The sequence below is a fragment of the Oncorhynchus tshawytscha genome, linkage group LG04 (assembly GCF_018296145.1).
Source record: "Oncorhynchus tshawytscha isolate Ot180627B linkage group LG04, Otsh_v2.0, whole genome shotgun sequence".
Lineage (NCBI taxonomy): Eukaryota > Metazoa > Chordata > Actinopteri > Salmoniformes > Salmonidae > Oncorhynchus > Oncorhynchus tshawytscha.
Genome location: NC_056432.1, coordinates 22,523,511 through 22,595,599, shown reverse-complemented (window position 1 = coordinate 22,595,599; position 72,089 = coordinate 22,523,511). Strand labels below are relative to the sequence as shown.

Genomic DNA, 72,089 nt, shown 5'->3' with positions numbered 1-72,089 from the left:
CCAAAAGGACAATGACCCCAAGCATACTTTCAAAGTTGTGTTAAAATGCCTTAAGGACAACAAAGTCAAGGTATTGGACCGGCCATCACAAAGCCCTGACCTCAATCCTATAGAAATCTTGTGGGCAGAACTTAAAAAGCCTGTGCCAGCAAGGAGGCCTACAAACCTGACTCAGTTACACAAGCTCTGTCAGGAGGAATTGGCCAAAATTCACCCAACTTATTGTGGGAAGCTTGTGGAAGGCTACCCAAAATGTTTGACCCAATTTAAAGAATTTAAAGGCAATGCTACCAAATTCTAATTGAGTGTATGTAAACTTCTGACCCACTGGGAATGTGATGAAAGAAATAAAAGCTGAAATAAATCATCCTCTCTACTATTATTCTGACATTTCACATTCTTAAAATAAAGTGGTGATCCTAACTAACCTATAACAGGGAATTGTAACTTGGATTACATGTCAGGGATGGTAAAAAACTGAGTTTAAATGTATTTAGCTAAGGTGTATATAAACTTCCCACTTCAACTGTATGTAACACAGGGCTGTAACCCAAACAAAGAGCGAGGTGTAAAGCACTAATAAATACATGGGATGAGACCCCTAATAACAAGTGCACACTAACACAGAAATACGAAAGCAGATACAAGATGAAATTACATGGAACAATAATCATCAAGGACAATGGGGAACAGAGGGCACATGTATACACATACTAATCAGGGGGAATGGCAACCAGGTATGCGTAATGAGACAAGACAGTCCGGAGTTGGTGGTAATGATCCAGTCCAGTAATGCCTAGAATTCCGGTGATGTAGACCTCCGGAGCTGGTGAACGGAATGAATGAGCAGCGGTACCGGAGGAATCCGTGACAGTCAGGACCACCCACTCCCCCGGCCGGTCCTGACAGTAACATGTCAGGAACCTGCCCACTTCCTGATTGACCCTCTCCACCTGCTCATTTGCTTGAGGACGGTACCCGGAGGTGACACCCAGGCGTTCCATGAACGCCTTCCATACGCGTGATTTGAACTGAGGGCCACGGCCTGATCCTGTAGTGCCAGATGGTGTGCCTAAAAAGAAGGCTTTGGAAAACCGGTCCACAATGACGAGAACGGTGGTGTTCCCCTGGTACAAGGTCAGTGACAAAGTCCGCCAAGAGGTGAGACCAGGGTCGTGTGGAGCTGGCAGGGAAGGAGCTTTCCATAATGGAGGTGTCTGGGTGTCTTAGACTGGGCACAGATGGAGCAGGAAGAGACGTAAACCCGGGTGTTCCTAGCCAAGGTGGGCCACCAGTACTTCTCAGTCAGGCAGGCGATGGTACGACCTATCCCAGGATGACCCGACACAGGCTGTGTGTGCGTCCAGGTAAGGAGGCAGTCCCGCACACCCGTGGGCACTTAGGCGCGGTTCACTGGGCACTGTGCAGGTGCGGGTTCCATACACAGGGCCTGCCGTATGTCGGCATCCATGTCCCACACCATTGGCGTGATGATACAGAATGGAGGGATGATGGGGGTCTCCTCTCCCTGCCTCTCCTCTACATCATAGAGGCGAGACAGTGCGTCCGCCTTCACGTTCTTCGAGCCTGGCCTATAGGAAAGTGTGAATTGAAACCTGCCGAAGAATCGAGCCCCACTGGCCTGTCACTGGTTTAGCCTCTTCGCTGCCCTGATGTACTCCAGGTTGCGGTGGTCCGTCCACACCAGGAAAGGGTGTTTGGACACCTCCAACCAGTGCCTCCACACCTTCAGAGCCTTCTTGACCACCAATAGTTCCCAGTCTCCTACATCATTGTTCCTCTGGGTGGGGCTCAGCTGCTTGGAGTAGAAGGCGCAGGGCTGCAGCTTTGGAACGGTTCCGGTGTGCTGGGACAGCACTGCCCCTGACTCCTACTTGGGAGGCATCCACCATCTAAAAGATTCCCGGCAGCTCCGGAATCAATCTGAGCTAACAGGAGTGAGGGGCTAGGATATTCAGGGAATTTAATGGGAAAACACACTGGTTTAGTTGACTGAAACGGAAAGGAGATCTTGCATCCTACCTTGGTTGGAGCATGGGATTTCCCTGGCTTGTCACCTCATCGCCTATTAGTGGAGCAGAGGCCCAGGTTCCTCCTCCTACGCGCTGCCTCAGGCAAACGTGCAGAGCCCACCTCCATCGGCTCTGGCCATGGAGCAGTTGTAGCCATGGGCTCTGGATTTCTGCGAGGGCTTCGTCGGAACCGGAACTCCAGGGCGAACTCCCACGTGGTCTGAGATCCCTGGCGTAGTCAGAGTAGGCGCTCACCCCCCTCTCGGCCATCCACAGGATGATCAAACACCAAGTGGAAGAGGAGGGTGAATTGCTCGTAGGACTCGACCTCAGGTCTGCCCGTTTCCCAGAGTGCGGCACCCCAGTTCAGGGCCCGTCCGGGTCATTGCCGAGATGATGGTAGCAACCCTGTCTCTCCCGGAGACAGCCTCGGCGTAGTGAGCGAGGTACAGGTTGCATTGCAGAAGGAATCCCTTGCATCTCGCTGGTGCGTCAAAGTGCCCCGGTAGGGACAGGGGAATTCCACGGACTGGCTCAGATGGGACGGAGGCAGGTCTCAATTTATAGTATGTCAACCAATCAACTGAGCAGCATGACTTGTTTGCTGTCTCTTTTGCATAATTTCTCTGAACCGTAACATTTTTCAATTCATCATCAATCCAGGGGACTCTAACAGTTCTCACAGTTCATTTGTTAACAGGTGCATGGTTGTCAACAATTGGCATGAATGATTTTACAAATGCTTCCAGCATCTGGATTCACTTCCCCGTACACATCATACAAACATACATTTTTACATCTTCCACAAAATAGTGATCTCTTAATAGTAATCAATAATTTTTCTCTTTATTTAACCATCTTTATTTGTTCAAAAACCTTATTTGTTCATCGAAAATTGTGAATAACTCACCACAGGTTAATGAGAATGGTGTGCTTAAAAGGATGCACATAACTCTGCAATGTTGGGTTGTATTAGAGAGAGTATCAGTCTTAAATCATTTTCCACACACAGTTTGTGCCTGTATTTAATTTTCATGCTAGTGAGGGCCGAGAAATCCACGTGGTTGCAAAGGGCATCAGTGTCTTAACAGCACAATTTGCCAAGGCAGGATCCTCTGAGCGCAGCCCTATCCAGAAATCTGGCAGTGGCTTCTGATTAAATTACATTTTCACAGAACCACTTGTTGCAATTTCGATGAGGCTCTCTTGTTCAGATATCGGTAAGTGGACTGGAGGCAGGGCATCAAAGGGATAACGAATCCAGTTGTTTGTGTCATCAGTTTCGGGAAGTACCTGTGTAATTGCGCACCCAACTCACTCAGGTGCTTCGTTATATCACACTTGACATTGTCCATAAGTTTCATACAAAAAAATCATACAATGATGGAAAGACCTGTCTCTTGTCCTTGTTAGTGCAGACAGAGAAGAGCTCCAACTTCTTAATCATAGCCTCAATTTTGTCCCGCACATTGAATATAGTTGCGGGGTGTCCCTGTAATCCTAGATTCAGATCATTCAGGTGAGAAATCCGAGCAAGGGTAGCATTCCAGAGGGACATCAGAGACTGTAACGTTCTTTGCTTCACGGAAACATGGCTCACTGGAGAGACGCTATCGGAGGCGGTGTAGCCAGCGGGTTTCTCCACGCATCGCGCCGACAGAAACAAGCATCTTTCTGGTAAGAAGAGGGGCGGGGGCGTATGCCTTATGGCTAACGTGACATGGTGTGATGAAAGAAACATACAGGAACTCAAATCCTTCTGTTCACCTGATTTAGAATTCCTCACAATCAAATGTAGACCGCATTATCTACCAAGAGAATTCTCTTCGATTATAATCACAGCCGTATATATCCCCCCCAAGCAGACACATCGATGGCTCTGAACGAACTTTATTTAACTCTCTGCAAACTGGAAACCATTTATCCGGAGGCTGCATTCATTGTAGCTGGGGATTTTAACAAGGCTAATCTGAAAACAAGACTCCCTAAATTTTATCAGCATATCGATTGCGCAACCAGGGGTGGAAAGACCTTGGATCATTGTTACTCTAACTTCCGCGACGCATATAAGGCCCTGACCCGCCCCCCTTTCGGAAAAGCTGACCACGACTCCATTTTGTTGATCCCTGCCTACAGACAGAAACTAAAACAAGAGGCTCCCACGCTGAGGTCTGTCCAATGCTGGTCCGACCAAGCTGACTCCACACTCCAAGACTGCTTCCATCACGTGGACTGGGATATGTTTCGTATTGCGTCAGATAACAATATTGACGAATACGCTGATTCGGTGTGCGAGTTCATTAGAACGTGCGTTGAAGATGTCGTTCCCATAGCAACGATTAAAACATTCCCTAACCAGAAACCGTGGATTGATGGCAGCATTCGCGTGAAACTGAAAGCGCGAACCACTGCTTTTAATCAGGGCAAGGTGTCTGGTAACATGACCGAATACAAACAGTGCAGCTATTCCCTCCGCAAGGCTATCAAACAAGCTAAGCGTCAGTACAGAGACAAAGTAGAATCTCAATTCAACGGCTCAGACACAAGAGGCATGTGGCAGGGTCTACAGTCAATCACGGACTACAGGAAGAAATCCAGCCCAGTCACGGACCAGGATGTCTTGCTCCCAGGCAGACTAAATAACTTTTTTGCCCGCTTTGAGGACAATACAGTGCCACTGACACGGCCTGCAACGAAAACATGCGGTCTCTCCTTCACTGCAGCCGAGGTGAGTAAGACATTTAAACGTGTTAACCCTCGCAAGGCTGCAGGCCCAGACGGCATCCCCAGCCGTGCCCTCAGAGCATGCGCAGACCAGCTGGCCGGTGTGTTTACAGACATATTCAATCAATCCCTATACCAGTCTGCTGTTCCCACATGCTTCAAGAGGGCCACCATTGTTCCTGTTCCCAAGAAAGCTAAGGTAACTGAGCTAAACGACTACCGCCCGTAGCACTCACTTCCGTCATCATGAAGTGCTTTGAGAGACTAGTCAAGGACCATATCACCTCCACCCTACCTGACACCCTAGACCCACTCCAATTTGCTTACCGCCCAAATAGGTCCACAGACGATGCAATCTCAACCACACTGCACACTGCCCTAACCCATCTGGACAAGAGGAATACCTATGTGAGAATGCTGTTCATCGACTACAGCTCGGCATTCAACACCATAGTACCCTCCAAGCTCGTCATCAAGCTCGAGACCCTGGGTCTTGACCCCGCCCTGTGCAACTGGGTACTGGACTTCCTGACGGGCCGCCCCCAGGTGGTGAGGGTAGGCAACAACATCTCCTCCCCGCTGATCCTCAACACTGGGGCCCCACAAGGGTGCGTTCTGAGCCCTCTCCTGTACTCCCTGTTCACCCACGACTGCGTGGCCACGCACGCCTCCAACTCAATCATCAAGTTTGTGGACGACACAACAGTGGTAGGCTTGATTACCAACAACGACGAGACGGCCTACAGGGAGGAGGTGAGGGCCCTCGGAGTGTGGTGTCAGGAAAATAACCTCACATTCAATGTCAACAAAACTAAGGAGATGATTGTGGACTTCAGGAAACAGCAGAGGGAACACCCCCTATCCACATCGATGGAACAGTAGTGGAGAGGGTAGCAAGTTTTAAGTTCCTCGGCATACACATCACAGACAAACTGAATTGGTCCACTCACACAGACAGCATCATGAAGAAGGCGCAGCAGCGCCTCTTCAACCTCAGGAGGCTGAAGAAATTCGGCTTGTCACCAAAAGCACTCACAAACTTCTACAGATGCACAATCGAGAGCATCCTGGCGGGCTGTATCACCGCCTGGTACGGCAACTGCTCCGCCCTCAACCGTAAGGCTCTCCAGAGGGTAGTGAGGTCTGCACAACGCATCACCGGGGGCAAACTACCTGCCCTCCAGGACACCTACACATCCCGATGTTACAGGAAGGCCATAAAGACCATCAAGGACATCAACCACCCAAGCCACTGCCTGTTCACCCTGCTATCATCCAGAAGGCGAGGTCAGTACAGGTGCATCAAAGCTGGGACCGAGAGACTGAAAAACAGCTTCTATCTCAAGGCCATCAGACTGTTAAACAGCCACCACTAACATTGAGTGGCTGCTGCCAACACACTGACACTGACACTGACTCAACTCCAGCCACTTTAATAATGGAAATGGATGGGAAATGATGTAAATATATCACTAGCCACTTTAAACAATGCTACCTTATATAATGTTACTTACCCTACATTATTCATCTCAAATGCATACGTATATACTGTACTCTATGTCATCGACTGCATCCTTATGTAGTACATGTATCACTAGCCACTTTAACTATGCCACTTTGTTTACATACTCATCTCATATGTATATACTGTACTCGATACCATCTACTGTATCTTGCCTATGCTGCTCTGTACCATCACTCATTCATATATCCTTATGTACATATTCTTTATCCCCTTACACTGTGTATAAGACAGTAGTTTTGGAATTGTTAGTTAGATTACTTGTTGGTTATTACTGCATTGTCGGAACTAGAAGCACAAGCATTTCGCTACACTCGCATTAACATCTGCTAACCATGTGTATGTGACAAATAAAATTTGATTTGATTTGATTTGATTTATTCATATTTGTAGGTCAGTCAGTCATAATTTACCCATGATGTACAACGTTTTTATTTGCTCTTAAACATGGCCATTCACTTCAACCTGATCCCCATATCAAACAAAGAGCGATGTACAGGGCCTTGCAAAAGTATTTTGTTGCATTACTACCTGTAATTTAAATAGAATTTTATTTGGATTTCATGTAATGGACATATACAAAATAGTCCAAATTGGTCAAGTGAAATGAAAAAAATTACTTGTTTAAAAAAATATATATTTTTAAATTTAAACGGAAAAGTGGTGCGTGGATATATATTCACCCCCTTTGCTGTGAGTCCCCTAAATAAGATCTGGTGTAACCAATTACCTTCAGAAGTCACATAATTAGTTAAATAAAGTCCACCTGTATGCAATCTAAGTGTCACATGATCAGTCACATCATCTCAGTATATACATAAACACCTGTTCTGAAAGGCCCCAGAGTCTGCAACACCACTAAGCAAGGGGCACCACCAAGCAAGCGGCACCATGAAGAACAATGAGCTCTCCACAGGTCAGGGACAAAGTTGTGATGAAGTACAGATCAGGGTTGGGTTATAAAAAAATATCAGAAACTTTGAACATCCCATGGGGCATTAAATCCAAGATAAAAAAAATGTTCAGTCTTCCAGAGATTTGAGACTAGGGCGGAGGTTCACCTACCAGCAGGACAATGACCATAAGCATACTGCTAAAGCAACACTCGAGTGGTTTAAGGGGAAACATCAAAATATCTTGGAATGGCCTAGTCAAAGCCCAGACCTCAATCCAATTGAGAATCTGTGGTATGACTTAAAGATTGCTGTACACCAGCGGAACCCATCCAACTTTAAGGAGCTGGAGCAGTTTTGCCTTGATGAATGGGAAAAATTCCTAGTGGCTAGATGTGCTAAGCTTATAGAGACATACCCCAAGAGACTTGCAGCTGTAAATGCTGCATAAGGTGGCTCTACAAAGTTTTGACTTTGGGGGGTTACGCTTTGTCTTATTTCTTGTTTGCTTCACAATATAAAATATTTTACATCTTCAAAGTGGTAGGCATGTTGTGTAAATCAAATGATACAACCTCCCCAAAAAATACATTTTAATTCCAGGTTGTAAGGCAACAACATAGGAAAAATACCAAGGGGGGTAAACACTTACACAAGGCACTGTAACCATGATTCTCAGGGCCAGGAAATGAAATTGAGGGAAAACAAATTAGAATTAGTTTAAAGTTGTGTCTATAATACTTTGGAGGCATAAGGGAATGAGGACTTTTAGATCAGTCTCCAAATTGTAAGAGGAGAGATTTGGTCAAGGACAGCTCCACGAGGTTTGTCAGGAAGTAACAGTAATATTTTTACTGTACCTATTATAATAAAATAATAATTAGGTGGGTGCTTATGCTTGTCCTAATACAATTGCATTAATTGGAAATAAATGTTTTGCATATCCCACTCTCCCTGAAACACCCTTGGAATGAGTAGTTATTTATGATGCAAGGTGATTTGTCACTGCCAGTGTCTACCATTATCAACGGTGACACTGGAAAATGTAGGGTTAAGTGTTTTGCTCAAGAACACATGGGCAGATTTTTCCCATTGTCGGCTCAGGGATTCAAAGTAGCAATGTTTTGGTTACTGACCAACGCCACTAACCACCCGACACCCTAAAGTGTCCAGAGAGTGGAGTCCATATTGACAGGCCCACCACAGACCTCCATACACTGTTCTGTGCAACTGAGTAGCTCCTGTCTCTCTAATACTGAATGTTTTGCCAAACAACTGTTATTTTAAACATCAAAAGATTTGCGGCATGTTCAAATGTGAAGGACAAATAATTTCTGGACTAAAGTGACAGAAGAATAACATTTTGAATAGAGATGTGACAATGTACTATATATATTTAGGGCCTATTGATGCACACCAAGTTTCTACTGCGTGAAATTACTCTGACTGTTATAATGGATTATCATACAACATGAAAAATTGGGATATATTTAATTGTGTGCAAGGTTGCAATTGATGATAACCATTTTTCTATTGTTGTTGAGCACAAAGCTGACTTCTCAAAGGCGCACTAACGGGAATACATCTGTTAGATTTCAGTTATAAGTCAAGGCCAAGGAATGGTGGTAATCCATCGTGGTGCTCCTCCATCTATGCTGTAGGCCTACATCTCCCAGCTTTGAGTATAAATGAGGCTAAGCATTTTACAAATACTGAAAGCGCTGCATTGTTTTATTGGTTTCTCACAATTAGCCTATTTCTACTACCTTATTATTACTACTTACTTACTGCCCCTTATGCTCACTTTAGACCTGCTGCACGTGCTGCAACCACTACTGAAAGATTGTTTGGTTTGTAGTCCTTGGTAGTCTTTATGCATCGAAATACAAAGTATAGAGTAGACCAGCAGAGGGCATAATTCAGAAACACATATTCATCTAATCCATCACATTTCAACAAACCCCATGGTCTATTCTAAATGGAATTCATACTGATATATAATTATTTGTCTTCCAAAGTAATTATAGCTCTTAGAAAACTGTGTATGGTTTGACCTTGTGACAAGACACTTGGGGAAAACCCTTGCACGCTTGCTTTCTTTTAAGATGCTATTGTAGTTAAACCATCTATTTTCCTTCTTTAAGTGTTTTGTTAAGTTTGTGTAGTACCCTTACCCCAAGGATAGATGGAATACATTGACATATGTATTAAGCCTGAGGTTCTCCTATACTGTTAAAGCTTGCTTTGTCATTTGTTTTAGTCAAGTACAAAAAGCAGTTGCTCCATATATGTTCTTCTTCGAATGCGGTCTCCACTTTCTTCCGAGAAAGCAGTCTCCTTACACTTTCTTCTGTAATTTTCCAATAGTTCCTCATTGAGGCAAAATTGATCCATCAATAACTTGTAAAGGTTGCTACACCATGGGTTGAGATGGTTATACATGGGCTGATGTTCTACATGTTACAGTACCTCCAGAAAGTAGTCATACCCATTGACTTATCCACATTTTGTTGTGTTACAAGATGAATTCAAAATGTATTAAATATTTTCTTCTTCTTCACCCATCTACACACAATACCCCATAATGACAAAATAAAAGCATCTTATTTACATATATCTTATTTACATGAGTATTAACATGTCTGAGCCAATAGTTTGTAGAAACACCTTTGGCAGTGATTGCAGCTGTGAGTCTTTCTGGTTTAGTCTCTAAGAGCTTTCCGCACCTGGATTGTGCAACATTTGCCAATTTTTCTTTAAAAACATCTTCAAGCTCTGTCAAATTCATTGTTGATGTCACGCCCTGGTCAAAGTATTTTGTGTTTATTTTTATGTATTTGGTCAGGCCAGGGTGTGGCATGGGGTTTTTGAAATTGTGGTGTGTTTGTCTTGGGGTTTTGGTGGTGGTATTGGGATTGTAGCTTAATGGGTTGTCTAGCAAGGTCTATGGCTGTCTGGAGTGGTTCTCAATCAGAGGCAGGTGCTTATCGTTGTCTCTGATTGGGAACCATATTTAGGCAGCCATATTCTTTGAGTTTGTCGTGGGTGATTGTCCTTAGTGTCCTATGTGTACTCGTTGTTAGTTTGCACCAGATAGGCTGTTTCGGTTTCGTTTATTGTTTTTTTTGTAAGTTCGTGTTTTCTTTGGTATATTAAACATGGATCGCAATCGACACGCTGCAGTTTGGTCCGACTCTCTTTCATCACCACTAGAAAACCGTTACAGAATCACCCACCACCAACGGACCAAGCGGCGTGTCAACAGGCAGGAGCAGCCGAAAAGGAGATGCTCACCAAGGATTTCTGGTCATGGGAGGAGATCTTCGACGGGAGAGGACCCTGGGCTAAACCAGGGGAGTGTAGCCGCCCAAAGGAGCAACAGGAGAAGAGGCAACAGAGGCAGCAGCAGCAGGAGCAGCAGCAGCTACAGTGGGAGAGGTTGCACCACCTGGAGTTATGGACATGGGAGGAGGAATTGGACGGTAAAGGACCCTGGAATGAGCCTGGAGATTATTGTCGCCCCAAAGCCGAGCTGGAGGCAGCAAAAGCAGAGAGGCGGCATTATGAGGAGCTAGCACGGCAGAGCGGATGGAAGCCCGAGAGTCAGCCCCAAAAATTTCTTGGGGGCTTACAGGGAGTATGGCTATGCCAGGTAGGAGACCTGCGCAAACTCCCTGTGCTTACCGGGGGCTGGAGAGACCGGGCAGGCACCGTGTTATGCTGTGGAGCGCACGGTGTCTCCAGTGCGGGTGCACAGCCCGGTTCGGTATATTCCAGCTCCGCGTATCGGCCGGGCTAGATTGAGCGTCGAGCCAAATGCCATGAAGCCGGCTCTACGCATCTGGTCCCCAGTGCGTCTCCTTGGGCCGGCTTACATGGTACCAGCCTTGCGCTCGGTGTCTCCGGTTCGCCTGCATAGCCCAGTGCAGGCTATTCCACCTCGCCGCACTGGCAGGGCAACCGGGAGCATTCAACCAGGTAAGGTTGGGCAGGCTCGGTGCTCAAGAGCCCCAGTGCGCCTGCACGGTCCGGTCTATCCAGTACCACCTCCACACCCCAGCCCTCCGGTAGCAGCTCCCCGCACCAGGCTTCCTGTGCGTGTCCTCGATCCAGTACCACCAGTTCCAGCACCACGCACCAGGCCTTCAGTGTGCCTCGCCTGTTCAGCGCAGCCAGCGCTTTTCTCCTCTCCTGCGCTGCTGGAGTCTCCCGCCTGTTTAGCGCAGCCAGAGCCTTCCTCCTCTACAGCGCTGCCGGAGCCTCCCGCCTGTTTAGCGCAGCCAGAGCCTTTCTCCTCTCCTGCGCTGCCGGAGTCTCCCGCCTGTTTAGCGCAGCCAGAGCCTTCCTCCGACACAGCGCTGCAGGAGTCTCCCGCCTGTTCAGCGCAGCCAGAGCTGCCAGTCTGCATGAAGCAGCCAGAGCTGTCAGTCTGCATGGAGCAGTCAGAGCTGTCAGTCTGCATGGAGCAGTCAGAGCTGTCAGTCTGCATGAAGCAGCCAGTCTACATGGAGCAGCCAGAGCTGTCAGTCTACATGAAGCAGCCCGAGCTGCCAGTCTGCATGAAGCAGCCAGTCTACATGGAGCAGCCAGAGCTGTCAGTCCGCATGGAGCAGCCAGAGCTGTCAGTCCGCATGGAGCAGCCAGAGCTGTCAGTCCGCATGGAGCAGCCAGAGCTGTCAGTCTGCATGGAGCAGCCAGAGCTGTCAGTCCGCATGGAGCAGCCAGAGCTGTCAGTCTACATGAAGCAGCCCGAGCTGCCAGTCTGCATGAAGCAGCCAGAGCAGCCAGTCTACATAGAGCAGCCAGAGCTGCCAGTCTGCATGAAGCAGCCAGAGCTGTCAGTCTGCATGGAGCAGTCAGAGCTGTCAGTCTGCATGGAGGAGCCAGAGCTGTCAGTCTACAGGAAGCAGCCCGAGCTGCCAGTCTGCATGAAGCAGTCAGTCTACATGGAGCAGCCAGAGCTGTCAGTCCGCATGGAGCAGCCAGAGCTGTCAGTCTACATGAAGCAGCCCGAGCTGCCAGTCTGCATGAAGCAGCCAGTCTACATGGAGCAGCCAGAGCTGTCAGTCTGCATGAAGCAGCCAGAGCTGTCAGTCTGCATGGAGCAGCCAGTCTGCATGGAGCAGCCAGTCTGCACGGAGCTGTCAGTCTGCACGGAGCTGTCAGTCTGCACGGAGCTGTCAGTCTGTAAGGAGCTGCCAGTCTGCAAGGAGCTGCCAGTCAGCACGGAGCCGCCAGAGCGGTCAGTCTGTAAGAAGCCGCCAGAGCTGTCAGCCTATATGGAGCAGCTAGTGCCGCCAGTCTGCCCAGCGCCGCCAGTGCCCCCAGTCTGCCCAGCATCGCCAGTCTGCCCAGCATCGTCATCAGTCTGCCCAGCATCGCCAGTCTGCCCAGCATCGCCAGTCTGCCCAGCATCGCCAGTCTGCCCAGCATCGCCAGTCTGCCCAGCACCGCCAGTCTGCCCAGCGTCGTCAGTCTGCCCAGCGTCGTCAGTCTGCCCAGCGTCGTCAGTCTGCCCAGCACCGCCAGTCTGCCCAGCACCGCCAGTCTGCCCGGCGTCGCCAGTCTGCCCGGCGCCGCCAGTCTGCCCGGCGCCGCCGGTCTGCCCAGCATCGCCAGTCTGCCAGACTCTTCCAGATCTGCCAGTCAGCCAGACTCTTCCAGATCTGCCAGTCAGCCAGACTCTTCCAGATCTGCCAGTCAACCAGACTCTTCCAGATCTGCCAGTCAACCAGACTCTTCCAGATCTGCCAGTCAACCAGACTCTTCCAGATCTGCCAGTCAACCAGACTCTTCCAGATCTGCCAGTCAACCAGACTCTTCCAGATCTGCCAGTCAACCAGACTCTTCCAGTCAGCCAGGATCTGCTGAAACCACCAGCCAGCCAGGAGCTGGTAGAGATATCTACCTGCCTGAGCTTCCTCTCACTCCTGAGCTTCCTCCTGAGCTTCCTCTCACTCCTGAGCTTCCTCTCACTCCTGAGCTTCCTCTCACTCCTGAGCTTCCTCTCACTCCTGAGCTTCCTCTCACTCCTGAGCTTTCTCTCACTCCTGAGCTTTCTCTCACTCCCGAGCTTCCCCTCAGTCCCGAGCTGCCTCGGTCCCGAGCTGTCCTTCAGTCCCGATCTGTTCCTCAGTCCAGTGGGGTTCTGGGTGAGGACTACTAGGCCATGGTCGGCGGCGAGGGTGGACTATCCAGGGACGAAGGGAGAGGGGACTAAGACATTAAAGGAGTGGGGTCCACGTCCCGCGCCGGAGCCGCCACCATGGACAGACGCCCACCCGGACCCTCCCTATTGTTTTGAGGTGCGTTCGGGAGTCCGCACCTTAGGGGGGGGGTTCTGTCACGCCCTGGTCAAAGTATTTTGTGTTTATTTTTATGTATTTGGTCAGGCCAGGGTGTGGCATGGGGTTTTTGAAATTGTGGTGTGTTTGTCTTGGGGTTTTGGTGGTGGTATTGGGATTGTAGCTTAATGGGTTGTCTAGCAAGGTCTATGGCTGTCTGGAGTGGTTCTCAATCAGAGGCAGGTGCTTATCGTTGTCTCTGATTGGGAACCATATTTAGGCAGCCATATTCTTTGAGTTTGTCGTGGGTGATTGTCCTTAGTGTCCTATGTGTACTCGTTGTTAGTTTGCACCAGATAGGCTGTTTCGGTTTCGTTTATTGTTTTTTTGTAAGTTCGTGTTTTCTTTGGTATATTAAACATGGATCGCAATCGACACGCTGCAGTTTGGTCCGACTCTCTTTCATCACCACTAGAAAACCGTTACAGTTGATCATTTCTAGACAACCATTTTCAGGTCTGGCCATAGATGTTCAAGTAGATTTAAGTAAAACCTGTAACTCGGCCACTCAGGAACATTCACTGTCTTATTGGTAAGCAACTCCAGTGTAGATTTGGCCTTGTGTTTTAGGTTATTGTCTTGCTGAAAGGTGAATTTGTCTCCCAGTGTCTGGTGGAAAGCAGACTGAAGCAGGATTTCTTCTAGGAATTTGCTTGTGCTTAGCTCCATTCTGTTTCTTTTTTATCTGAAAAACTCCCCGGTCCTTAACGATTACAAGTGGCGACAGCGTAGCCTAGTGGTTAGAGTGTTGGACTAGTAACTGTAAAGGTTCCAAGATCAAATCCCTGAGCTGACGAGGTACAAATCTGTCATTCTGCCACTGAACAAGGCAGTTAACCCACTGTTCCTAGGCTGTTATTGAAAATAAGTTTTTGTTCTTAACTGACTTGTCTAGTTAAATAAAGGTTAAAAAAAATATGCATATGATTCAGCCACCACTACGCTTGAAAATATGCAGAGTGGTACTCAGTGATGTATTGTGTTTGCCCAAAACATAACACATTGTATTAAGGGCAAAAAGTAATACTTTAGTGCCTTGTTGCAAACAGGATGCAAGTTTTGGAATAGTTTTATTCGGTACAAGCTTCCTTCTTTTCACTCTGTCAATTAGCTTAGTATTGAAGTAATTAGTGAAGTAACTACAATGTTTTTGACTTTCTCCTATCACAGCCATTACACACTGTAACTGTTTAAAGTCACCATTGGCCTCATGGTGAAATCCCTGAGCGGTTTCCTTCCTCTCCAGCAACTGAGTAAGGAAGGACCCCTGTATCTTTGTAGTGACTGGATGTATTGATACACCATCCAAAGTGTAATTAATAACTTCACCATGCTCAAAGGGATATGTCTGCTTTTTACATTTTTACCTATCTACCAACTTCTTTCTGAAGCATTGGAAAACCTCCTTGGTCTTTGTGGTTGAATTGTTTGAAATTCACTGCTCGACTGAGGTACTTTACAGATAATTGTATGTGTGGGATACAGAAATGAAGTAGTCATTCAAAAATCATGTTAAACACTATTATTGCACACAGTGTGCAGTCCATGCAACATATTATATGACTTGTTAAGCAAATTTTTACTCCTGAACTTATTTAGGCTTGTCATAAAAAAAGGGGTTGAATACTTATTGACTCAAGACATTTAATCTTTTCATTTTTTATTAATTTGTAAACATTTAGGAAAACATAATTCCACGTTGATATTATCGGGTAGTGTGTGTAGTCCAGTGACAAAAAATCTAAATCTAATCCATTTAAAATTCAGGCTGTAACACAACAAAATGTGGAAAAAAGGGTGTGAATAGTTTCTGAAGGCACTTTACACCCAGTCAGTCTGTCCTATTGTAATTCCATCCATGTCTGAACCATCAGACAGCACATCCTTTCTGTAGCATAATAATATCAAAAATATATTCAATTAACTGTTCTAAAAATATAATACTTCAACTTTTTTGTGACATATTTCCTCTTCATTTTTTTCAATTACATGTAAAACAGATTAACATGAATGCACTTTCACCTATAAAGCAATTGTTTTCCTATCATTTTTTATTGCAGAGATTCTGCTGTTTTGGCAGAAAATAGCTGCAGAAGGCACAATGAGTAAAATATAAACGATGAAGTCAAAACAATATCCCAGTACCAATCTTGCTCTTTACTTATTATACTAATATATCTCAGAGACAGAGACAGAGGACTTCTGATGCTGGGGCACCATTGACCTGTAGCCACAGCACACTTGCAAAACAAAAGAGTGCTGGAGAAAAACATTAGATAGGCCATATTTCTGTGATTCATTGACAAGAGGCCTGGTGTCTGCAACTGCGGGCCCTCCTCCTCCTCATCACCCCGTCCTGACAGTGGGCTCAATGTTTGTTTTCTGCCTCTTGGATATAATAAATGGATGTGTAGAGAACCTATTCAAGGACCTTTTTGTGCCTAATCAGAGACCTTGAAGGGTCACTGTTCCATACTAAGATCCTTCACTGCAATGGGGACAGTGCACTTTAGGATACATACAACATAGAGTGATGGATAGATGTCTCCTTAGCCTTAGTCCCAAAGAGCTAATTTCCCTATTATAGTTACTGAGTTTCTGTTAAAATGCTGCTGATATAATTATTTTCATTATGTCTTTGCAACCGTGAACCGTATGTGAATAATGTAACAGAAATGTAATAGTGGAAACTCCTGCATTGATCCTGTCCTCAAACTGTATGACCATAAACAATGGGTGGCAGGGCCGGACTGGGACAAGAAGTCAGCCTGGCATTTCATCCAGCCCTGTGCTATTATTATCCTCTGCAGCAGAGGTAACTCTGGGTCTTCTTTTCCTGTGGCGGTCCTCATGAGAACCAGTTTCATCATAGTGCTTGATGGTTTTTGTGACTGCACTTGAAGAAACTTTTCCGGATTGATTGACCTTTATGACTTGATGGACTGTCGTTTCTCTTTGCTTATTTGAGCTGTTCTTGCCATAATATGGACTTGGTCTTTTACCAAATAGGGCCGTCTTCTGTATGCCACCCCTACCTTGTCACAACACAACCGATTGGCTTAAACACATTAAGGAAAGAAATTCCACAATTAACTTGTAACAAGGCACACCTGTTAATTGAAATGCATTCCAGGTGACTACCTCATGAAGCTGGTTAAGAGAATGCCAAGAGTGTGCAAAGCTGTCATCAAGGCAAAGGTTGGCTACATTGAAGAATCTCAAATATAAAATATATTGTAATTTGTTTAACACTTCTTTGGTTACTACATATTTCCTTATGTGTTATTTCATAGAAAATAGAAAATAGTAAGAATCAAGAAAACCCCTTGAATGAGTACGTGTGTCCAAACTTTTCACTGGTACTGCATATTGAATACACATTTTATACAACTGAAGATCTCTCGTCTCATAGCCACAGTATGCCAGTTTCCATGAATAATGACATGAGTTTATTGAACTGGCATACACAGTGGTTAAGGACAGACATATCATATGGATAGAGAGTCCTTGTGACAACAGACGTTTTTAACTGACATTTTTCTCATAGAGCTCATTCCTGCAGGGACCAAGCAGGTACAACCTCTCATGTACTGATACTGGAATAATCTCTCAGAAAAATGTCTGAAATGCCATGGATGAAATATATATGACATGTAAATCAAAAGTAAATGTTTTCTGATTGTTTTACATACATTTCTTCCAAATGCATTGTGTCTTACAATATGAGTACTGAAAGCATAACAGGCCTATCAGTGATGAATAATATAAATGTTTGAAATCTGCTATATTTTTTACAAATAAATTTGGCATAACAGACCCATACGATACACTGTGTGTCTGTCTACTCATGTATATGTGCATCTCAGTTATTATCTGCATGCTTGCATGGGAAAAAGGGCGCATCATCGTTTCCGTGGTCGTCACATGACGATGACCAATAAGAACTTTAGTAACTTTTTTGCTATTTGATAAAGAAAGAAAAGCAAAGAGAACGCTGGAAATGACTGCAGTTATTCGTGGAGATCACCATTATTCTGAATTATTTGTTTATTAGGCTACGAATTTGTATTGCAGATTCGGATTGTATATGACATACAAAGTGGTCAAAGTTTTGCAGCATCTTCTTTAATAGGTTTTATTGTCGTCGACGTCTAGCCTGCCTCATAGGTAATACCATGTTGGGAGAAAAGGCACAAGGTAAGTAAACAAATCCGCTAGCGGAATGTGTAGAATTGTCTGAAGCTTCGGATATGCCTACATTAACTTTTAGTTATTTGCTATTTGTAAACCCACAGATACTGTAGGCTTATGCAATCTTTTATTTTGTAATATGCCTCTATTTTGTTGTTGCACGTTCATATAGAATAGCCTATTTAAAATAATTTAGTAAGCAGATAGATCAACATTTAAATAAAGATATTCACTCTGCACTTCATTTGTTTATGTCGAAGCCTTTAACCATATTGCAAGACAAATATTATATTAACCTGGCATATTCAGCAGTCTATTCAAGGAATAGTATATATTCGATAGGTTCCAAACTATTTCTCCTTGCAAACTTTTTTGGGGGGAGAATAAAGGAAATAATAAGAAAAAAGGAAATAATAAGAAAAAAATACAGTTTTATTCTGCATTTGAAATCAAAATGGTACTAAATGAAATGCTTCCCCTTGATGTCTGACCTTGAGGTATAGAGTAGCCTAGGCTAATAGATGTAGATATATTTTTTAAGCCGTTTGCATCTAAAGTCATTGCCAAAACAGCAAATATAGTCCAATGTGAAGTAGTGAATCGAAATGAATTCTACAAAATAGCCTATAGAAAAACAAAACAATTAAGCCTACTTATTGGATATTATCTTCCTATTTTGTCAAAAATAATTATAAAAGCTAGTTAGCCTAACACCTCTTGTCGAAATGTAGGCTATTGTTTAAACGGCCTTGGAATATAATTAACTCATGCATTGGGTCTGCGTTTCCTATTATAGATCGAGTCTATTGATTCATGAAAAATTATTATAAAAAAGAGTAAGGACTAAATGTGAAATAATACGCCAAAGGACCGTTGATTCGTAAGCTATAGGTCTACTAATGTCTTGTTTAAGTTATTGCTGTTCACATTCATATGACCTAAAGTCATAACTTAGTCACAGAATTAAAACTAACTCTGGATCATAATTACGAAAACAAAACGACTGATGATTATGATAATATCGATAACAACAAACAACATGAATAATAACAAAAATGTAATAACAATCGTTATAGCCTAACTATGCTATAATAGCAGTAATAATAATAACAACGACAACGACAATAACAATAATAATAATAATCATAACAGTATTAATAATCATAATAATGGATAGGCTATTATCACTTTCGATCATCCTCCGTTCCTATTTGACACTGTTTTGGTTAAAGACATTCTCCTTAAAATGGGACATCTCCGTTTATTATGTTGCAAGAAAGGGTGTACTGTACCACACATAGGTTGTTTTCTCAAGATAGGTGGTCGCATCCACCGCTCTTTGGCCAACCTCCCAGTAGAAGGTGAGAGAGCCCTGAGTAAAGGACATGTGCTCGTGTCGAAGCGCGCGTCGACCGTGTTGTAGGTGTGGATTATAAAACGCGTTATTCTATCCTAGTCTGAGGCATTTCTTGATTAATAGGAATAACCACTTGGAAGAAGGGGGCGATAAAGGTAATCAACCAATACACGTTATATTTGGTCGAATCCGTTTAAACATTTGCCAATCTTATAATATTTTTTTATATTTAAAGGTTTTACATTGGATTTGAATAAATCGTAAATATCAATGTTTTTTTGTTTGCTTCCATGCATTATGGAATCGTCGGTCTTATTTTTGTTAAATAGACTGAAACTATTGTCAATCTGCTCTCTGAAAAACGCTAATATCACCGTATCATCAATCTAACATATTTATTGTGGAAATACATGTATTTTTCTATTTTTCGCAAAATATATATTAACCCACATTAAGATTATTATTAGCGAAACTATATATATATATATATATATATATATATATATATATATATATATATATATATATATATATATATATAGGTTTTAAGCCTTTTGGAAGTTTGATTTAAAGCAGATATTATTTCACAGCTGCACAGAATCCTACAATTTCGTACTGCATTTTCAAATTTGTCAAGGGCCGTAAATGAATTTGATTAAGAAACTGTACATTATTTGAATTAATTTATTCGTTACATCCCTGCTTCATCCGTTTTTCTTGACCCTTGCTTTTATTTGCGAACCAGGCGTTCCATTGATGGTAGGCGTAATGGACTACAACTATGATGAAGATCTGGAAGAATTGTGTCCTGTTTGTGGAGATAAGGTCTCAGGATACCACTATGGACTCCTTACATGTGAAAGTTGTAAGGTATTTTCATTTGGAACGATTCCTTTTTTCAATGTCCCTTTTTCCCTGTGTTTGTGGGTATTGTGGCTCATCAAACTAATATAGGATAGATCTTTTCTCCAGGGCTTCTTCAAGAGGACAGTCCAAAACAAGAAGAGGTACACTTGTGCAGAAAACCAGGAGTGTAAAATAGACAAAACACAGCGGAAGAGATGCCCCTGCTGCCGATTCCAGAAATGCCTCGATGTTGGCATGAGATTAGAAGGTATGGTTCTCTTCATCTCACCCCTTCATTTGACATGATCATTGAGTGGATTTCAACCTTATTGTCCAGAAAAAAATAAGCCTTTAATGTTTTGGCATATTTTTCCATTTGAATAATATTGAATCTATATGCATTTGTTATTATTTGCTATATGCCCGAAATATGTCCAACATATGGCCTGTAGGCCTCAAGGGATGCAATAGCCTAATGTCTTAGTATCAGTTGCTTCTGAATTGTTAAATATTTTCGCAAAAGTTGTAGTGTTAGCTTTGTTTTGAATTAGGGACAGACTATACACAGAGTAGAGAAGTTTAGCGTCCGTGGTTTTATGGGACGCAAAAACATGATGTGGCCAGAGCGCGGAGTACACCAGTGATTCCCACCCAGGCTGTGATGCGAAAATTAAGCACCTGTTTCCGCGGAGAAATGACACATTCTTGATTTGCTAATACGACTCTGGGCTTCTCGCTGTGGTTTTAAAAGGATACTTAATATGTACATCAACACGGTACCATTGTGTAATTGCAAAGGCATTAGCACATGTTGTGTACAGTAAAATTTCAAAAAGAGAATTGTGTAATAGAATAAAGTAGTATGATACCCGTGTGGTTGTTTTTACATTGCTTTTCCCAAAACTTGGTTCAGGAAACTGCCAAACACATATTCCTGACTAAATTAGGCTATTTTCCTGTGCACTTTTCCTGTGCTGTATTTGCAATGATATATATTTGAATAATAAAATAATAATAAATCATAATTTTTCAGGAGGAGCATTTTACCATGATATCCTTCCCGCTATAGTAGCATAGTAACAATTTCCATATAAAGACCCATTGTTGTTGACATAGTTCTGTTTCCCCACTCCTTGTCTCTTTCTGTGACAGCTGTGCGTGCAGACCGCATGCGTGGGGGCAGGAATAAGTTTGGCCCCATGTACAAGCGGGACAGAGCCATGAAGCAGCAGAAGAAGGCTTTGATCCGTTCCACGGGCTTCAAGCTGGAGTCTGCTCCTCCACAGCTCTCCCCTGTACAGACTAACTATGGCTTCACTGGCACCCTGCACAGTCTCCCATCCGTCCCCAAAGGCCTTATGCCCTCCATCCCAGCCTCCATCACCCCCACAGACTATGAGGTCAGCCTCTACGGACCCTCCTCCCTGGGGGTGGCCATGCAGCCCCAAGGACCCCTGCCTACCCAGTACATGTGCACAGCATTCCCCAGCAGGGCCATCAAGTCTGAGTACTCTGACCACCACACAAGCTCCCCAGAGTCTCTGGTGGGGTACCCCTTTCCGGATGTGTACCCCTCCGGAGGCTCCCCACAGCCTCCCCCCCTCTCCCCCCTGGTGCTAGAGCTGCTGCGCTGCGACCCAGACGAGATGCAGGTGCAGAGTAAGATCATGGCCTTCTTGCAGCAGGAGCAGAGTGGCCGGGGCCGGCAGGACAGGCTCAGCACCTTCAGCCTCATGTGTCGCATGGCCGACCAGACTCTGTTCTCCATAGTGGAGTGGGCCAGGAGCTGCATCTTCTTCAAGGAGCTCAAGGTAAGCATCCCAGTCCCTGTCCACACAGAAATGATAGGAGAGACATGCACATTTAGAAATTATTCTCAGAATAATGATCACAGTATCATATCTTATCATTGTGATGATCTTATTATTCCACTTCATTCATAAGTGATATCAAGAATATTGAAGATAAACAATTTTAGCTTTGATATCTTAATGTTTCTTGATCCTCTTTCTGAAACCCTGCACCCCCACACACACACACATTATGGCAGTAAAGAACAAAGGCCTGTGTAAAAATGTTAGATTTACTATGACAGATAATTATCATTGTTTCTGTCCCTCCTTGTTTCTGGTGGAGGCCCTCAAATAGAGCAGCAGTTAAAGAGGTGACATCATAACCCAGTGTATCTCCCTCTGGGTAATGATTTGGGATGCATCACTGTCCATGTCAGATAGGCCTTATACATTGAGTCTCTTTGTCAACTGAAGGGTGTATTTGAGTTGTGTCACACTTGTACAGCAGGAGTTATGGCTCCAGTCATATGTTACTCCCCGGCCCCAAGAGGAGAGTGAAATCAATACTGTTGTTTGACACTGTGGTGTCTGACCAGATGGGTAAACTACGAAGGAAGCTAGATCTACTCAGGATTTTCTAAAGCTAGCCAGCTTCAGTTAGCTTCACATTCCATCTAAGGCTTCATCTGTATTCTACGACAGTGGATATTGCTCATCTGCCACGTGGCTAGTCGAATGCCAAACTCTTCATGGAGACAGTGCTGTAGCAACAATCCATGGGCGAGTCAGTGCCACATTTTAATTTGTGTAGAAATCAAAATGAAATACAATTTATGTAGCATATTCAGCAGGCTATGGTGTGAAATAGGCTTTTAGAAGGGCCGTCTTTATTTGATTACTTATCATTAATACCGGCTTTGGTGTGCACAAGCAACATTTCCCCCACTCCCATCTATAAAATAATTGTATTAAGTCATAACTACAAAAGTTTTACGGTGCGTGATGTTTGAAATGCGTTCTGTCATTACTAAATGTGTAATGTGAAAGGTATTTTAAAATGAACATTGTAAATAAAAAAAAACTAAAAATATGAAGGGGATGATGACGCAATCTTTGCGAAAGGGAGGGAATCTGATTTCATTGGTCCTCAACTCGCGGCTCAGCCACTTCATTCAGGATAAATGGAGTAAGCTCTGAGTTAACCTGCAGGTTAGTTCTGAGGATTCGTTGCCATAGAAATTTACCTGGTTAAAAGGTTAGCCACTTTCGTGGTACCGGTTATCCCGAGATGAACTCAGGGTTGACCAACGTTACCTTGATAACTCCTCAAACCTGATTGGTAGTATGGGCTTCTGGGCATGTTACAGATAGGTGGCCTAAAGGAGACAGTGCATGCTGGTGTTGATGAAGGCTGACCAGTGATATTGCTCAATGCTCACTATGCTATTTATTTTATTGATGCTGTCATCGGCCAGTGAATGGCTGGCGACGGGAACGTACTAATAGATTGTTTGCTCTTTGACGTATTATTCGAAAAATATTTAGCACCCATCTGAATTGACTGTATTTAGAAGCAACTTCTTGTCACATTATTGTTATTTGTCTGTTAGCCTTATCTGTGAGACAGCGAGTCCATTGTGTGGTGAGATAGGAACATAGTATCTATGTCAAGACGGTGTCATGGGGACACACACAGTGGTCTCATTCTTCACTTTAATCTTTTAACTGGGTTATTTTATAATCGGTAGGCCTATATGCCTCTGAGGACCAATGGTCTGATGCAGTGATCAGTGGCCAGTAGTAGTTATGGCAGCATCATCAGTACTATGGAGTTAGACTGGGGGGGAGGATTCTGCCCCTGGATAAACAACAGTCTGAAAAATAGCATAAATGACAGTGATGGGGTTTGTTTTAAATACAATATGAGAAAATGGCCAGCATATATTACTTGATGTAATCGTGTGTAATATAATCTAGCTATGGGATTATGATCATGGAAAATTGGAGAGCCACTTTAGTGTTGCCTCCGGCATGTTGATCGTGCAAAGCCAACAGTAAAATTTGAACTGCATGGATTTCAGTCATGTTACGTACCTCTGATGTATCCTGGCTAAATTGCAACCAATTGTGAGGTTGTAGGCGTGAACAGTGCGAGGCGAGGCGAGCACAAAGCGGTGGATGTTTGCCAGGAGAGAGAGAGCCTCCTGCAGAAAGAGCTATCTCTCTGAGTAATTACATTCCATCCAGACGATAACATGGGAATGTCAGTTCTCTCTCCACGGCCCAGTATTTTGTCTCTCATTGTTCATATTTGCACAGGAAAAATTGAGCTATCATCTGCTAAATTTACCTTGGGCATTGCCAGTATGTTTGTGTCAGAAGCTGCCCGTTACTTGAGTTTTTACATACAGTATCTGACATTGACATACCTGTAGCATTTGATCAAACACCATTACGTGCATGCAGGGTTGGTGCATTATAGCAGCCCTTTACTAAATGTTGATGAAAAGAAAGATATATATTTATTGTTCGATGGTTTTAGACCTGTCTGTCTGATCTCCAAAACATCTGTATTGGTCTCAAAGCCAAATTCTGACAGTTATGTAATGGCACTGAGTGAGGCAGGTTTATGCTTCCCTGTTTCTGCCAGCCAGGGGGGACAAGACTGAATGTCCCTTGACTGAACGTTCACTGTGTGTACGTGAGTGTGTGCGTGTGAAATGTTGTGTCTGTGTGCTGAATCCTCCTTGAGAAGAGGTACTGTATGATGAATCAAGATGTTGTGTGTTGGTCCTGTAGCTCTGACTGGGAGCAAGATTGGACTCCTCCTCTAGACAGATATATAGTTCCATTGAAGGGGTAGTAATTCTGTCATCCCCATGCCAGATGAATGTGTGTCCTGGTGCTATTTGGGGGCTTCAGGAACACTCTGTGTCACCAGCTGCAGAATTACTGACAGTGTCGTCCTTCGGCACCCAGGGTAATATGTGCTAGCAATGAGGAGCATCCAATCACCCCCCCCCCCCATTGGGCGGGGGCAAGGGAGGTGACGGAGGACAGGGAGCAGTGAGGAGGTGGGAGAGGTCATCTCTGTGGCTCGTAAATACAAGGTGATGATGCGCAAGACATTGACACCAGCCCCAGATGCTGGAAATATGGCACAAGGACCCTCATCTTCCTCTCTTGGTTTTATGGTCACCCCATTTATCTGTCCATGTAGCTATGTGTGTTTCAGGTGGGACCACGCTATCCCATGTGGATGATAGCTTTTAAGGGGGTTGATGTTAGATTGATGCCTGCTTGAGATTTTAATATCAGTGTAGGCTGTTTTATTTGACATTGGGTTTGACATTAGATTGGTTCTCCACTATTCCTATGCTTGGCCAGCTGTGTGGAATGAGTTTGAGCTTTGATGTGACCTGTTGTTTTCTGATTCTACTTTAAGGTGGGGGACCAGATGAAGCTTCTTCACAACTGCTGGTCTGAGCTGCTGGTCCTGGACCATGTCTTCAGACAAGTGCAACATGGGAAGGAGAGCAGCCTGCTGCTGGTTACTGGCCAGGAGGTAAGCAGCCTTGCAGTTCCAACATAAAATTAATACAATCATACATTCATGAATACCAGACATACATACATTCACTCACACACACACACACACACACACACACACACACACACACACACACACACACACACACACACACACACACACACACACACACACACACACACACACACACACACACACACACACACACACACACACACATACACACACACACACACACACACACACACACACACACACACACACACACACACACACACACACACACACACACACACACACACACACACACACACACACACACACACACACACACACACACACACACACACACACACACACACACACACACACACACACACACACACACATAAACACACACACACACACACACACACACACACACACACACACACACACACACACACACACACACACATACACACATACTCATTCATCATGTAGTCATTACAGATACACAACCTCCATGGATAGCAATAGGTTTCTTTCTTTTGTTGTTGCAGTAATGTGTATCTACACAGTAATTACTGTTATTACGCTGCACCAGTGGAATTACCACACATTATTTTAGTGACACAATATAAAGTGGGACTACACTGAGTGTACAAAACATTAAGAACACCTGCTCTTTCCATGGCAAAGACTGACCAGGTGAATCCAGGTAAAAGCTACTGTATGATCCCTTATTGATGTCACTTGTTAAATCCAGTTCAACCGGTGTACATGAAGGGGAGGAGACAAGTTAAACAAGAGGAGACAAGTCCTGCCAGCTAACGTTCAATCGCTGGTGTCCCATGATAAGCTGTAGACCACACTATCTACCTAGAGACTTTTCATCTGTATTTTTTTCTAGCTGTCTACATACCACCACGGACCGATGCTGGCACTAAAACCGCACTCAATGAGCTTTGTACTGCCATAAGCAAACAGGAAACGCTCACCCAGAGGCGCCGCTCCTAGTGGCCGGGGACTTTAATGCAGGGAAACTTAAATCAGTTTTACCTCATTTCTATCAGCATGTTAAATGTGCAACCAGAGGGAAAGAAATTCTAGACCACCATTAGTCCACACATAGAGATGCGTACAAAGCTCTCCCTCCCCCTCTATTTGGCAAATCTGGCCATAATTCTATCCTCCTGATTCCTTTTTACAAGCAAAAATTAAAGCAGGAAGCACCAGTGACTCGCTCTATGAAAAAGTGGTCAGATGAAGCAGATGCTAAGCTACAGGACTGTTTTGCAAGCACAGACTGGATATGTTCCAGGATTTTTCTGATGGCATTGAGGAGTACACCACGTCAGTCACTGGTTTTACCAATAAGTGCATCGAGGACGTCGTCCCCACAGTGACTGTACATACATACCCCAACCAGAAGCCATGGATTACAGGCAACATTCGCACTGAGCTAAAGGGTAGAGATTACCAGGACGTGACGGATTACCAGGACGTGTACTCCGAGCATGCGCTGACTAACTGGCAAGTCTCTTCATTGACGTTTTCAACCTCTCCCTGTCTGAGTCTGCAATACCAACATGTTTCAAGCCGACCACCATAGTCCCTGTGCCCAAGAACACTAAGGTAACCTGCTTAAATGACTACCAACCCATAGCACTCACATCTGTAGCCATGAAATGCTTTGAAAGGCTGGTCATGGCTCATATCAACACCATTATCCCAGGAACCCTAGACCCACTCCAATTTGCATACCGAACCAACAGATCCACAGATGATGCCATCTCTATTGCACTCCACACTGCCCTTTCACACCTGGACTGTACACCTATGTGAGAATGCTATTCATTGACTACAGCTCAGTGTTCAAAACCATAGTGCCCTCAAAGCTCATCACTAAGCTAAGGAACCTGGGAATAAACACCTCCCTCTGCAACTGGATCCTCCCATCCCATCTTCTATGCTGCTGCTACTCTCTGTTATTATCTATGCATAGTCACTTTAATAACTCTTCCTACATGTACATATTACCTCAATTACCTCGACACCAGTGACCCTGCACGTTGACTCTGTACCGGTACCCCCTTTATTGTACCCCCACTATTGTTATTTACTGCTGCATTTGAATTATTTGTTATTTTTATCTCTTACTTTTTTTGTTGGTATTTTCTTGAAACTTCATTGATGGATAAGGGCCTGTAAGTAAGCATTTCACTGTAAGGTCGACTCCGGTTGTATTCGGCACATGTGACAATACAATTTAATCTGATTTGATGCCCCGACAAATTGAGAGTGTTCTGAGGGCAAAAGGGGGTGCAACTCAATAATAGGAAAGTGTTCCTAATGTTTGTATGGTCAGTGTATTGCCTTCAGAAAGTTTTCACACCCCTTGACTTTTTCCACATTCTGATGTGTTACAGCCTGAATTTATGATGGATTGAGATTTTGTGCCACTGATTTACACACAATACCCTACAATGTCAAAGTGGATTTTTGTTGTTGTTGTTAAAATGTTTATAAATTGATAAAACATTTAAAGCTGAAATGTCTTGAGTCAATAAGTATTCAACACCTTTGTTATGTATGGAAAGTCTACATACGTTCAAGAATAAACATGTGCATAACAAGTCACATAATAAGTTGCATGGACTAAATCTATGTGCAATAATAGTGGTTAACATGATTTTGGAATCATTACCCCATCTCTTGTACCCCACACGTACAATTATCTGTAAGGTCCCTGAGTCAAGTAGTGGATTTCAAGCGCAGATTCAACTACAAAGACCAGGGAGGTTTTCCAATGTCTTGCAAAGAATGGCACCTATTGGTAGATTGTTACAAAAATAAAAGCAGACACTGAATATCACTTTGAGCATGGTGAAGTTATCGATTATACTTTCGATGATTTATCAATACACCCAGTCATTACAAAGATACAGGCGTCTTTCCTTACTCAGTTGCCGGAAAGGAAGGAAACCATGAGGTGACTTGAAAACAGTTACAGACTTTAAAGGCTGTGATAGGAGAAAACTGAGGATGGATCAACAACATTGCAGTTACTAAACAAAACTAACCTAAATGACCGAGTTAAAAGAAGGAAGTCTGTACAGAGTACAAATATGCAAAAACCTGTTAGCAATTTTGGGGGGACAAATCCAACACAACACATCACTGAGTACCACCATTCATATTTTCAAGCATGGTGGTGGCTGCATCATGGTTTGGATCAGTTCGTCATCAGCAAGGACTAGGTATTTTTTTTAGGATGGAAATAAATGGAATACAGCTACAATCACAGGCAAAATCCTAGGAAAACCTGGTTCAGTCTGCTTTCCAACAGACACCGAGAGACAAATTCACCTTTCAGCAGGACAATAGCCTCAAACTCAAGGCCAAATATGCATCAGATTTGCTTATCAAGATGACATTGAATGTTCCTGAGTGGCATAGTTACAGTTTTGATTTAAATCAACAACCAACTTGACGGAGCTTGAAGAGTTTAAAAAAGAATAATGGGCAGATATTGTAAAATCCAGGTGTGCAAAGCTCTTTTTTGTAGATCGTTGAGAAAAAAAGACAATGAAATCCATTTTAATCCCAATTTGTAACACAACAAAAAATAAAAAAATTCAAGGAGTGAGAACACTTTCTGCTGCCTGCTCTTGTTCTTATGCTTGGAAGATGCAGAACAGAAAAGGAAAAAACAACCATCAGCTTGTCTCTGCAGCTTGTAACTGACTCCTGGGTTTAGGGAGGAGAGGTGAAAGATGGCCGCTGGTATTTATTTGCCTCGTGTTTAAATCAAGTAATTTTTTTCTCATAAAGACTGCAATGGAAAACTGGCCATTTTTATCTACAAACTGTACTAGGTTTGTGAGAACAGAAGGAAGAGGAGCTTAAAAGTTGCACTGTATCATTCTAGAAGCTACTGTGGAATTTGAGGATTTAACGTCCAATATGTTACATAAAATGCCAATCGCATTCATTTGCAGACTCAATGTATGGCATCTATGAACCTGTACTGAAGCTGTACTGTACTGTAATTCAAGTTGCAACACCACCACTTTTCAACCTCATTTTCCTTATCTCCAGCACAATAACAGTGTCTACATATGTGAAAACTGCACATTTCTACGTTTTGTAGAAAAAAATATGAAGTTACAAGGTTCTACCCCATGACATTAAAAACAGTGATTTTCGAACACTATGAGAGTCACGGTGATGTGGGGAGTAAGAAAATACCCTCCCTCTGTTTTGAAAATCACAGTTTTTCTTACTTTCAATCCTACCCTTTGATGTATATTTACATTTTAGTCATTTAGCAGAGTTTCTTATCCAGACTAATTAGGGTTAAGTACCTTGCTCAAGGGCACATAAACAGATTTTTCATTTAGTTGGCTCAGGGTTTTGAACCAGCAACCTTTTGGTTATTGGCCTGACACTCTTAACCGCTAGGCTACCTGTCACAGAGAAGCCTTTTTTGAGACCTTTCTTATCTTTTTAACCATAGATCGTAGAAATGCGGTGTTTTTACATATGCAGACACTGGTTCGGTGCTGGAGAAAATGTATATGAGGTTGAAAAGTGCTGGAATTGGCCTTTAAAACCTGTATATAGAATAATACTTCATGTTGTCCTTTTGTGTTGTGTTGCAGATGGATCTGTCATCCGTGGGGTCACAGGCGGGCTTGAGTCTGTCAGGCCTGGTCCAGAGAGGACAGGAGCTGGCTGGGAGGCTACTAGCCCTGCAGGTGGACAGGAGAGAGGTTGCCTGCCTCAAGTTCCTCCTCCTCTTCAATCCCAGTGAGTAGACCACATGGACTTACGCTGTATGCTGTACCACATTAGACAGTGATTATTAGTCTTATAATATGTATATAATATAACACATTTTTATCCAAAGCGACTTACAGTCATGCGTGCATACATACAGCTCATGTATAGCTCATTACAGCTAGCTCAAGAATGGAATAATCATCTTTGAAAACTACTATGGTCTTTCAAAGATTTGAATTTCATTAGGTTTGAGGTACTTCATACTTGTTTGTGTCGTAGCTGTGGTTTGTATAACTTAAGAATGAGCAAATAACTTTTTCAAACTTTTTGTTGGAAATAGGTTTTAGTTGACAAGTCCCATTTATTTTGAAAGGCAGAAATGGCATTTTAAATGGAAAAGTCACAGCCATTGATCTATGTTTTTTTATCCAGAAGGTTCCAACTGTTATCTGAACCAGTCCTTTATTTTCAGGTATACTCATAATTCAATATAGGGCCTTGTCAAAAGGCAACATTAACAAAGAAGACAACCTCACCCATTATTCTTTAATAGCATTCAATGGAACCTTAATGGATGGGTCTATCATTCAATAATCTGACTGACATTCATGCTGTGGCTTCTGCATATGGTGTGTATTGACGACAGTTGCCCAGATTCCCTTAAGCGACTGCTATTTAGCGCCAGCGAGCTGGGAATAAAAGGCTTTAGAATAATGAGAGCACTCGTCACATGCAGAAAATATTTCCCATCTCCGCTGTCTGTTTCATTCTCTTGCTCTCTCTCCTTCAATCAATGAGTCCGGTTTATCAGGGCAATTTAGTTGCCCTTAAGTGGTTTGAAAAGATTATTCAAAATATTTAATTACTGTGTGAATGGCTCTTCTGGCAGGACTCAGCTGATGCTGAATAGAAGTCCTTTATAGGGTCTAGCTATTGTCACATATACACACACACACACACACAACCCACAACCAACCCACAACCAACCCACGCTGTACAGATCCAATGTACCAGAAATTGAATATTAGTAATAAACTGTTGCAATTTCAATGCTAAAGATTAGGCCTACACTTGATCTCAACAAGTAACTGAACAGTTTCAAATAAATATATCAATATTCTCCCATTTATGTGACATCTGCAGAGTAAATGAATCCCCTCTAAATCTCTTTATTATGTCCCTTTCCAGATGTGAAGCTGTTGGAGAACCAGGTGTTTGTGGAGAGTGTTCAGGAGCAGGTGAATGGGGCTCTGCTGGAGTACACTGTGTGCACCTACCCCCTGTATCTGGACAAGTTCAGCCAGCTGGTGCTGCATCTGCCAGAGCTGCGTGCCCTCAGCACCCAGGCAGAGGACTACCTGTGCTACAAACACCTGAGTGGGGAGGTGCCCTGCAACAACCTGCTCATTGAGATGCTGCATGCCAAGAAGGCCTGTATATGAGCACCACGCTAACATCACTATACACCAGCAGACTGTCTGTGGGACCGATGGTGTGGAAGCAAAGAGGAGATTTATGATTACAGCTAGGAGAAGATGAGTTGTGTGTTTGTGTGTGTGCGTCCGTGCATGCGTGAGTATCCCATCTGTCCAAGGTGTGTGTAAACAGAATATTGACTCATTGTTTTGGCAGTCCTTTAAATGTACATAGTTATAAAATGTACAAAGAAAGCTATGCTATGATACTGTATGTAGTAAATGTAACATTTTGTTGAATTCAGCAGAGTGAGGTCTTATATCAGCGTTATATCAGAGTTATAGGGCCTCTTTCAGATGAAAGAGGCCCTATAACACGCCATTAAGACATGTCTTAGCCTTTCAAATATAGTGGAAGCACTACATTTATTTGAGCACTTGTTCCTTTGTACATTGTCACCAACTTTACCAAAAAATGTGGTATGTGAAAAATATGTTATGTTCAATGTAGTTTTTTTCTATTAGATATTGATATTCTAATATATGAACTACACATATGTTTCAAGAATTAAATCTGCATACTCATATTACGTTTAATGACTGTCTGTTACCCCAATGAGAGATCCACTTAAAGTGATAGAAAGAGAGTGATACAGAGGAGAGAGAGGGAGGGGGTAGAGATGGCGTAAGAGAGAGGGAGGGAGAGAGCCCTGAATGTGGCGCTGATGTGTGGGAGAGAATGAAAGCCATCTTTGGCTGCAGTCGTCTCTTATTAGCAGATTAATGGAGGACGGCCCCAGAAAGAGACACCCACGTGTGTGGACAGAAAAATGAACAACAAAGAAAGCAATCTCTTATTAAGTAGACGTGTTAAAAATGAAAGTTCTTGGTAAGCTTAACTGCATAAGTCCTCTAGCTTCTTCTGTCCACCCGGACTACAGAGCCAGGTCAAGGATAGGGGGTCGTGCACTGTGGATGTGCTCCAGACATTTTGTACTCGCAGAATGAAGGAAAACATAAAATTGGCAATGTATGGAATGTTTGCTTTTCAAGCTAAATTTGAAAGAGATTTAGGGAAATCCAGTTGGATTCAAGTGTAAAGAGAAAATAGACTTATCGTACTTGAGAAATGGCAGGAAAATTGTCAGATGAAGCACAAAACATAGAGTATCAGGACGGCAAGGAATGAAATCAACATCAATAACATGTAACACCCACATATCCGTTTGTGTAATTTCAGCACATAGCACACATGAAGCAACATGTTTGAATTGTCTCTCGCATACAGACATGGCAGGGTTGGCTCTTTTAACTTCTTGGAGACAATCAGAACACCTGCCTTAAGATAACCCTGGCCTGTCTGTCTGAATATATTGACCTTTTTGTAACTGAAATGACTGTCATCTGTACCTCTTTGTACAGTGCATTTGTGAAGCAGGAAAAGAAATGCCACAGTGAGGAATACATAAGCTCAGATGTTTCACCACACATACTTTTCTATTTCTTAAGGTTGAAGATGCTCATTGTGTAATTGGTTCTCTATATGTTGCTTTTGCTTCTGTTGAGTTTCACCTTATTCTGTGCAGTCCCAGTCTTGGATGTTTTGGTGAAGTGATGAGGTCTGTTTAAGATCTCATTCTCAAACTGTCTGTGATGGTCCACTTGGTTACCTCTGTCAGCAATATGAATGCTTTTCAAACAGAAACAATCAAAACATACTTTTCTTTAAATATATTTTATTGTAATAGCATCAAATCAATAAATGCAATTAAGTAAAGCGCTACTTATGTTCTGTCCATTTCTTTTGAACCATCCCACTGTTGTTCAATGACCATGGGGGTCATATATACATAATACATTCTTTTCAAATACTCTGGAGGCTATCCAGGATAGTGGTAGCAATTTGTGAGTCATGACAAAGCAATTCATATTAATGTGAAAGTCTCTGGTTTTGGGCTGACAAGTCAGTGCTACTTCACAAATGCATATGTAAATGTACATTTCAGCCAATGGCTACAAAGAGCGCAAATATTGGAGGCCATTAACAGTAATTAAACAACTCATTTAAGGAACGAAGCATAAGGGCTTTGGAAAAGCTATCATTTTCGTACAAATCTTACAATGTATTGTTACAAAATCGATTGACTAGCCTGCTAATACTGTTGCACTCTAAGTCTAGGGGTCTTAGTCCTAGTTACATGGTCTATAACCTGATTTAAGATGTGCACCTATGTGAGAAATCAGAGTATAAGGACTGTGTTGTATGTACATGTACCCAGAAGACAGCAACCTTACCTTTGGTCTAGGGCCAGCTCCTCCATGACCTCTTGGTTAGCCAGTCCAAGCAGATATTTGATTGTTCAGAGGTGACAAAAATAAATATATGCAAAAAACTAAAAACATTCCCAAGCAAAAGATTTTAAACAAAACCAAGAGCTCACATGGTTACCAAGAAAAAACTTCAGCCTAACGGCTCTAATAGCTGTCTCAATCTCATTTCCTTGCACCTGTGCCCAATCAACACTTCATAAGGCTCCACAAGACTTCCTGGCTAAGCATTTGAACCAGGTTGTTGCTGCCCCCTGGGGATGAGGTGTGGAAGTGTGTGGTTGTGTGTTTGTCTATGTCCTAACAATAACCTTCCCCCTTCTCATAACAATATATGTATAGAAATACAATTATATCAAACGACAATGTACATTATATTTGCCCAGCATATTCTTCTATTGGGACAATAAAGAGTTTCATGTGATCATTTGAGTTGTACTGAATAATGTGTCTCGGTTCAGAGTGCACCTTCCTGCAGTGGAGATAGGGAGAGGCCAGGATTTCTGTTACTTGTTGTAAGGCAGGATAGGCCAGGGCAGGGGAGGGAGGAAAAGCTTGGGGAGATAGCCAAGCTGCAGCTAGCACAACCTCCAATACACATAGTGGTTGGTTGGTGATACAGTACTGTACAACAGGTGATAGGCTTCTTAAAGTCTCTTTATGAGCTGCCCAGACAGTGCACAGTGAGTTAGCAGCATATCTCTACTATATAATGCTGTTGATCTATGAGAGGATCTGTCATCCTACTATCCACGTTCTCACACTGACAACACAATCTTGTTGTCTGGTCATATAATATCTTACAGTAGTATAGGCCTTTAATCCTTGATTCAAAGTTTCCAGTGTTTACAGTGATGTCTACTGTTTAGTTATGTCTGTAAAAACAGTCATGTCTACTGTCTAGTTATGTCTGTAAAAACAGTCATGTCTACTGTCTAGTTATGTCTGTAAAAACAGTCATGTCTACTGTTTAGTTATGTCTGTAAAAACAGTCATGTCTACTGTAGTTATGTCTAAAAACAGTCATGTCTACTGTCTAGTTATGTCTATGTCTGTAAAAACAGTCATGTCTACTGTCTAGTTATGTCTGTAAAAACAGTCATGTCTACTGTCTAGTTATGTCTGTAAAAACAGTCATGTCTACTGTCTAGTTATGTCTGTAAAAACAGTCATGTCTACTGTCTAGTTATGTCTGTAAAAACAGTCATGTCTACTGTCTAGTTATGTCTGTAAAAACAGTCATGTCTACTGTCTAGTTATGTCTGTAAAAACAGTCATGTCTACTGTCTAGTTATGTCTGTAAAAACAGTCATGTCTACTGTCTAGTTATGTCTGTAAAAACAGTCATGTCTACTGTCTAGTTATGTCTGTAAAAACAGTCATGTCTACTGTCTAGTTATGTCTGTAAAAACAGTAACGTCTACTGTTTAGTTATGTCTGTAAAAACAGTCATGTCTACTGTCTAGTTATGTCTGTAAAAACAGTCATGTCTACTGCCTAGTTATGTCTGTAAAAACAGTAATGTCTACTGTCTAGTTATGTCTGTAAAAACAGTAACATCTACTGTCTAGTTATGTCTGTAAAAACAGTAAAGTCTACTGTCTAGTTATGTCTGTAAAAACAGTCATGTCTACTGTCTAGTTATGTCTGTAAAAACAGTAATGTCTACTGTCTAGTTATGTCTGTAAAAACAGTCATGTCTACTGCCTAGTTATGTCTGTAAAAACAGTCATGTCTACTGTCTAGTTATGTCTGTAAAAACAGTAACGTCTACTGTCTAGTTATGTCTGTAAAAACAGTAACGTCTACTGTCTAGTTATGTCTGTAAAAACAGTAACGTCTACTGTCTAGTTATGTCTGTAAAAACAGTAACGTCTACTGTCTAGTTATGTCTGTAAAAACAGTAACGTCTACTGTCTAGTTACGTCTGTAAAAACAGTAACGTCTACTATTTAGTTATGTCTGTAAAAACAGTAACGTCTACTGTCTAGTTATGTCTGTAAAAACAGTAACGTCTACTGTCTAGTTATGTCTGTAAAAACAGTAACATCTACTGTTTAGTTATGTCTGTAAAAACAGTAACGTCTACTGTCTAGTTATGTCTGTAAAAACCGTAACGTCTACTGTCTAGTTACGTCTGTAAAAACAGTAACGTCTACTGTCTAGTTATGTCTGTAAAAACCGTAACGTCTACTGTCTAGTTATGTCTGTAAAAACCAAAACGACACATACACAAAAAGATGACTGTAAAAAAAAGACTGAAGGTGTGATAAGCCACTCAGCAAAAGAGAATGAAACTGAGGTCTGTATGCACACGACAAATGTTGTGTTGCCTCTCTGGAACAGCGATTTCCTAAACAGCAGATGGTTTCTGACCCTGGGAATGGGACACTGTGGTGGAGGAGGAGCTGTCGCCCTAAAAAAAACGCTTCCTGCTTCACACGCTCTGTGTGTGTGTGTGTGTGCACATCTTTGAGTCTTTCATTCTGTATGTGGGGTGTATATATATATATATATGTGTGTGTGTGTGTGTGTGTGTGTGTGTGTGTGTGTGTGTGTGTATTCTATACGTGCAGTTTTTGAGTGTGTGTCTATTTACATCATCTACAATATTTGTATGAGAGAGGATGCATCTATTGTGTGTATCTGTTTGTGGTATTCACTGTGCAATTCCGCTTTCTTCCCACCAGGTTGTATGATAAATGTGCCTTTGTGTCCAATTCCAAACATTCCATCAGCAGCCTGTTGTAACAGAAAAGTAACACAAAATGTATTATTCTATCAACACATTATGTCCAATATAATAGATTATTCTTTCTTTGCAAAAAAGAAAACTCCAGACCAGACCTTGTAAAACCTTCACTATTGCCCCAACACAACATATTGGGTGGATTGAGTGTGTGTGGGTGCGTGCCTGGGTGTGTGTGTGTGTCTGTTTGTCTATGTGTGTGCGCGTGAATGCGTATGTGTGTGTGTGCATACATGCGTGTGACACAGTCAAGCTGTGGGAGCAGGTGTTTGAGTGGATGAGCGGCCTGATTGTCTAACTACTGAGGAAAATTATGTTTCCTATTGTTCTGACTGTCAACATCGGACCCCAAGTGCCACTCACACACCACCGATCAGGTGTTTGCCATAAAAGAGAAAACATTCAGCAAATCAAAGGACAAACTTTCACCTCTCTCCTTTCTGATGATTAGATTGACACTATAATGTTCCATCTGCATTTTTTGTCAAAATGTAGTTATTGATATAGCCTTGTTCTGTTCAGTGTTCACAACTCATATAGTACTCTAGATACCCAATTCATGTTGCTATGTTCAAAAGAATACACAATAAAAATTGCTGACACCATTCAAACCGATTAGGATTCAGAACTTTAAAGCCAATTTTCTCAGAATCCTCTTTTTTGCAGACAGAACCTTATAGTTCCAGGCTCTCGACATGGTGAAATGACCTGGCCCACTTCAAAAACCAAAAAAGAGCTGCCAATATGTTTACAAAACACACACCTGATGTTATTACATGTAGTCAAAATAATTGTCCAATCAAAAATAATTTAAATCTGAAGAAAATATAGATACTAACAGAAGGGGATTAAATGATGACCAAATTGTCAGTAGACAATGTAACCTGGTTCCTTATTGTATGTGTGCCAGCCACATTATTTTTAATAAAGCAAGATTAAATGAAAGTCAGATTCAGCTGCCTAGGAAATGGTGAAAATACCTGAGGGCTTGAAAGCAGTCAGTTGAACCACCTGGTAAAGTAAAACAGACGTGTTGATGTCTGGGAGATGGTTCAGAATTCGTCAAATACACAATGAACCATTTAGGAGTGATGGTAGGCCAAATGAGAGGATAGAGTCTCTATAGATGCATAATACCAAACATACCTGGTTTCCTGATGCAGGTTTCAAGGAGAAACTACTTTCTTTTCCAAAACTCTCTGAAAGACAAAAAGGCAAAATCTCACATAGATGCATTTATTCACCTGGTACGAAAGGAGAAGTTTACCCAAAATCATGAATCCAAGTGATTCCATACTTTGAAACTAGTTCAGTGGAGTTTGCCCTCTCCCCCTCTCTCTCCCTGTGGTGCTGTACTTGAAACAGCTGCAAAAGCAGTTCATCTGACTGGTGAAGTTGCTGGGTGCAGGCCTCGCTTTGTGCTGTTGCCAATGAATTCATGATACAGAAATCTGCAAATTGTGGAGAAATTCATTGTATTATTGAAAACGTACTGCGGATTTAGCTATTTTTGTCAATAGCATCATCGGTTTTGAATCAGGAAATGTGTACTTTTCCACCCAAAACATTAGTGATTATTTGACATCATAATTTGATATATCCGTCTGACACAGCAGTGGAGATGGGTGCCGTAATCACAGAGACAGGTTTTTGTAAGGACAGTGAAGTGAAGACTACGTTAGACATTAGTTATACAAAGTAAACGACAACCTCCAAAAATGTCTGACGACCAAAAAAAAGCTACTGGAGGGGTGCTGATGGTGTCGTCGCCTGAGTATTCGGACGGAGAATTGAGGCAAATTGCAGCAGTAGCTGGATCACAGCCCCAACCCATCTCCAGGATCAACACAGACGGTGTTGCAGTTGTGGCAATTTCGCTCCAATGCTGCAAATAAAGAAGGTTTGTGCTGCAGAGAGAATTCGAATAAATGACTACAATTCTTACAGAAATGGAGGAACATAATGATGATGAGAAGCAGTTGGTTTGCTTTTGTGACCAGAGGGATTTTGCTGCCCTCATAAACTCTGGTGTCCTGAAAAAAAAATGTATTCAAAAAAACAAATTGGAGCATAAATCTGTTTCAGCTGTGCCAAATGGAGAGTTATCTAACTAGTAGCTAAACTTTACTTTATTGCATCACCGCTCATAATAAACCTCTATGAGCAAGACCGTTAGTGGGTTATACATTATCCCAAAACACTATATATCATATGTTTATTTATCAAAATATGTTTGGGATATTCTACTCTGCAATGTAAGGTCATTTTAGGTCTATTGTTTCTCAACCCTCCCTGTCATAAATACATATTCTAACCTGTAGAGAACCCAGGTCTATATGTCTACATGAAATGATGCAATAGCAATAACACAATAAGAACACTTCGGACAGGCTAGTCTACCTACCTCCAAAAGCTTGCGTTGTCGCCTTCTCTTCTCAAATGCGCCTTTGTATTTTGGCTCTGCGCCATATCCAGTCCATGGAAACATAGTGGCAACAGCTGTATCTTTTAGTATCCTTCAGTTTCTTGTCCCCATAATTTCAGATTGCATATCTTATCATATACATCCCCACTGAAGTGCTTGCTACACACATGTAGCAATGCAAGGTTGGCTGCAGGAGTATTTATATTGTGTTTACTAATTTGAATTGCTATTAACCTTCTTCTGCATCACTCCATATCTTTTATCAGAACACCGTGACATTTGGTGGCTTCTTCCCTTGATTTACTATAAAGTGCAGTCAGGGACCGGACATCAGCTTGCTCTTGCTGCCATGTCTTTTTCCACTTCATGTAACTAACTTTACCTATGATTTTTCTAACTATTAACTTTCGCACCAGGTTCTTTCTCACCCCTTAAAGAATTGAATTTGTGACGTCAAGCTCCATATAAGGGTATATTGTGACGTTTTTACATAGCACAGTCTACCCCATGAGGACGCACGTGCGCAGTTGTTAGACATCACCGCTGCTGTGGCAGTCGGCTAGATAAGATAATAATATAAAATAATCGCAAATATTTTAGGTTGAAATATACAACTTTCCTGACTCAAAACCGATAGAACTTTTGACAAAAATAGCTAATTCGGCAGTACGCTTTCAATAAAATAACACATTTCTGAATAATGAATTCACTGGCAACGGAGTAGAGTGAGGCCTGCATCCAGCGCGAGTCACAAGTCATGTGACCCATATTTGCAGCTGTTTCAGTACAGCGCTACAGGGAGAGAGAGGGGGAGAGGGCAAACTCCAAACTAAACTAGTTTCAATGTATGGAATCATTTGAGAGTTTTGGGTAAACTTTCCTTTAATGCCTTTAATGGCATTCATGTCAGGTATGTTGAACACCTAAGTGTAATATCCAGACTGCATGACTCCTTGCACCACAACCCACCACTACCCAACCCTAACCCAACCCAACCCAGCCTACCCAAAACCAGACAACCTGACCCACCCCAACCCTCCACAGCCCCAATCCTCACTCCAACCCCAGAGCCACCCACCCCACTCTGGCCAGCCTCTCCTACCTCTCTTGATGACCAGTGAGGTGGAGGTGGTGCTGCCGGGGCCTGAGATGTCGCTGGTCTCTGGGCTGGAGGGAGGTGGCAGACTGTGGGTCCACGTCTGGGCTGGACCCCTCTGGGACGGCAGAAAGCTGATTGGCTGGGAACAGTTCTACAACCAATGAGATTGCATTGAGAAGTTTACATGACGCTGTCTGATTGTGTATTCAATGCATGTTCACCCTGAATCAGCATAATGTTTTTCTCCAGGTTGAGAATAATCAAAATGTTAGTACGGATGTCGCTGTATGCTTTTTGGCTCACCGTGAAAGACAAGGCTTTCCTCTTCTCTTTGATCCTCTTTATGGCATTCCTCACCTTTAAGAAAAGCAGACAATACCCTCAGTACTCAGTACTGCCACTAACGTGTTTGGCATTGTCAAATGGTTGGCATGCCACAGATAGACAACTGCATTCTGAGAGAGAGAAGCCCCGCTGAAACAGAGTTCTTAGAAAACATACCTCACTATTGTAAACCGCATACACCAGGAATATGTACAGGCCCTACAGGAAGGAAAAGACAGAAGACAATGTACAATATAGTGAGTTATTTCTATGCACCCTTCAACAACCTACGTATAGTTTGAGGATGATGAGGTTTACCTCCCCTTTCTCCGGATGAAGCCTCACAATAAATCTAAATGAACTAGCAGCTCTCTGAGGGTTACTCCGGGGCCATGGCCAGCTCATTCACATGAATTAACAACCATGCAGGAAGCTTATATGAGAGAGAGAGAGAGAGAGAGAGAGAGAGAGAGAGAGAGAGAGAGAGAGAGAGAGAGAGAGAGAGAGAGAGAGACCGCACAGAGACAGATAGCGAAAGAGAGGTAGAGGTAGAAAGAGAAAAATAGAGGGGAAGTGCAGAGTACCCCCATTTGATTTATAGGTCTTATCAGGAGTGTGATGGGAAGAGAGGTGGAGTTGAATCTGGCGAGGGGCCAGCCTTGAGCCCTGCCATGACCTGTCCTTCAAAGGTGCAGACTGAGCCACCCTTTCCCACACACTACACTGCTCCCGCGGCCCACCAATCGGCTTATCTAGCCCATCTCTCTCTCTCGCTCGCTTTCTACAAACTTTTACAGACAATGATCCTTGAAAGAATGGCTTTGCTCACCTGGAAAGCATTGAGAGCGATGAAGACATAGGCCACCATCATGGATAGGTGCACCAGGACTCCACACAGCCAGGTAAGGCCTAGCACTGGCAGTAGAATAAGGACTGGTCGCGTCACAGCCCTGCAGACGTCAGACTGTCAGTATAGTACACACACCCACACTCTCCTGGCAGGATTCAGCTGATGCTGAATAGATGTCCATTATGAGGTCTAGCTATTGTCACACACACACACACACACACACACACACACACACACACACACACACACACACACACACACACACACACACACACACACACACACACACACACACACACACACACACACACACACACACACACACACACACACACACACACACACACACACACACACACAAAATGTAGTTATTTGACAACCACAGCTATACTTGATGCGAGTGTATTCAATTGAAATGAGTAAAAATCATAATAATCACATTACATTACTATCATGTATGCTCTGTGTCTCTGATTTGTTGTCGTCCTGCTGCACCTGGGCCAGGAGATTGAGTTCACGTTGAACTCTGTCTACAAGGACAAAGTGAGCAATTCCTCTTCTTCCTTTCCTTTTTTCTCAATTGAGTCTTTTTTCCAAACCTGTGACATCTCATGACATTCTTAGGGGAACAGATAGACTTCGGAGGGGGCAGAGATGGCTTGCTTACTCCTTCACTCTCTTTACAAGGAAATGAAGAGGTGATGATTGAAAATAAATATCTCAATGAAATACTGTCTTGGTGTTCATAGATGTGCAGTGTGCACAATATCATTGTTTTATTTGTCTTGTCTCTGCATGTAGGCAGCTAAATATGAGTATGGCATGTTTAGACCCTGTCTATATTGGGACAGGACTGAACCCTATGCCCTGGTCCCTGTTTTAGAGTCCACATTGACCAGACAATGAGCTCAGTGAAAAGCACACAGACCAACACACCCACACAGTCTGCCTCTCCGTCTCTCTAGGACCAGGTGTTAGGCTGATAAGACCTCTAACAACTCCCACTACTTCAGACTCAAACTACATCATTCTCATGCAGTTACAGTCTCTGTGTTTAGGTCCGTTAAGTTTGGCTGTGTGGATCAGTCACTTGTGGATTTGAAAATCACCTATTCCACAGATTGTGCTTCAAAGGAAAATTCCTCTGACAGCTCTCTGTCTCGTTGTATCGCACGTATAAAACATACCATGAAAAGCCACCAAGTGTTGGATGTTGGGTTTCAGAATCAAAATACAATGTATGTGTCCTAGGTTTGCATGTGCGTAAGAGAGCAGGAGAGTCAGGGAAAGAGGATGAGAGACTGAATGAGAGAGAGATTGAATGAGAGAGAGAGAGCGAGAGAAAGAGAGAGATGAAGAAAGAGAGAGACAGACAGAGAGAGACAGAGAGACAGACGGAGAGAGACAGAGAGAGAGAGAGAGAGAGAGAGAGAGAGAGAGAGCTATAGTGTGGTGACTCACCAGGTCAGGTCGAAGGTATGGAGTTTAGATGCCGAACTGGGAGTGAGCATCTTTGCGCGACGACGAGCGCTGGACACTGTCACTATGACTACCCGGCAAAGCACCACTGCATTGACCTAGGAGTACACAAAGTCTTAGAACAACTGATGGACATGCCATATTGTTGCTGCATGACACATGTATCACACATGAATAATCATCACAGGTGAGCACACACACACAAATGCACACACACACACACACATGCAAATGCACACACACACAGTAAAGTGAAGTAACACAAGTAAAGCAAAGCTACATACAACCAAGATAAATAGAACAGGTCCCACAAAAGCCCAAATCATATCAGTCTCCACATTGAGCCAGCAGTGATTGTCTGCTTTGTACTTGTCCAAGGATATCGTCAAGGTTACACCAACAATCACAACAGGTAGACCTGCAAAAAGAAAGCAACAATATGATTTTTTAAAGGAATATAACACAGGAATGTCTTTAATGAAGAGAGTTGACATTGCTGTGTTACATGCACTGCAGTAGACATCATTCACCAACCGTTCTATTTATTCTGAAAAAAGTGAACACCTCAGACAGCTGGCCTATAGATGAGCATCTTATAACACAGCATCATGAGTGTGTTTAGCTATTTGAATAAATACACTCTTCCAATGTGGTCAGTAGGAACACAGCCTTTGGTCTAGATGAGTTGTGTTCCAGACAGCATTGTGCACAAACTGGGCTTGTAGGATATAGGCCAGTGTCTTGTGTGACTGGATGAGTCCTGTGTGGAGTGTATCAGTGTTATTGCTGTAGTGGGTTTTACCCCAGCCGATGGAATAGTACATCTTCATCCTCCGGTCCTCGCTGATGTTGACAGACACCACCTTACTCCACAGCAGCAGCCCCTCCACCAGCATCCAGGAGAAGGAGGCCATGAAGAAAAAGTGCAGCAGGGCCGTCACCACCAGACACGCCCCCTAGTGGACAGGAGGGACAAAGCATTGACACACTTGTCAGCCATTTAAGTAACACACATATAGAACCGTGGTCTAGAGAAGAGAAGGGAGTCCTATCATACTTTCAATGACAAAAGCAGATAAAAGCCTACAGGCACATGGATTTCTGACCCTATGCCCTCCTCTAGTTCATAGTACCCATAACCATACAGCGAATGAGATGTTTGAAGACAGACAGAGCTACTGTACGTAAAGAGTCCCACCTCGTTAGCAGAGGCCCAGTCACTGCACATTAGCAGCAGCTCAGCTATTCCCAGAGCCACGATCAGGTTCTTATGGACAGTGGTGCGGTCAGACTTAGGAACTCTGAACCCACACCACACCACGCCAGAGGGGAGAGGGGAGAGGGGAGAGGGGAGAGGGGAGAGGGGAGAGGGGAGAGGGGAGAGGGGAGAGGGGAGACAGACACAGAGAGATGATCAAGGTCAGACCAACATGCAGCTCGTCTGTGAGTCAGTAATCATACATAAATACTAAACACAGCAGCAATAGGTCTGCTCAGCATGGTAAAGAAGACATATTGTACAGACAGAGCTAATCATTCAAACAAACACATGTCTTGTACCCTTCACATGCTAGTAGATTATTCCCTGGAGCAGAGCACCACTCACCCTAAAGCAATGAAGAGGATGAAGGTGAAGAGTAGGCCACACAGGGACACTCCACAGCCAATGAACGTCATCACCTGGAGGGCTTTTTCATTCTCTGGACTCCTCTGACACACACACATATGTATTTATCAGAGACTAAACTGACTATAAGTGTCTGTTGACTATTCTCTATTGAGTGCACTATTTCACAATGTGGAATGTGAGGACTTGTGGAGGATAGAATGGACCTTTACCTGGACTTCATAGACTTGCATCAGCAGGGCAAAGTTGGTGGTGTGGTTGCAGAAGCAGACAGTGGAGTCGTATTGTTTAGAGATGACCTCACATCCTCTAGTAGACCACCACCCCCCTGCCTCTGGCCTAGAGAGGGACAACAGTGTACACTTTCATCGCAATGTACGGTAACCTTTACACTAATGATTCAAACACTGATTTCTATTGATGTAATGGCAGAATATTTGCTGTCATTATACTTACATCAGATCAAAGTCCCAGAATGCACAGACTGGGTCATACACGGTCCCTACAGGATTCTAAAGGAATCAATGGAACAGGACATCCTTTCACACTTACAGTAAAGGACAGACGTATGGAGGAGAACAAGGGGCATATATCATATTCTCTGTGAGTGAGGCAGAGGTATATAGTGTATAGAGGAATGTGTTCCATGTGAGTGTGAGACTAACCTGAGCTCTGTGTTGGAGCTGGAAGCGTACAGCCATGCTGACAGGCTGTCCGTCAATCAGGACTGTAGTAGAGATGACAGAAGAGCCCAGGATGGTGCCCAGGTACCTGACACACATAGCGAAGCACCGGCCGTATAGGGACAGTCACACATAAGGCTGGATATCAACACTGGCTTATGCTCAGTAGGCACTAATGGAAAAAAAAAGTCTTACTGGAAAATGAAAAGTAATGTTCTTAATGGACTGATTCATATCTACAGTAATTCATGAAAAAAGGTATTGTCCTGTTTCAAATGATTTCTTCACATTTTGTGCCTACTCAGTGTCACCATGGCCTAAAACAGTTCAGAGTTCTCGTCTTCCCTACCTCTGGATGCCATCGGTGACGATGGGAAACATGGTGATGTTCTCCTCTGAGTTGAAGAGAGGCCGCAGGGAACTGTACCACGTGTTTACCACAGTCACCATCTGGAAGCCTGCTCATACAACATCCACATCCACATAAACAACAACATCAACTTCCACAAAAACATCAACATCCACATAAACAACGACATCAACATCCACATAAACAACAACATCAACATCCACATAAACAAAAACATCAACTTCCACATAAACATACATCCACATAATAAACAACAATATCAACATCCACAACAACATCCACACAAACAACAACATCAATATCCACATAAACAACATCAACATCCACATAAACAACATCAACATCCACATAAACATCAACATCCACATAATCAACAACATCCACATAAACAACACTTCTAAGAACACTAGACAGTTTAACAATGCAGCACAAAGTGGAAACAGAGCAATATTATGTCTCACAATAACCAGCTAATATAGATTGTGAATAGTTGTATGAAGTCAAGTGGTACTATGAATGGATGAAAACATAATGTCTGTACCATGCATTGACAAGTGTGTACTAGTACATACACTAAGAACACCTGCTCTTTCCATGTCATAGACTGACCAGGTGAATCCAGGTGGAAGCTATGATCCCTTATTGATGTCATCTGTTAAATCCACTTCAATCAGTGTAGATGAAGGGGAGGAGACAGGTTAAAGAAGGATTTTTAAGCCTTGAGACAACTAAGATTGTGTATGTGTGCCATTCGTTCATTCAGAGGGTGAATGGGCAAGACAAAGGATTTAAGTGCTATTGAACGGGGTATGGTAGTAGGTGCCGGGCACACTGGTGTGTGTCAAGAACTGCAACACTGCTGGGTTTTTCACGCACAACAGTTTCTTGTGCAAATCAAGAATGGTCCACCAACCCAAAGGACATCCAGCCAACTTGACACAACTGTGGGAAGCATTGGAGTCAACATGGGCCAGCATCCCTGTGGAACGCTTTCAACACGAAAGGCTGTACTGGGGGCAAACACGGGGGGTGCAACTTGCAACTCAATATGAGGAGTGTGTTCTTCATGCTTTGCACACTCAGTGTTCAAACAGTACTTGATAAATTCTTGGAATGTATTTTAACATCCTGCTTTACTACTGTAGGTGTTCTTACTGTTAGAGGAATGCATGGTTGAGACTGTAAAGTAGTCGGCTGGCTATGATTGAAGGAGTGCATATTCTCATCTAGACACAGTACAGCTACAGACATACAGCACAGTTACAGACAGTACAGCGCTCTCAGGGATGTCTCTCACCGTTGTCATGGAGATCCTGCATGTTCTGTGTGGGGACTGAGATGCAGTCTATGTTGGTGTTGCTGTCCACCACTGGCCCACAGAACTTAGACCCACTGGATTCCTCTCCCAGACTCTGCTGCTGGACCTCCAGCTCTGAATGGCATACAGTAAATAACTATTCTCAGTGGAATTAACTATAGGAAGAGAAAGGGTTGTAGTCACAGCAGCACATCCTACAAAAAGTGCTAATGAGTAAACATGCAAAGGACAGAAAGGCCTGTACACTGTATGCTCCTACATGTGACCTGATGAAGACAGGTTCACTGTGGATAGGAAGGTTGTCATTAAAGGTGGTATAAGGAACATACATAGTGTATTGGGCAGGCCTAGCTGTCCTTTTTGTATTATAGTAAGAGGAACAGCTAAGTGCTCCATAGCGGTTGGTAAATTACATTGTATTGTAGCAAGATGCCTGTGTTAGGCTATAGTAGGTCTAGAAGAACAAAGGAAAGAACAAGTATGAAGCTCATGTGGCGGGATCCAAAGAGGTCCAGGTTTCTCTGAATAGCAGTAGATGCATTACCCACATGAAAAAATACTATATTATAAACTGGGTGGGTCGAACCCTGAATGCTGATTGGCTGACTGCCATGGTATATCAGACTGTATACCATGGGTATGACAAAACATTTATTTGGACTATTCTAATTATATTGGTAACCAGTTTATAATAGCAATAAGGCACCTCGGGGGTTTGTGGTATATGGCCAATATACCACGGCTAAGGGCTGTATCCAGGCACTCCGCGTTGCCTACATTAGAACAGACCTTAGCTGTGATATATTGGCCATATACCACACCCCCTCGTGCCTTATTGCTTAAGTATACTATGCTATAACTACTACAGTATTCACTGTAGTGGTTTTGTGGACTTTACTGTAGTATTCACTGTAGCATTTCTGCAAACTAAAGTCAGCAAAAAGTATTTACTGTAGCATACTGTCGTATTTACTCTTCACTATAGTATAAATAATGTAGTAAAGGAAAACTGTAGTATATAATATAATAATTCATGTGGTGTTTTCGCAGATTGTACTATAGTGTGTTATTTACTGTAGTGTTTCTACTGACATGACTGTAGTATTTACTATAGTGTTTTTGTTTTATTATCTTTGACATAGAAGTACAGGCTTTGTCCTTCAGGAAACCTACTGGAAAATACTAAAAGAGCAACATGTCCAGAACCTGTAGGTAGGCTGGTACTGTAGGTAGGTAGGAGTGGGGTCTGAGCAGATAGTTCAGAGCTTCTGCTCTTTTCTATAACCTGTAGGTAACACAATATATGGTCTATACTTGGCATGTAGGTTTCTCACTTATGGGTGGCACAAATTGAGATTATGGGGTGGGGAATGGGCAGGGTACAGTATGTACTAATTAGTATAGTATTCTACAGTATACTAAGTTTACTACAGAATTCTATAGTAAGTACTGTAATATTCTATAGTATACTTTAGTCTTTTTTCATGTGGGTACACAAAGCAATATCGAACCAATAAAAATGTTAAGTGGCTAATTCTGAATTAGCCACTGGAAGATGTTATTGTTTCTATCTTGCTTTGTGTAGTATGTCTGCCCATTCTCTCAGCCTTTCAGAAGCACACAGAACACACTGTAACAGTCTAGAGAATGTACTGTACTAAGTGACTTACTGATGCTGGAGCTGTGAATGAGCAGATGGTCGGTTTCTGCCATCAGCCGAGTGCTCAGACTGGTCACCATGCGGTCAATACTCCTGACCACAGTCATCGGTCCACTCACCACCTGGGGCACGGGGCAGGGATAAGGGTATGGGGTTCATTATAGCAACATACTGGTCATTGGTAGGGCCCTGACCACGTGACCTGACCAGGATATTAAGCCTATAACTAGGACACAGAGTTTGGTCAGCTGGTCAAGAGACTCCTGGCTGTAGTTATTGGAGAAGAGCAGACACTGTGAGTGAAGCAGTGCTACGTGGGTGAGGAAAGCCACAGTGTTTCAGTCCTCTAGCTGCTCTAATACATTCAGTCTGGCTGTGCTGTGCTGCTGTGACCTTGAAGGGTAGAAAGGCCTGGGAGAGGGGAGGTGGGTGAAGTGGGGGAGGCGAGCGCTGCGTCAATATGAACACTTATCATATGGCTACCACTAGGATACATAGACATATAGTATACATGTTCTACGTAATTGTTTTGGATGGGTCTGTTTACCATAAAAGCACACATTGCTTCCTTTAAAGAAAATTCACTATCGTCTTTGTTGGATATTAAATAAGAATTGTTCAGAGATCATAATAGTCTGTGAAAAAGTGCTGCAGCAATATATAAATTAGACCTGTTTATTGCTACACTAGATATTCATGGATTTAGAGGAGATTACATTTAGTGTATGTGCAATTAAGCTTTATCAAGATTCAGCCTTATGTGTTCTGTACATGTACACTAACTAATTAAGCCAAGCGTAACCATTCATTTGATAGTTTCTCGGTCATTCACAGTATTCATCTTACTGTCCTCTAGTGGAGAAATGCTAAAATCATACTCCAGTAGTCATGTCTACATTCTTAACACCTTGTCTCTGCCTCCTCCTGTTCCCAGTCATTGCTGTAGTCTGCCACTCTGGTACCTGATGTAAACAGGGCTTCGTAAATCACTTTAAATAATTGATTGATACCTGTTTGATGGCCTGCCACTTGGGGACGTTGTCCTGGCTGATGATGCTGTCAGCCACAGTGATGAAGGTGTGGCTGAGCTCCCCAGCGCTGTTGGTGGCCCAGCTGTGGTTCCCCTCCGTGGCCATGTCTGTGGGCACGTCTGCAGCCCGCACTAGCAGTTGGACCAGGGACAGCATGTCTCTAGGCTGCAGCCCCTCTTTGGTGTCTTCCAGGGCCTGCCTGGACATGTTGAGCAGACTGGACACCTGACCCCAGCTCATCTGACCCCCTGACTGCTCCCCAATCACACCCTCCACACCCTGATGAACACACACACACATGCACGCACGCACACACACAAATACACACAAACACACAAAAAGAGCAGAGGATGTAGAGGAAATCAAAAATTGTAGATCAAAGAAAATTGGACTTCATTTTCTGACAGAACAAAGTTAAATTGCTGTGTCAAGTTAAATAAGTTAGAGATCAATCATAAATGTCCTAATCCTGACAGGCAACCAGTGATTTATAGTAATCAGTCTTTACCTGGGTTCCATTGGAGAGCTGCATGAGGAGGTTCATGAAGGGACTGGGATGGGAGCTCTGTAACTCACTCAACCCCTTCATCTTAACATAGCGCTCTGTAACAGAGAGCCATGTGTCAGAAACAGTCCATGGTTCCTCTCTGATGTTTTGTTAGGTTATTTAGTCACAAACTATGTTTGCTCTGTTTGTTACAGTACGTAAGTAATGGTCTAGGCCTATTTTTGGCGGTCTAGATAGTAGTTGACTCACCCCTGCTGGTCCTGCAGATGAAGGGGAGTGTGGTGGAGCAGCCTGCAGAGCTGTACAAGGGGAGCTGTTGGCTAGACCAGCCCTCTAGAGCCCTGCAGCCCTGCATCTCCCTCTGCCTGTGGACCCCTGCAACACAACACACAGACATACAGCATGAGACAGCTCCAGTAACTACATAATCAGTTTATTATTCTACTAAAGTTAATGGAAATATATTTAAATGACTTATTTGCGTCAAGTGAGCTCTTGATTTTGTAACACCTTTGTTTACTCCATGGTCCTCTAAGTATTTGGTTTAATGTAGCATGCTATAGCATAACATGTTTTAAAGCAATTTACATGTATAAGTAAAATACTATCATATTTTCATATTCATATTCAACAACCTTTGAAAAACACAGACAATTACTTGCAATTAATTTAACCGTGTTTGAAAATGGCTGCCAACAAAAAGCCAGTCAACTTGTTACTTACAGAAATGGAATCCCTTTCGTGACGGTTTAACGTTTTGTTGCTTTTCACTATTGAGTAGAGCTCCCTTCTCTTCGTAAAGCACATACCTCATACTTGTGTGAATCCCCCTCCTCTGCCCTCCACATGGCCGTTAGCCAGTGAACCACGCTAACCAGTTTCCTCTCCCCCATGACTCTCTCTCAGACAGACATACTGGATGTGTTCAGGCAGACAGCCACTGGTTTAACTGGCCTCTTTTGAGGTAGATCACCCAGAATGATTCAACAACCAACTGACAGGGGACTGGGAACAATCACCACTGCCTCAGTATTGGATTAGTAATAGCTATGGATTGATCTGGAAGAAGGACAATAGGTTTGTAATAGAAAGCTCTATAAAGTACCATATCAGAATTAAAAAGCTATGTGAAAGAAACAAAATACCTACATTCTGATTTTAAATCTGCTGGAGGCCACCCAATAATGTATTCAGAATTTTTTGTGTGAACAAATCCTTCTTCAATGGAAAGTAGGCTACCTAACTCGGACCAAGAGACCACAAGGGGCATGTGAAACAAAATGGCTGACAGTAAGTTTAAACAGCCAAGATTCAACTGCTAAGATGACAATCAAACCAAACAAAAAATATATCAACCTTGAATCAAAAGCACTGATAAAAAGCACATCCAATAAAGATCAGATTACAGCTATATTTTATGTAGGGATCTCTCATTGTTGTGTGAGTGTTGGTGCAGTCTCACCTGGGCAGAACAGATTGGCTGACACCTCTTTTACCACTGGGTGACGGGTCATATTATCAATACTCCAGGTAAAGATAGCTTTCTGGGTCAAAGGTGAGCAGCCGTCCAGGGCACGGAACTGCCTCTGCTCCAAGGATGTGTCCCAGACATTCAGATCTGTGATATTCCCTACGAAGGGTTCAGTGAAGTTCCCTCCAAATGAGTCCTGGTCCTGCCCCAGGATAAGTATGCCCTCTCCATGTATGTCCCTGGGGGTGTTAGTCCTGGAGCCCATGGCCCCTCTCTCCCCGTCCACATAAATGGCCCAGTGGCCGTCAGCCTTGCGCCAAGTAACACAGAGGTGGTGCCAGGCCCCATCGTTGAGGAAGGAGGCCTTGTAGGGGAAGTGCTGCCCGTGGACAATGAGCGCCAGCAGTATGCGTCCTGTTCTGTCCACCTGCCCGCGCAGTTGGAACTCATTGGTGAAGACAGGTGCGGCGTAGGAGTACATGGTGGACACCTGGTCCCACTGGGGGTCCCACTGCACGCGGACACACACGCTCACCGCTGGCAGGGCCGGGAACATCATGTTGACACGACCGTAGCCCTCCTGAGAATCCCTGGGAAAGTTCAGGGCTTGGAAGAGCATGTCTAACAGGTAGAGACAGAAGAAGATCATCACTCTCTATGCTGGCCTTGATCACAACACAATGCCAAGGTATCGATCATCATTTATAGACAACTTGATAGAGTGGAAGAGATTAATGCAATATGGCATCAAGACATAGGTGTTGTAGTTGCTAAACTCACACTGTTTGGCTAGTGCCAGAGGCCTGCTCATTGGTCTGTTGGGGTCCCTGACCCACATGGGTCCATGCAGGCCTGCCCGCCTCTGGAGCGCCAGGGTTCCCTCCTCATCTTCAGGCTGGCCCAGGGTGGTGAGGGAGCTGAACTGGCCGCTGCAGAAGCTCTCTGCCTGGGAGAGGTCCAGGGATACGTTGACCAGCTGGAACACCCAGTCTGATGTTTGATGGACCAGACTGCCCTCTGTCATTATGACCACAAAACCACAAATAGGCATGGATCACACTTTACAGGAACTCCTCTATCATCTCTTTGAGCAAATCTCTATGGAAACAACAGGGAAATGACATGATATCCTAAAGACATTCTAGCATCATACATCAGGTTGTAAGAGTTGCTGCCATCACATTGAAAGTGATTGACAGTTCCAGAACTCACCACCTGAGTCCATCTCTCCTTTGTCTGGCCCCGGTTGTGTTGGCTCACATTCACACAGCACCTACAATAGAGGAAACATTTACTCTGCTTTATTCTGTTGGCTAGTGCATAGACATGTAATATCCTTGATATGTACTTATCCAATGAACTCAGTATAGAAACAAGCAGAACCATGGAGTCAAATGAATAGTTGTGTTTAGCCTATGAAACATATCAGATCTACCAATAAATTAATTAATATCTACAGTAAAACGCTGAAAACAATGAATGGATTCATATTCCACATTATATAATTTTATATATAAGAAAGGAATAGACATTACCACTATGCAACAGAGCAGAAGCCCAGACAGGAGGGCTCCAGTCATCTCTATGTCTCAGTGTTCCACAGCTGAAACAAAACACAATGCTAACTGGTCTCTGCCTTTCAGGAGACACTGAGGTTTCTTCAATGGATTATACTGTAGCCTCTATTCATATCAAAGACCAATACACCTCTGTTCAACAATACAATGACTAACACAGTGCAAAAACATACTGTATAAACAATATTTGAAGTGTTATAGATATTATACTATATTTTGTGTATATTTCAAAGAGAACCACTTCAAATAAAATAGCGATAGGCTACTTATCTTACCGTATAACACACATCAAAGTTACCCTAGACCCACACTGCAACAGGTGATGTCCCCTTATTTGTGTAACTGGGCTTACTGTAGACTCGTAGAGAACAGACTGCTCCGACTCCAGCTCTTACTGCCTAGTGCTACTCCAAGGCTGCTGTAACTCTCCTTAAATACCGAGGATCACTATTCTGATTTCCTGCGTGTGCTCTGATCATTGTCCAGTCTAGTCAGTTCATCCACTGTCCAGCCGCTTTAGCCTCCAGTATCTCCTGCCTGACTGGTCTCTATGGAGAAGTCTCTGCTGTGCGTTGTGAGGAGCATCTGTCCGTTGCCTTTCTGTCCAACAGTCAACCTCTGCCTTCAGCCAGCCCCCCCTCCCTAGCACCAACACCACCACCACACTCTTCAGCACCCTTGAATCAGTAGCATGCTTTGTCATGCAAATCGGGCCATTTTTTTTAAGAACCCTACTTACGCAAGCAGTGCCAAGTGTTTGGCACAGAGATTTCATCAAGACCTGCATGGTGGCAAGCATTTCTGCACCACTCTGATTGTCTGCTGCTGCTTCTGCTATTTACTGTATACATCAAGGTACGCTACATGACGATAAGTATATGGACACCTGCTCGTCAAACATCTCATTCCAAAATCATGGGCATTAATATGGAGTTGGTCCCCGCTTTGCTGCTACTCTTCTGGGAAGGCTTTCCATTAGATGTTGGAGCATTGCTGCGGGGACTTGATTCCATCCAACGACAAGCGCATTAGTGAGGTGGAGAACTGATGTTGGGCGATTAGGCCTGGCTCGCAGTCAGCCTTCCAATTCATCCCAAAGTTGTTCGATGGGGTTGAGGTCAGGACTCTGTGCAGGCCAGTCAAGTTCTCGACAAACCATTTACGTATGGACCTTGCTTTGTGCACGGGGGCATAGTCATGCTGAAAAAGAAAGGGCCTTTCCCAAACTGTTGCCACAAAGTTGGAAGCACAGAATTGTCTAGAATGTCATTGTATGCTGTAGCGTTAATATTTCCTTTCACTTGAACTAAGGAGCATAGCCTGAACCATGAAATCCTTCCTCATACCATTATTCTTCCTCCACCAAACTTTACAGTTGGCACTATGCATTGGGGCAGGTAGAGTTTTCCTGGCATCCACCAAACCTTATTTCGTCCATCGGACTGCCTGAAGCGTGATTCATCACTCCAGAGAATGCTCCAGAGTCCAATGGCGGTGAGCTTTACACCACTCCAGGCTGTTATAGCAGCAAAGCGGGGACCAATGCATTGCGCATTGTCATCTTAGGCTTGTGTGCGGCTGCTTGGCCGTTGCAACCTATTTCGTTAAGCTCCCGGCTAATTCCGGAGGCAGTTTGGAATGTGGTAGTAAGTGATGCAACCAAGGACAGACGATTTTTACATGCTACTTGCTTCAGCACTCTGCGGCCCCATTCTGTGAGCTTATGTGGCTTACCTCTTCACCTTGTTGCTCATAAATGTTTCCACTTCACAATAACAGCACTTACAGTTGACGGGGGCAGCTCTAGCAGGGCAAAAATGTGAAGAAATTACTTGTTGAAAAGGTGGCATCCTATGACTGTGCCATATTGAAAGTCACTGAGCTCTTCAGTAAGGTCATTGTACTGACAATACTTTTCTATGACAATTGCATGGCTGTGTGCTCGATTTTATGCACCTGACAGTAACGGGTATGGCTGAAATAGCCGAATCCACCAATATGAAGTGGTGTCCACATACTTTTGTACATATAGTGCATCAGTACATTACATAGTCAATGAGACGTCATTTACTACCTATTGGGCGGCACACAATTGGCCCAGCGTCATCCGGGTTAGGGTTTAGCTGGGTTAGGCTGTCAATGTAAATAACAATTTGCTCTTAACTAGTTAAATAAAGGTAAAAAAATAAAGTTCGATTGGGTCAAAAATCGAATCAAATGTTATTTGTCACATGCACCAAATACAACAGGTGTAGACATTACCGTGAAATGTTTACTCATAAGCCCTTAACCAACAATGCAGTTCAAGAAATAGAGTTGAGAAAATATTTTCAAAATAAACCAAAATAAAAAATAAAAACTAACACAATAAATGAGGTTAAATAGAAATGTTTAAAAACATACTAAAAAATACTATGATGATAATGAATGACTTCCAATTCTATGGTAAACCATAAAGCATCATCTATTTTATTTAGGTTACTCTGTATATATACACTGAGTTTACCAAACAATAAGAACACATTCCTAAATTTGAGTTGCACCCTCCCTTTTGCCCTCAGAACAGCCTCAATTCGCTGGAGAATGGCCTCTACACTATGTCGAAAGCGTTCCGCAGGGATGCTGGCCCATGTTGACTCCAATGCTTCCCACAGTTGTGTCAAGTTGGCTGGATGTCCTTTGTGTGATGGACCAATATTGATACACAATAAAACTGGAAACTGTTGAGCGCACCTTGCACCTAGTACCATACTACTACCAGTTCAAAGGCATTAAATCTTTTGTCTTGCCCATTCACCCTCTGAATGGCACACATACAGTGAATTCGGGAAGGATTCAGACCCCTTGACTTTTTCCATACTTTGTGACACTACAGCCCTATTCTAAAATTTATTAAATGTTTGTTTTTTCTCATCAATCTATACACAATACCCCATAAAGACAAATCAAAAAACAGTTGTTTGGAAATGTTTTCAAATTTATATAAAAAAAACATGTAAATAATACATTTACATAAATATTAAGACCCTTTGCTCAGCACTTTGTTGAAGCACCTTAGGCAGCGATTACAGCATCAAGTCTTCTTGGGTACGATGCTACAAGCTAGGCACACCTGTTTTTGGGGAGTTTCTCCCATTCTTCTCTGCAGATCCTCTCAAGCACTGTCAGGTTGGATGGGGAGCGTCCCTGCCAGCTATTTTCAGGTCTCTCCAGAGATGCTTCTGAGTGGTGCAGCGGTCTAAGGCACTGCATCTCAGCGCTAGAGGCATCACTACAGACCCTGGTTGGATTCCAGGCTGAATCACAACTGTCAGTGATTGAGAGTCACATAGGGCGGTGCACAATGATCAGTGATCAGGGGTGTATTCATTCTGACGATTCTGTTGAAAAACGTTTCTTAAACAGAAGCAAATGGAACAAAAAGGGGATAAACATACTTGAATTTGTCCAATAGAAACTATCGTTTGCAACGGTTCGACTAATGATTACACCCATTATCAGCTAGATGCAGTTAAGAGTGTGCAAGGCAGCATTGGTCAGTTTGGCCGGGAGGCCAGATTTAGGAAGAGTCTTGATGGTTTCAAACTTCTTCCATTTAAGAAGGAGGCCACTGTGTTCTTGGGGACCTTCAATGAGGCAGCCTTTTTTTGTTACCCTTCCCCAGATCTGTGCCTCGACACAATCTTGTCTCTGAGGTTCTACGGACAGTTCCTTCGACCTCATGGCTTGTTTTTTTCTCGGACATGCACTGTCAACTGTGGGACCTTATATAGACAGGTGTGTGCCTTTCCAAATCATGCACAATCAATTTAATTTACCACAGGTGGACTCCAATCAAGATGTAGAAACATCTCTAGGATGATCAATGGAAACAGGATGCACATGAGCTAAATTTCGAGTCTCATAGCAAAGGGTCTGAATACTTATGTAAATAAGGTATTTCTGTTTTTTATTTTGAATAAATGTGCAACAATGTCCCAAAACTTGTTTTCTCTTTGTCATTATGGGGTATTGTGTGGGGATACCTAGTCAGTCTTACAACTGAATGCATTCAACTGAAATGTGTCCTCCGCATTTAACTCAACCCATCTGAATAAGAGATGCGCTCTGTTCAATCCATGTCTCAATTGTCTAATTTCTTTAAAAAGTCTTAACAAGTGACATCAATAAGGGATCGTAGCTTTCAACTGGATTCACCTGGTCAGTCTATGTCACGGAAAGAGCAGGTGTTCTTAATGTTTTGTATGCTGAGTGTTTAACATACTGCATGTGACACATACTTTCTTCTTAGATGCACATAAGTGAACAGCATACATAGACATTTACAACCAGAATACATTCCTTTACTGTATATGAAATGAAATAAATAGTATGGACCACTCTCGGTTTTTGGTTTTAGTAGAGGGAGCCTCCCGTGTGCCCCCAAGCCCACACACGTGTGCTTGAGTGTAAAACCCCACACAAAAGCCACTAATCACTAATGCCCTGGAAGATAAAGAGCTGCATTAGTATTCCCCTGAGCACCAACCAACACACAGACTGAAAGCCACACCACAGACCCAGATTAACAAAGCCTGCTGCTGCACCAATCTGGGCACCACTAGCATGGCTAATCTGCTGTCTGAACAGCAGCCTGCGGCGTCTCCCTTCACCCAGACCATACACATTGGTTTGAACATGTAAGCATCTTTTGCAAGTTTGCGTTTGAAACAATTTAATTAAGGATCTGCCCCTTTTTTTCAATATTCGCCTAAAATGACATACTGCAATCTAACTGGCTGTAGCACAGGGCCTAAAGCAAGGATATACATATTCTTGATACCGTTTGAAAGGAAACACTATGAAGTTTGTGGAAATGTTAAATTAATGTAGGAGAATATAACACATTAGATCTGGTAAAAGATAAGACAAAGAAAAAAACATGTTTTTTTTGTATTACTTTTTGTACCATCATCTTTGAAATGCAAGAGAAAGGCCATAATGTATTATTCCAGCTCAGGCGCAATTTAGATGTTGGCCACTATATGGCAGCAGTGTACGTGCAAAGGTTTAGACTGATCCAATGAACCATTGCATTTCTTTTCAAAATGCCCAAATGTGTCACGTTCATTGTAATGAGGAGACCAAGGCACAGTGTGTTGAGAATACATTCCTCTTTATTAAAGGAAGAACACTTAAACAAACTAACAAAATGACCATGAAGCTATAAACACTAGTGCTGACACAGGCACCTATACATAGACAATAACCCACAGATAAACCAAGGAATATGGCTACCTAAATATGGTTCCCAATCACAGACAACGATAAACAGCTGCCTCTGATTGAGAACCAATCTAGGCAACCATAGACATGTAAACCATAGACATATACCCCTAGACTAGAAAAACCCCTAGACATACAAAAAAAACCTAGACAATACAACAACTTAACACACCACCCTTATCACACCCTGACCTAACCAAATAATAAAGAAAACAAAGATAACTAAGGTCAGGGCGTGACAAATGTGCCTAATTGGTTTATTAATACATTTTCAAGTTCATAACTGTGCACTCTCCTCAAACAATAGCATGGTATTCTTTCACTGTAATAGCTACTGTAAATTGGAAAGTACATTTACCATTTACATTTACTGGTATGTCAGATTAACAATCATTTAAGATTTCTGCCAATATCAGATATATCTATGTCTTGGGAAATGTTCTTCTTACTTATGAACTCATTCTAATCACATTAGCCCATGTTAGCTCAACCGTCCCACGGGGGATCCACCAATCCTGTGTAAACAAAATGTGTGGATTTAGGATCTTATTTTCAGCCACTTTGCTACAGTGGGAAAATAATCCTGCAGCAACAGGAAATGTGAATAATTATGTGGATTATAATTCATGGACATTTTGTAGGAGTTGACACATCATAAGGGTAAATCAAGGCTAAAATGTCAAAGTGTAAATGACAAACTTCCGAAGCCTTTTGAGGTTTAAAACACACTACAAGTTTTAAATGTCCTACATTGCAGAACATTTCTCCTGCAACAGGGTGATCAAGTTAAGATCCTACATCTGTACTGATCAATTGAAGAAGTAGAACAGGATACTTCTTTCACCTTCAGATAATTAAAATGACTCAGTTCATTGAAGAAAATGTACAATGTAGATAACCATCATCTGTATTGACTATTAATAACTCAACAGGCTTTAGGAAGACTATTAATGTGGTTCTAAGTGTGTGTCTCTGTCCACCTTCTGTGTAAACGGTATAGTTAGAGCATAATGCTAAGCCCTGTGTTGCTGACTCACTGCAGTAAAACACATTAGGGGCTGACGTATGAAACTTAACTACCACCTGTTCGCTCTACACACTGAGTTGACAAAAATAATGGGTACAGTTGTGATGTTTCCCCCGACTCAGTGTGTCAGAAAAAGGACACACAAGCAGATACTTGAAACTCATGATCTTTAGAGGAGCATTGATTATGTCATTTGGCTTTACAAAACAAGTAGTACGTTTAACATGGTGGTTACATTTTATGAGTCAACCCCATTGTTATGTTTGTGAGAGGTAGAGAAGGGAGTCAACCCCATTGTTATGTTTGTGAGAGGTAGAGAAGGGATCTTGTGTGTTGGGGAGACAGGGGTGTGATAACCATCTCTACCCTGGTTGACTGCATTAAAGAAATGTCTCTGTATGCATAAGACAGGTTATATACCCTTCAAAAACATATTGATTGATGGTTTACTCATACCAACTAATGAGCAACACTTATCAATCTTTATTCCACTTCAATCCATATTGTTCTTAATATAATTTGGGTTAACTGCAGGGCTTGTTGAAAAGGTACTGAGATGAGATGTACTATAGGGTGACAGCGTGACAACCACGCTGAGAGTGTGAGGAGAATGTGGTGTGCAGGAGACGGCCTTGTTAACAGAGTAGGACTGAGGTAGGAGTTGTGGGATGCAGTGGAGGCATGACTACCTTGGTACGCTGGTATGTCAACTACAATGCAATGATTCACAGAGTGATAAAAGCAGTGCTGGTGAACACATAATGTGGAAGAGGCACCACAGCATTGTCCGGGGGATCCCAGAGCAACAGACTAACCACAGCATTGTCCGGGGGATCCCAGAGCAACAGACTAACCACAGCATTGTCCGGGGGATCCCAGAGCAACAGACTAACCACAGCATTGTCCGGGGATCCCAGAGCAACAGACTAACCACAGCATTGTCCGGGGATCCCAGAGCAACAGACTAACCACAGCATTGTCCGGGGATCCCAGAGCAACAGACTAACCACAGCATTGTCCGGGGATCCCAGAGCAACAGACTAACCACAGCATTGTCCGGGGATCCCAGAGCAACAGACTAACCACAGCATTGTCCGGGGATCCCAGAGCAACAGACTAACCACAGCATTGTCCGGGGGATCCCAGAGCAACAGACTAACCACAGCATTGTCCGGGGATCCCAGAGCAACAGACTAACCACAGCATTGTCCGGGGGATCCCAGAGCAACAGACTAACCACAGCATTGTCCGGGGATCCCAGAGCAACAGACTAACCACAGCATTGTCCGGGGATCCCAGAGCAACAGACTAACCACAGCATTGTCCGGGGATCCCAGAGCAACAGACTAACCACAGCATTGTCCGGGGATCCCAGAGCAACAGACTAACCACAGCATTGTCCGGGGATCCCAGAGCAACAGACTAACCACAGCATTGTCCGGGGATCCCAGAGCAACAGACTAACCACAGCATTGTCCGGGGGATCCCAGAGCAACAGACTAACCACAGCATTGTCCGGGGATCCAGAGCAACAGACTAACCACAGCATTGTCCGGGGATCCCAGAGCAACAGACTAACCACAGCATTGTCTGGGGGATCCCAGAGCAACAGACTAACCACAGCATTGTCCGGGGATCCCAGAGCAACAGACTAACCACAGCATTGTCTGGGGGATCCCAGAGCAACAGACTAACCACAGCATTGTCCGGGGATCCCAGAGCAACAGACTAACCACAGCATTGTCCGGGGATCCCAGAGCAACAGACTAACCACAGCATTGTCCGGGGATCCCAGAGCAACAGACTAACCACAGCATTGTCCGGGGATCCCAGAGCAACAGACTAACCACAGCATTGTCCGGGGATCCCAGAGCAACAGACTAACCACAGCATTGTCCGGGGGATCCCAGAGCAACAGACTAACCACAGCATTGTTCGGGGATACCAGAGCAACAGACTAACCACAGCATTGTCCGGGGATCCCAGAGCAACAGACTAACCACAGCATTGTCCGGGGATCCCAGAGCAACAGACTAACCACAGCATTGTCCGGGGGATCCCAGAGCAACAGACTAACCACAGCATTGTCCGGGGGATCCCAGAGCAACAGACTAACCACAGCATTGTCTGGGGATCCCAGAGCAACAGACTAACCACAGCATTGTCCGGGGGATCCCAGAGCAACAGACTAACCACAGCATTGTCCGGGGATCCCAGAGCAACAGACTACCCACAGCATTGTCCGGGGGATCCAAGAGCAACAGACTAACCACAGCATTGTCCGGGGATCCCAGAGCAACAGACTAACCACAGCATTGTCCGGGGGATCCCAGAGCAACAGACTAACCACAGCATTGTCCGGGGATCGCAGAGCAACAGACTAACCACAGCATTGTCTGGGGGATCCCAGAGCAACAGACTAACCACAGCATTGTCCGGGGGATCCCAGAGCAACAGAGTAACCACAGCATTGTCCGGGGGATCCCAGAGCAACAGACTAACCACAGATGCACTTTATGTGACATTGTGTACCCTGATTCTGATCCTATCCACACAAACTGCGGTTGATAAGCTATGTCAGATCATAACTGTCATTGTAGATATGGGGACGAGAGTGTCACTGATTTGCTGACAGTATTTCAGTAACCTCCCAATCGATTTTAGTCAGATACTGTACAATACATCAGACAAGGTTAGGAACCTGAGAAGGTCTGAAAACAGTGATGTTGTTATTGGAATGTTGCAAACTGAAGGACATAATGATTACAGTTCTAAATTACACTAGAAATGGTGGAGAAATATCTGTCTGTCTTGTGGTCTGGAGTGGGAAAATACAGTACATCCCAAGCACATCTACCCACTCATATACACGTCAAGTACAAACATAACACCAACACAGACAATAGATGTTATGTTGTTTGTTGGTCTACACTGTACCGAATGCTGTGTTTTTGAAGGCTTTGTAAGCTGGTTGTGTTGGGCTCCCTATGTAAGCGCCTACGTGTTCAGTCGCCTTGTCTGGCCACTGTGGGCTTTTCCTCAGAGCAGCCTTGTTTCAAACAAAGTCAACACTGCTCTACACAGATGGGGAGACTAGGATGGGGATAGAGAGACTGTGAGGCTATTCAAGTTTCTCCGTTTTACAACGTCAAGAAGTCCATGATAACACTTAAATCAAACATATTCTATCAATGCGACTGAATCACATTAAACATTTACCTTCATTAAGACATCCATGTACTGTAAAACTAATAAAGTACAACATTTAGACTTCTGAACTGCACTGAATATTCTGGACACACCTTCTTTAGCTTGGTGTCAACAAATATCCATAGTAAAGCAGTCAACAGCTTCTTTTAATCAACGTTTGACTATGATGTCGCAGAAGTACACAAAAGAGCCCGGAATAATTGAACCCCCACTTTCACCATCTTGTCTCTCCCCTTTCCCCCACTCTAACTTTGTGGCAACTGCCACCCAGTGTATTTCCATGACAACCTGGGGGTTGTAAGAACGGCATGGAAACGTCAAACAGTGGGCTCGGCAGGCTCACATCAGAGGAGACAAAGAGCCAGTGAGCTACATGTGGTGAGAGGATGAACACTTTTCCCAGAAGCACCAGCCCACAGTTGCATGCCCAGGCACCCTGGGATACTGACACCCCCAAAGTCTTTGTCTTGTTCAGCAATAAGATTCTATATGATGAAGCTGAATGATATTACATAACTGCACATACCTGTAATACCTAAAGCTATCTGGAGTTGCAACAAAGTGTCAAATGACTTACAAAAATGGAAAGATAAAACATATTTGTTGGAAAAGGACCCATGAGTAATCTGTTGTTTTACGAAGCACGTGACAAATATTATTTGATTTGATTTGAATGTAAAATGGGCAACAATGTGTTGAGAGTTGAAGGGATACCTGCACAGTTTTGCTGTGCCGTTCCATTACAGAGTGATTTCTACTACAATGGGCTGCTGACTGATATCTTCCAAAGAGGTGATAGAAGTGGTAGATCCATGGGATACAGAAGGAGTCTGGACATTTTGCTCAGGAATGTCTGGACAGATCACTGTAATCCTTTCCTGCAGTCAAATGACCCAGTGGCCTCATGGGTGGAACGTTATTCATATTTTTCATAATTAATAAACGTTACTTCAAAAAACCCACAGAAAATCCGGTGTTTATATGTCAAACAGTTTTGTTATATTTCAGTGTACTGTGATATATTTAAAGTGTAATATTGTGATGTAAACTCAAAATTGAATATGTTTTATCTCTATATCTGACATGGTACAGGTGTCTTATTTTTTGTAAGCCCATAACCATGTGTGTGAGGTGTATACTTGAAAAAAAGTAGATTTGTTTAAGACTACCAAGAAACAGTGTGTGTCCCTGATTTAGCACCCTGCAGTAAATTAACCATCCAGAGTCCAGTAAATTCTCTACAAAGCAAAAGCTACTTGCATTTGTTGTTATTTAACTAGGCAAGTCAGTTAAGAACAAATTCTTATTTACAATGACAGCCTACCCTGGCCAAGCCCTCCCCTAAACCAATTGTGGGCCACCCTATGGGACTCTCGATCATGTGATACAGCCGGGATCGAATCAGGGCTTTGTAGTGATGCCTACGAGCAATGCGATGTGGTGCCTTAGACCACTGCGCCACTCGGGAGCCCATATGGCAAATTCTAACAACGACTGTGTGAGTCCTCTGACAGACAAGACAAACCTGTATTCAGATTAAGAGATGATTCAAAGGTTAAAAAAATAACCTAAAGAGAAGAATACATTCAGATGAGATTTATGCAATTATTAAAGGGTACATGTCTGTAAATCTGTGGTTCAGAAAATGGTGGAATTTCACCTCGTTAACAAACATTCCTGCCTGGCCGGCCATTCGGGGGCATGTTTGTCCGGCCTAATCTGGCCAGAGCAGATAGTCTTGATGACCGCCCCTTTAACCATCAATCAGAACCTCTGCTGGGGAAAGGGTCAGTGTTGGAGAGGGGTTCACACCGTCGCTATGGAGACCGCCTTTAAAAGCAGCGCCATAAATGTTGTACGGGCATTAGGTTGAGACAAAAACAGAAGGGTGGGGGGGGGGGGTGGAGTCACTTGGTGCAGGCTAACATTAGCTATTAGGTTTATCTCAGAGCACTCTGCCACTGACGTGTCTGACCTTACTTACCTCTTATACATATCCGCTGATCATTTCAGACCTCTTTTTCACTAAAACGCACCAATGCATAATGTAAACTGTGCTGGACTCTACTGTGGATTCACTCAGTCAGTGGTAGAGCTAACCAACTTCTGTTGATAGAGACTACCGTACATTCTAAATTTAAATGACAAACTTTAAAGTTTAAAACTGAACTCAAACTTTGGTCCTTGGCCACTTCCTGAATTCATAGAAATGCTTCCTTCGCATTTTGTATGAAGGAAAACCAAAAGTGGTGAGCTTGTTCAACTGGCGGTTGTGGTCCTCAGCAACTAATCATGGAGCGTTAAAACATTATGTTCAGCCACTTCCTCCCTATGCCACTTCAATACAAACCTATTATGGGATGGTTTAATAGGATTTTGAGGTAGAATAGCTAAGAAACCGATACACAATAGAGATGTGTGATGAATGGTCTGAGAACAATTGAAATGGTGTAATCTGTTAATCTATGACATTTCTCTCTCTCTCTCTCCCTCTCTCTCTCTCTGAATGTGAACTATTGTGTCTTTCTGTCCACATCTATCATACATTTAGTGCACTCTGCCACTCCAAATGAAAGGCTTCCCATTGGAAATTGCATTCTTGAAGAACCTATTGAAAAAAGAACAAATTCTTACAGTAAAGAGGTGACTGTCATTGTGAGGATTCCTGGAGGATAATATGTTGAGCTGTAGTTAGAAAGGAGAGGTATGTGGATGTTATGTGTGAAGGTCTGTCCACTTTTCAGGCACCCCAAGGCCCCCACTTGAGTAAAACACATGATACTTCGTATTTTGAATGAGTTAGTAAAGTGCAGATTTCCCCCATCAAATTGTGGGGATCTCTACAGCTGATTAATGGACTGGCTTTTGGCGTTTTAATAAAATATTTTGTGCACATGATAATGTATAGAAAAATGATCAAATGTGTCACTCTCTAACTGCACCCTCAATTTTGAACTATTATTCCTAGTTATCAGGTACAGTAAATCTCTATTGTCAAGTAAGAAAAGGTACACTGAACTGAGTTTGTCACTGCAGGCTTGGCGGATGTAAAAAACATTACGAGATATAACATGTGATAAGGATATCACTAAACTCTGAGCTATGCAAGGGACAGTCACAGAGCATGACAGCAATTCCTATTGACACACTGACACCAAGTGGCAGGATGTTATATACATACCATGTAAGTGGCCACAAGACCAGTACCTGCCACCTACAGTATACACTACAAATGATCAATTCTGACTGAGAAATCGAAGAGCGCTGATTTGATTGAAATTTATGAAAGAAATTCCCACACCTTAAGAAATTTACGATTAACTGCAGACAATATTATACTACCTCAGAGCCACCAATTCCCAGCTAAAATTATGTACATGTCCACTAGGTGCTGCTGTTGTGTAAGGACTCAATGCTCAGTGGCACTGGCTTGTGAGTCAATAATGAGATATTATTGTAGACATCTCAGGAGGTCACAGGAGAGACAGGTTTCCCTGTTCAGGTTTACCTGCTCTGACTGTGTCACCTGCAGTCACAGACTACTGCGGATATGAATGAGATGGGGAGGAAACAATTACCTTTCGCCAACACTGTGAAACAGCTGTGCAAATACTGAGAACAGAGGTTTGCACTTCGCCCGCTCTTTGCCCCGGTGACGTGGCTCACCTCATGCTGCAACCCACAGCACAGCAGCCATCACAAACAGCTAATTAAGGCCTCATCACACCTGGAGAGTAACATGCTGATTTCCATAAAATACATGTCAGAATGGGATATTTCAATTCTGCACACCTTGACAAGTTTTATAATGCCAAACATCTACCCCTCATTGCTATATCCATTACAGAGGAAATCCTAGAACCTTAATAGTCCAGGCAAGCTATACAATGTGTGATGTCGGTAGGAATGATACTGAATGGTACTGAATCTCTTGGTCAGGTACTGTATCGTAGGTCTGTTATTACATATCAGCTGATGAGTATGTCCCCACCCTCTCTCACTCTGTGTGTAACGTTATGCTATGTATAAAGCAGAGGAAGTGATTGGCTGTGGTTGACAGGCTGTGTGGTGGAACTGTGTCAGACAGTGGCACTTGCTATGTTGTGGCTGTATCTGATAGGGCAGAGGGGCATCAGGGGCTTGGCAGCTCAGTGTGCTGTGACAGATCCACGACTCCCCATAGACCTACTGGAGGTTTCAGTATATACTGTACTATAAGCCCTGTGTGTGTGAATATACTGTACATTGAACATGGTTCATGGTCCTAAGGACTCAGTAGGTTAGAGTACGGCGCTGGCAAGTGGCAACACCGAGGCAATGGGTTTGATTCCCATATGGGTTACACTTCAAATATACCATCTGGATGGTTTGGATGAGTTACTGTTAATTGGAAGTTGTTTCGGATCAAAACGTCTGCTAAATGATCGCATTTCTTAAGAGTTTCAGAAGCACAGTGTTCCAGTCATCGTAGAAACACTAAAGGGGAAGGAAGGACAGAGAGAAGATGGACAGAGAGCAGCTTCATGAACCTGATGACCACTGTCTCTGAGCTCCTCTCAGACTGCAGGTCCTGGCAGGGATCAGCCCAGAGTATGGAGTGGGCTCACATCTCAGTCGTATACTTCCTATGATGAGAAAAACCAAACATGTACAGCTCAGTCTTTCTGAGATCATAAATGCAATCACTGTTACAATCAGTACTGTATGTCAATGTTTCCTAATTTAATAATATAAGACATGTTACAGTACATTATTACTTTCATACAGTATATTTTGAAACTGAATTGCAGTATAGCATACTGTATATATTCTTTTAACTAAATGCAGCAAAGCATACTGTATACATCTTACTGAATTCAGTATAGCATACTATATATATATATATTTTACTGAATGCACTATAGCATACAATTTTTTCTTCTCCTGAATGCAGTATAGCATACCATATATTTTTTTTACTGAATCCAGTTAAGCATACCAAAGGCCATTTTATAAAGTAAGACATAGTTATTGTGATGTTTTTGCCACTTGAAAACTGACACACCTGCACTTTTGCCCTCTACAGTATTTCCACTTATGCATGATTCAAATGATTTATAAAACATAGAGGCCATGTAGTATTTGGTGAGCTGCTGATGAGGTAGAGGAAAGGACCCACATGCATTTCCTGTGTCTCTGAGGGCTTCTGAGGAGATCTGCTGCTTACTCAAGAGTGAAAGCATCAAATTAAAGTGTTTGTGCTGACAAAGGACAAATGGGATTTTTTTTTCAGCAAATGGTGCAGGATTGTGTGGAGTTGCTCAAAGTGTCAGGAAAAATGTCTACTGGGCGACACCTCTAATGAAACATGCACATGAAATTAGAGCCCACATTTGCTTGCTGTGTTTTGGCTATGCAAGCTGAGGCAAGAGAGAGAGAAAGTGAAGGGAGAGAGAGACAGAGAGAGAGGTATAAAGAGGGGGGGAAGAGAGGGAGACAGAGAGAAAGAAAGAGGGATGTCTCTCCTCTCTCTTGTGTATAGATATATATTTTGTACCCTTGAAGTGGGAGTAAATTGAATATTCATGAGTGAGTGTGAATAAGTGCTCTGTCAGCCAGTGGTGTCACTGATAGATGAGGGGATGGCCGGGCTGGGGCTCAATGGCCAGCCAGGCTTCTCCACAGAGGGGTAGGGTAGGTAGGTATGTAGGTAGGTAGTTAGGTAGGTAGGTACTGTAGGTAGGTACTGTAGGAAGGTACGGTAGTTAGGTACTGTAGGTAGATAGGTACTGTAGGTAGGTACTGTAGGTAGGTATGTAGGTAGGTAGTTAGGTAGGTAGGTAGGTACTGTAGGTAGGTAGTTAGGTAGGTACTGTAGAAAGGTATGGTAGGTACTGTAGGTAGGTACTGTAGGTAGGTACTGTAGGTAGGTACTGTAGTTAGGTACTGTAGGTAGGTACTGTAGGTAGGTACTGTAGGAAGGTACGGTAGTTAGGTACTGTAGGTAGGTAGTTAGGTACTGTAGGTAGGTAGGTAATGTAGGTAGGTACTGTAGGAAGGTACTGTAGTTAGGTACTGTAGGTAGGGAGGTACTGTAGGTAGGTAGGTACTGTAGGTAGGTACTGTAGGAAGGTATGGTAGTTAGGTACTGTAGGTAGGTAGGTACTGTAGGAAGGTAGGTACTGTAGGTAGGTACTGTAGGAAGGTACGGAAGTTAGGTACTGTAGGTAGGTAGGTACTGTAGGTAGGTACTGTAGGAAGGTACAGTAGTTAGGTACTGTAGGTAGGTAGGTAATGTAGGTAGGTACTGTAGGAAGGTACGGAAGTTAGGTACTGTAGGTAGGTAGGTACTGTAGGTAGGTAGGTACTGTAGGTAGGTACTCTAGGAAGGTACGGTAGTTAGGTACTGTAGGTAGGTACTGTAGGTAGGTAGGTACTGTAGGTAGGTACTGTAGGTAGGTAGGTACTGTAGGTAGGTACTGTAGGTAGGTAGGTAGGTACTGTAGGAAGGTAGTGTAGGTAGGTAGGTACTGTAGGTAGGTATTGTAGGTAGGTAGGTACTGTAGGTAGATACTGTAGGTAGGTAGGTACTGTAGGTAGGTACTGTAGGTAGGTAGGTACTGTAGTTAGGTACTGTGGGTAGGTAGGTACTGTAGGTAGGTAGGTACTGTAGGAAGGTACGGTAGTTAGGTACTGTAGGTAGGTAGGTACTGTAGGTAGGTACTGTAGGAAGGTACGGTAGTTAGGTACTGTAGGTAGGTACTGTAGGTAGGTAGGTAGGTACTGTAGGTAGGTACTGTAGGTAGGTAGGTAGGTACTGTAGGTAGGTACTGTAGGATGGTACTGTAGGTAGGTGGGTACTGTATGTAGGTGGTACTGTAGGTAGGTACTGTAGGTAGGTAGGCACTGTAGGTAGGGTAGGTACTGTAGGTAGGTACTGTAGGGTAGGTAGGTACTGTAGGTAGGTACTGTAGGTAGGTACTTCAGGTAGGTACTGTAGGTAGGTAGGTACTTTTGGTAGGTACTGTAGGTAGGTAGGTACTGTAGGAAGGTACGGTAGGTAGGTACTGTAGGTAGGTACTGTAGGTAGGTAGGTACTGTAGGTAGGTACGGTAGTTAGGTACTGTAGGTATGTACTGTAGGTAGGTACTGTAGGTAGGTACTGTAGGATGGTACTGTAGGTAGGTAGGGTACTGTATGTAGGTAGGTACTGTAGGTAGGTACTGTAGGTAGGTAGGCACTGTAGGTAGGTAGGTACTGTAGGTAGGTACTGTAGGTAGGTAGGTAGGGTAGACTGTAGGTACTGGGTACTGTGGTTGAACTTTGGCACTTCAGGCTTCAGGTACTGTAGGTCAGGTCAGGAAGTGGACTTTTGGTAGGTACTGTGAGGGCGTAGGTAGGTACTGTAGGAAGGCGATTACGGTAGGTAGGTACTGTAGGTAGGTACTGTAGGGTAGGTAGGTACTGTAGGTAGCAAAAACAGCTTCTTTCCACAGTACGGTAGTTAGGTACTGTAGGTATGTACTGTAGGTAGGTACTGTAGGTAGGTAGGTACTGTAGGTAGGTGCTGTAGGAAGGTACTGTAGGTAGGTACTGTAGGTAGGTACTGTAGGTAGGTACTGTAGGTAGGTAGGTACTGTAGGTAGACACTGTAGTTAGGTACTGTAGGTAGTTAGGTACTGTATGTAGGTACTGTAGGTAGGTACGGTAGGTAGGTAGGTACTGTAGGTAGGTACTGTAGGTATGTAGGTACTGTAGGTAGGTACTGTAGGTAGGTACTGTAGGTAGGTAGGTACTGTAGGTAGGTGCTGTAGGAAGGTACTGTAGGTAGGTACTGTAGGTAGGTACTGTAGGTAGGTACTGTAGGTAGGTAGGTACTGTTTTAGGTAGACACTGTAGTTAGGTACTGTAGGTAGTTTAGGTACTGTATGTAGGTACTGTGGAGGTAGGTACTGGTAGGTAGGTAGGTACTGTTTGTTAAAAAAGGTAGGTACTGTAGGTATGTAGGTACTGTAGGTAGGTACTGTAGGTTTAGGTACTGTAGGTTTGAAGGAAATGTGGCAGGTACTGTAGGTAGGTGCTGTAGGAAGGTACTGTAGGTAGGTACTGTAGGTAGGTAGGTAGGTAGGTACTGTAGGTAGGTACTGTAGGTAGGTAGGTACTGTAGGTAGACACTGTAGTTAGGTACTGTAGGTAGTTAGGTACTGTATGTAGGTACTGTAGGTAGGTACTGTAGGTAGGTAGGTACTGTAGGTAGACACTGTAGTTAGGTACTGTAGGTAGTTAGGTACTGTATGTAGGTACTCTAGGTAGGTACTGTAGGTAGGTAGGTACTGTAGGTAGGTACTGTAGGAAGGTATGGTAGGTACTGTAGGTAGGTACTGTAGGAAGGTACTGTAGGTACTGTAGGTAGGGCACTGTAGGTAGGTGGCACTGTAGGTAGGCAGGCACTGTAGGTAGGTACCGTAGGCAGGTATGTAGGTACTGTAGGTGGCACTGTAGGTAGGTACTGTGGGTAGGTAGGCACTGGGTAGGCTGTAGGTAGGTACTGTAGGTAGGTAGGTACTGTAGGTAGGTAGGTACTGTAGGTAGGTACTGTCGGTAGGTACTTTAGGTAGGTAGGTACTGTAGGTAGGTACTGTAGGTAGGTACGTACTGTAGGAGGTACTGTAGGTAGGTATGTACTGTAGGTAGGTAGGTACTGTAGGTATGTACTGTAGGAATGTATGGTAGGTAGGTACTGTAGGTAGGTACTGTGGGTAGGTACTTTAGGAAGGTACGGTAGTTAGGTACGGTAGGTAGGTAGGTACTGTAGGTAGGTAGGTACTGTAGGTAGGTACTGTAGGAACGTACGGTAGGTAGGTACGGAGGCAGCTAACTTTGGAGATGGGATAGAGAGGTTAAGTTACTGCAACCCATTCTCCTTGCATACATTTAACTCTACTTTAAGAATCCTTGGCTGTCACACTTTCAGCAGCAGGTGTAGCCTGCATTTAATATAGCCCAGTGAACGGATACTTGACAGTTTCCTGACTTCTTTCTTCGGCTGGAGTCTGCAGGTCTCGTGATCAGTGAAGCTAAGAGAACAGGCCAGTGGACCCTGAATTGAGTGGTATGTTTTTTCACCAGCCAGTTGGTCTGGAGTCTGGAGGCTCCTCTCATTTCTGGTTCCCGGGCAGTAAATCCGTAGCCCCAAACCTTCTTTAATTCACTCTGACAAGTTATCACAGTTGCTGCTCAATCTCCAGTGTCCTCTCTCTCAGAGTTGAAGGCCGAGCCGGCCGACAAACACAGCAATGGATCATTTCCACCATAGTTCATCTCAGCCTCATACTGTATAATTTGAAATTATAATTTTATTCATGATGCTCCTTATTGGGCCTGTCTGCACAGCTGGTCTGTACAAGTGGAAATGTTCTGTTGAGGGGATCAACGGGCTCCCAGGCCAATACAGAGCGATGTGTTCGACACGCTGGCCCAATGGCTCCAGTCACCAGCCAGACAGTGGCTGGGCCAGATGGCCTCCTCGGGCAGGCAGGGAGGGAGGGAGGGAGAGGGCCCACTCGGCACAGACGTCAATTCAACCTCTACTCCAAGTTGGTTCAGCGTAATTTCATTGAAATGACGTGGTAACAACATTGATTCAACCAGTATGTGCCCAGTGGGGGAGCACT

The 72,089-nt window shown here is 43.3% G+C and overlaps 2 protein-coding genes across 3 annotated transcripts; one reads left to right on the top strand and one right to left on the bottom strand.

Moving 5' to 3' along the window:
• The first annotated feature begins 17,505 nt into the window (after window positions 1-17,505).
• On the top strand, window positions 17,506-33,218 carry LOC112248325 (steroidogenic factor 1-like). Of its 2 annotated transcripts, none has more exons than XM_042320478.1 (7): window positions 17,506-17,713; window positions 19,810-19,929; window positions 20,037-20,178; window positions 21,063-21,721; window positions 25,149-25,268; window positions 29,900-30,047; window positions 31,209-33,218. In XM_042320478.1, the coding sequence occupies exons 2-7, from the start codon at window positions 19,846-19,848 to the stop codon at window positions 31,460-31,462; spliced, it is 1,407 nt and encodes a 468-aa protein (XP_042176412.1). In that variant the 5' UTR covers window positions 17,506-17,713; window positions 19,810-19,845; the 3' UTR covers window positions 31,463-33,218. The 2 variants fall into 2 exon arrangements, with proteins under 2 accessions (XP_042176412.1, XP_024273008.2); XM_024417240.2 differs by having other exon boundaries at window positions 19,810-19,934.
• A 2,043-nt stretch (window positions 33,219-35,261) lies between these two features.
• On the bottom strand, window positions 35,262-53,556 carry adgrd2 (adhesion G protein-coupled receptor D2). The gene is made up of 26 exons (XM_024417238.2): window positions 53,210-53,556; window positions 52,893-52,960; window positions 52,570-52,630; window positions 52,138-52,374; window positions 51,349-51,978; window positions 50,136-50,261; window positions 49,887-49,981; window positions 49,358-49,657; window positions 48,358-48,469; window positions 46,667-46,801; window positions 45,349-45,457; window positions 44,982-45,087; window positions 44,773-44,828; window positions 44,529-44,655; window positions 44,296-44,399; window positions 43,888-43,990; window positions 43,492-43,645; window positions 42,974-43,107; window positions 42,672-42,787; window positions 41,190-41,310; window positions 40,538-40,579; window positions 40,340-40,393; window positions 40,040-40,187; window positions 37,659-37,711; window positions 37,493-37,523; window positions 35,262-36,505 (listed from the first exon to the last, which is right to left on the bottom strand). The coding sequence occupies exons 2-26, from the start codon at window positions 52,935-52,937 to the stop codon at window positions 36,498-36,500; spliced, it is 3,207 nt and encodes a 1,068-aa protein (XP_024273006.2). The 5' UTR covers window positions 52,938-52,960; window positions 53,210-53,556; the 3' UTR covers window positions 35,262-36,497.
• Window positions 53,557-72,089: the final 18,533 nt, after the last annotated feature.

Coding starts and splice junctions, on each gene's coding strand:
- LOC112248325 (XM_024417240.2), top strand. CDS start 17,692: ATGTTGGGAGAAAAGGCACAAG. Junction 17,714..19,809: donor GTTGGGAGAAAAGGCACAAG/GTAAGTAAACAA, acceptor TTTGCGAACCAG/GCGTTCCATTGATGGTAGGC. Junction 20,179..21,062: donor TGTTGGCATGAGATTAGAAG/GTATGGTTCTCT, acceptor TTTCTGTGACAG/CTGTGCGTGCAGACCGCATG.
- adgrd2 (XM_024417238.2), bottom strand. CDS start 52,937: ATGACTGGAGCCCTCCTGTCTGGGCTTCTGCTCTGTTGCATAGTG. Junction 44,829..44,981: donor AGCTCCAACACAGAGCTCAG/GTTAGTCTCACA, acceptor TGATTCCTTTAG/AATCCTGTAGGGACCGTGTA. Junction 37,712..40,039: donor CTCACTGGTCATCAAGAGAG/GTAGGAGAGGCT, acceptor TTTGTCTTTCAG/AGAGTTTTGGAAAAGAAAGT.